Source organism: Oncorhynchus kisutch, linkage group LG18, assembly GCF_002021735.2.
Source record: "Oncorhynchus kisutch isolate 150728-3 linkage group LG18, Okis_V2, whole genome shotgun sequence".
In the NCBI taxonomy this organism is placed as follows: domain Eukaryota; kingdom Metazoa; phylum Chordata; class Actinopteri; order Salmoniformes; family Salmonidae; genus Oncorhynchus; species Oncorhynchus kisutch.
Genome location: NC_034191.2, coordinates 20342528 through 20414616, shown reverse-complemented (window position 1 = coordinate 20414616; position 72089 = coordinate 20342528). Strand labels below are relative to the sequence as shown.

Sequence of the window (72089 nt, the reverse complement as noted above, 5' to 3'; positions counted from 1 at the left end):
TCCCTCTGTCTCTGCCCCCCTCTGTCTCTGTCTCCCTCTGTCTCTGCCTCCCTCTGTCTCTGCCTCCCTCTGTCTCTGCCTCCCTCTGTCTCTGCCTCCCTCTGTCTCTGCCTCCCTCTGTCTCTGCCTCCCTCTGTCTCTGCCTCCCTCTGTCTCTCTCACATAAAGTATGCTGTGCTCTTCTGACTTTTATATGACAGTGGCATTTTCTGCTGGGGGCTAAAGAACAACACACAGAGCAGTTAAAGTGTCAGCAGCCATCTCTCTCTCTCTCTACTCCTCTCTCTCTTTCTCCAGTAGTACCCCTAAACCACACTACACCACTACTACTTAAGTAGGTTTTTGGAGTGTCTGTACTCTACTATTTCTATTTTTGACAACTTTTACTTTTACTTCATTACATTTCTAATGAAAATAATGTACTTTCTACATTTTCTCTGACACACAAAAGTACTCTTAAATGTTGAATGCTTAGCAGGACAGGAACATTGTTCAATTCATGCACTTAAAGAGAAATTACCTGGTCATCCCTACTTCCTCTGATCTGGCAGACTCACTAAACACAAATGCTTTGTTTGTACATGATGCATGAGTGTTGAAGTGTGCCCCAGGCTATCCGTCAATTAAATCGATAACAAAACCGTGCCGTCTGGTGTGCTTAATATAAGGAATTATTTATACTTTTACTTTTACTTTTAATACTTAAGTATATTTAAAACCAAATACTTTTAGACTTTTGCTCAAGTAGTATTTTACTGGATGACTTTCTCTTTTACTTGAGTTATTTTCTATTAAGGTATCATTACTTTTACTCAAGTATGACAATTGGGTGATTTTTCCACCACTGCTAATACTCAGCTACCAGTCCCTCTCACCAAGACATTACCATACCAGTCCCTCTCACCAAGACATTACCATACCAGTCCCTCTAACCAAGACATTACCATACCAGTCCCTCTAACCAAGACATTACCATACCGGCCCTTCTAACCAAGACATTACCATACCAGTCCCTCTAACCGAGACATTACCATGCCAGTCCCTCTAACCTAGACATTACCATACCAGTTCTTCTAACCTATACATTACCATACCAGTTCTTCTAACCAAGACATTACCATACCAGTCCCTCTAACCTAGACATTACCATACCAGTCCCTCTAACCAAGACATTACCATACCAGTCCCTCTAACCAAGACATTACCATACCAGTCCTTTTAACCAAGACATTACCATACCAGTCCCTCTAACCAAGACATTACCATACCAGTCCCTCTAACCAAGACATTACCATACCAGTCCTTCTAACCAAGACATTACCATACCGGTCCTTCTAACCAAGACATTACCATACCAGTCCCTCTAACCTAGACATTACCATACCAGTCCCTCTAACCAAGACATTACCATACCAGTCCTTCTAACCAAGACATTACCATACCGGTCCTTCTAACCAAGACATTACCATACCAGTCCTTCTAACCTAGACATTACCATACCAGTCCCTCTCACCAAGACATTACCATACCAGTCCCTCTAACCAAGACATTACCATACCAGTCCCTCTAACCAAGACATTACCATACCAGTCCCTCTAGCCAAGACATTACCATACCAGTCCCTCTAACCAAGACATTACCACACCGGTCCTTCTAACCAAGACATTACCATATCAGTCCTTCTAACCAAGACATTACCATACCAGTCCCTCTAACCAAGACATTACCATACCAGTCCCTCTAACCAAGACATTACCATACCAGTCCCTCTAACCAAGACATTACCATACCAGTCCCTCTAACCAAGACATTACCATACCAGTCCCTCTAACCAAGACATTACCACACCGGTCCTTCTAACCAAGACATTACCATATCAGTCCTTCTAACCAAGACATTACCATACCAGTCCCTCTAACCAAGACATTACCATACCAGTCCCTCTAACCAAGACATTACCATACCAGTCCCTCTAACCAAGACATTACCATACCAGTCCCTCTAACCAAGACATTACCATACCAGTCCCTCTAACCAAGACATTACCATACCAGTCCCTCTAACCAAGACATTACCATACCAGTCCCTCTAACCAAGACATTACCATACCAGTCCTTCTCAACCATACTCAACTGCAATCAATGACTCAGAACCATGTTGAAGCACACGCTGATTGTCATTGAACCACTCTGGACCAGAAAAAGTGGTCAAACAGAGCTTAAGAGCGTAGCAGGGGAGTGATGTCTCCCTGACTCACAGACATGGGTGTTTGTGAGTCAGTAAATGAGTGTGGTTGGCGGGTGGTAGGTAATAGTCCATTTACCGTCCAGCCAGCCAATCCTTCTGCACCAGTGGGCCTGAAAACTTACTCATGCACTCTCTCATAATGATCTAATTACCAACGCTCTAACCAACAACAACAAAACACACACAATTAAGATGCTCACTCTTCTGTGTCCCATTTTTCTTTCTTTCTCTAAACCAGTGATCTCTTGTTCCCGTAGACATTGAAAAGATGGTGCCTGTGTGTTTGTTCCCACGGCGATAAAAGACTCACCTGGGAGAAGAAAAGAGAAAAGACACAATCACATTACATAGGAGTGGTCATGACATCAGGGCTGCTTAAAGATGGAGGGAGGAGAGGGGAAGGAAAAGAGAGGAAGAGGGAGAAGGAGAAGGAGGAGAGGGGAAGGAAAAGACAGGAAGATGGAGAAGGAGGCGAGGAGAAGGAAAAGAGAGGAAGAGGGAGAAGGAGGCGAGGAGAATGAAAAGAGAGGAAGAGGGAGAAGGAGGCGAGGGGAATAAAAAGAGAGGAAGAGGGAGAAGGAGGCGAGGAGAATGAAAAGAGAGGAAGAGGGAGAAGGAGAAGGAGGCGAGGAGAAGGAAAAGAGAGGAAGAGGGAGAAGGAGGCGAGGGGAATGAAAAGAGAGGAAGAGGGAGAAGGAGGCGAGGAGAATGAAAAGAGAGGAAGAGGGAGAAGGAGGCGAGGAGAATGAAAAGAGAGGAAGAGGGAGAAGGAGGCGAGGAGAAGGAAAAGAGAGGAAGAGGGAGAAGGAGGCGAGGGGAATGAAAAGAGAGGAAGAGGGAGAAGGAGGCGAGGAGAATGAAAAGAGAGGAAGAGGGAGAAGGAGGCGAGGAGAATGAAAAGAGAGGAAGAGGGAGATGGAGGCGAGGGGAATAAAAAGAGAGGAAGAGGGAGAAGGAGGCGAGGAGAAGGAAAAGAGAGGAAGAGGGAGAAGGAGGCGAGGGGAATGAAAAGAGAGGAAGAGGGAGAAGGAGGCGAGGAGAATGAAAAGAGAGGAAGAGGGAGAAGGAGGCGAGGAGAATGAAAAGAGAGGAAGAGGGAGATGGAGGCGAGGGGAATAAAAAGAGAGGAAGAGGGAGAAGGAGGCGAGGAGAATGAAAAGAGAGGAAGAGGGAGAAGGAGGCGAGGGGAATAAAAAGAGAGGAAGAGAGAGAAGGAGGCGAGGAGAATGAAAAGAGAGGAAGAGGGAGAAGGAGGCGAGGAGAATGAAAAGAGAGGAAGAGGGAGAAGGAGGCGAGGGGAATGAAAAGAGAGGAAGAGGGAGAAGGAGGCGAGGAGAATGAAAAGAGAGGAAGAGGGAGAAGGAGGTGAGGAGAATGAAAAGAGAGGAAGAGGGAGAAGGAGGCGAGGAGAATAAAAAGAGAGGAAGAGGGAGAAGGAGGCGAGGAGAATGAAAAGAGAGGAAGAGGGAGAAGGAGGCGAGGAGAATGAAAAGAGAGGAAGAGGGAGAAGGAGAGAGAAGAGAAAAAGGGGAAGAAACATTCAAGAAAATATTTGGAAAAAATCAGAGATGAAGATGGAAGATGGCTGCTGAGTGGCGCAGAGGTCTAATGCACTGCATCTCAGTGCTAGAGGCTTCACTACAGACCCTGGTTCGATTCCAGGCTGTATCACAACCGGCCGTGATTGGGAGTCCCATAGGGCAGCGCACAATTGGCCCAGCGTTAAATAAAGGTTAAATAAAAAAACATGAGATGGAAATGAAGAGGTGAAGAGAAGGAAGTTAATAGAATAATAGAAGGTGATAAAGAGAAGATAATAAATTAGGGAAATAGAGATGGTTGTACATGGAGAGAGAGGTGTTGAGAAGAGGGGGATAGTTAGGGAAAGGAAAGGAGGGTAGTTAGGCAAAGGAGGAGAGTGGAAGGGACTTTTAGGGGCACTATACTAATGCAAGCGCAGACACGCACCCATGCACACACACATACACACACACACACCCACAGTTTGGTAACATAACCCCCCATGGGTCTAACCATATGTTTACACAGCCTGGTCCAATTACAGTGAATTAATATATGAAATCTGCCAACCTCATAACTACATTCATTTCCCTGCTTCCTTCCTCGTCTGTCTTCCACAGGACAGACAAGGCTTTCAGACAGACAGCCTGAACCCAATCAACAAGGAAAGCCTGCAATCATTCTCTCTCTCACACTCTCTCAGCTCAAACTATTTACACAATTTGTGAGCAATTTGAGCAGAACCTAGCAGAGACCCGAGTCACCCAACATAGCAGTTAACTGCTAGGTATGGAATAGGATCTTACGTAAGAACACTGCATGAAACATCACACAGGAAAGGACTAGAGGAGTCACACCCCATTTAATCTGAGCCATCTCTGTATATATTTCATTGAAATGCCCCTCAATTTCATCCACTTGTATGATGGAAATACATCAGATGTAGCTTGGAATGGAATGAATAGCACAGACAGCAGGACATTCGGCCACCAGAGATCCCTTCAAACACATGAAGCCTCTGATGCCTGGGGTCATGATGGCATGGCACAGCTAGACAACTCACACCACAGCAACAACACAGTGGATTCATATATGAACTCTACAGCACCTCTAAAACTCAGTGTGAGTTGTTATTGTTGTTTAGTGTTGGTCAGGGGGTGGCGGGCAGGCAGGCGTGCAGGAAGATGACGAGTGGCTCCTCTTTGTGGTAATAACACCCTGCAAGCTCTTTATCTCCTCAGAGCAAACAGCCCAATCAATATGCAATGTGTGTGTGTGTGTGTGTGTGTCTGTGTGTGAGTGAGAGACAGAGAGACAGAGAGAGAGAAAAAAAGAGATAGATAGAAAGTTGTTGAGATGCGTCCTTGAATCAGACAGAAAAATCAACTATTTCCTGTCTCATAAAGACTGCTGTTGACAATTTGACATTGGCCAGACATTCAACTGTTTGTCTGCGTGTATTAACAGCAGGTCATCCTTTTCCCAGACTATAAAGTGCCCCAGACATGAGCAAGAGAACACAGGTGTGTGACGCTCTACCTGATCTGAGCACATTAACACACACAACTCTCAGAGCTCCCACTAACATCGGACTACACACTCACACAGTGCTTTTAAGTCTGCCTACTGTAATGGAATAGAGATGAGAGAAGCCATGAAGTAACTGATTATGTCATATAGAAGATAATGGTGATGTCACAGAAGAGTTAGGAGTCATAGTGGTGATGTCATAGAGGACCTAGAAGTGATGTCACAGGGAAGATAGCTAATACTTCATAGGGGAGTTAGTTGTGATGATGTCACAGGCATGATTGCCATGATATCATAGAGGAGCTAGCAGTGATGTCACAGTGCAGATGTGCTCATAGGCGCAATTTCCGACATAGGAAATGCCTTTCCTATGCACTTCTCAGTAGTTGGTATTCAGACTTACCTTATGGTGGTGCATAACAGGCTGTGCAGGCATGGTTCCCTTGCAGTGGCGTTTTAGGAGGGCATCTTGCCGGGGGCTGCATGGGGCGCCCGCACAAAACAAACAAAAAAATACTAATATTCCGAATGGTGACATTTGCGCGATCGGTTTTCTATCGCTCATTTGCACATCACATGAATGATATCATGTCACCATGTGGGACTGTGGCTCAATTAACCTTGTCAGAGTGGGCGCCCTGATTCTAGTTTGTGAGCTAGGCAGGCTACTGCCTGGGAAGGTCTCCCACTCAGAAGTATGAGATGGGGAGGGGGGCGGGGGTAGGTTGACCTCAGGTCTCCCCACTGGAAGCCTGAGGTAGGAGGGGCGGGGGAATCTATCAAATAGCGCACCTCTAACTTTGTACAGTACTAATGTAATTAGTAATGCAATTAGTAATGCAATTAGTTGTGCAATTTAATTTGTGTGTTTCTTGTTTGAAGTGCATTAGTGTAATAATCAGGTTCTCTTCTTTCTAAGTGTGTTATTTGATTTGTGTATTTGTGTGATACAGGTTTTGTGCAGTTTAGTTTGATTTGTGTGTTTTATGTTAGCAATAGGGTAATAGTGTAATCATTTGAATTCTCTTTTTTATTTGTCTTCATATACCACAATTTGTTTCTATTTGTCTTTCTTACTTATTTTTCATATTTATGAGTCTTATTTTTGTATATATTTTTATATTTATATAGTTTAAAATGTTATGATTATTTATTTGTGTTGTTCCAAATGTCGGAAGGGGGGGTTCGCCCAGGGAGACATCCAAGCTAGAACCGCCACTGTTCCCTTGTGTGGGCTGAATACATTTGATTCAACCGCTGAAAACCCTCCCCTTGCTGGCCAACACATTTTTTCTGGGTTGTCATTCAATAGGGTTTTCAGTACATTTATCTTAAGCTATCCATTTAAATATGGGGTAGAATTTGAATTCTGTCGACAGATTCACTAGAATAGAAAAATAATAATAAAAATAAAAAATCTAAAAATATGCATATTCGTCTTTGTTTCAGCACCAACTGGCATCTTAAAAGATACTCTGATCTTGTAGATTATTTAGGCACATTTCAGAATAAAGAAAGTATGTATGAATCCCAATAACAGGTTTGGAGAGCCTTTACGCTCAAAATATATTGATGAATGTCAAGGATCCCCTGGTACCGTTGCTCATTCTGTGCAACAGTTCCGGAGGTCTACGTCACCAGCCTCTAGGTGTCACTGAACTGTCTGATTACGCACACCTGGTTCCCATTCCCCCTGATTAGTAATTGTATATACAGTTGAAGTCGTAAGTTTACATACACTTAGGTGGGAGTCATTAAAACTCATTTTCACCCACTCCACAAATGTCTTGTTAACAAACTATAATTTTGGCCAGTCGTTTAGGACATGCACTACTTTGTGCATGGCAAACCATTTTTCCAACAATTGTTTACAAACAGATTATTTCACTTATAATTCACTGTATCACAATTCCAGTGGGTCAGAAGTTTACATACACTAAGTTGACTGTGCCTTTTAACAGCTTGATGAATGATGTCATGGCTTTAGAAGCTTCTGATAAGCTAATTGACATAATTGGAGTCAATTGGGGGTGTACCTGTGGATGTATTTCAAGGCCTACATTCAAACTCAGTGCCTCTTTGCTCGACATCATGGGAAAATCAAAAGAAATCAGCCAATACCACACAACATTTTTTGTAGACCTCCACAAGTCTGGTTCATCCTTGGGAGCTATTTCCAAATGCCTGAAGGTACCACGTTCATCTGTACAACAATAGTACGCAAGTATAAACACCATGGGACCATGCAGCTGTCATACCGCTCAGGAAGGAGACGTCTTCTGTCTCCTAGACATGAACCTACTTTGGTGCAAAAAGTGCAAATCAATCCCAGAACAACAGCAAAGGACCTTGTGAAGATGCTGGGGGAAACAGGTACAAATGTATTAATATCCACAGTAAAACGAGTCCTGAAAGGCCACTCAGCAAGGACGCAGCCACTGCTCCAAAACTACCGTACAAATCCAGACTACGGTCTGCAACAGCACATGGGGACAAAGATCATACTTCTTGGAGAAATGTCCTCTGGTCTGATGAAACAAAAATAGAACTGTTTGGCCATAATGACCATCATTATGTTTGGAGGAAAAAGGGGGAGGCTTGCAAGCCAAAGAACACCATCCCAACCGTGAAGCACGGGGCTGGCAGCATCATGATGTGTGGGTGCTTTGCTGCAGGAGGGACTGGTGCACTTCACAAAATAGATGGCATCATGAGTTAGGAAAACTATGTGGATATATTGATGGAACATCTCAAGACATCAGTCAGGAAGTTAAAGCTTGGTTGCAAATGGGTCTTCCAAATGGACAATAACTCCAAGCACACTTCCAAAGTTGTAGCAAAATGGCTTAAGGACAACAAGGTATTTGAGTGGCCATCACAAAACCCTGACCTCAATCCTATAGAACATGTGTGGGCAGAACTAAAAAAGCATGTAAGAGCAAGGAGGCCTACAAACCTGACTCAAATAAATAAAAACTGTAATAAATCACTCTCTACTATTATAGTGACATTTCACATTCTTAAAATAAAGTGGTGATCCTAACTGAACTAAGACAGGGAATTTTCACTAGGATTAGATGTCAGGAATTGTGAAAAACTGAGTTTAAATGTATTTGTCTAAGGTGTACGTAAACTTCCAACTTCAAATGTATGTGGCCTCTGTTCAGCATTGTTTAGTCGGTTAATGTTCCCATGTCCGTTAGTCTCCCATGTCTTGTGCGTTGTGGTTTCGGCTTTCGTGCTGCGTTTATTGTGTACTCGTTATTACCTGTCTCATCCCGTGTAATGTTCTGCACTTGTTAATACGGGTCTTGCCCTGTGTATTGTTATTACGGGTCACGTCCTGTGTATTGTTATTACAGGTCTCATCCTGTGTGTTGTTATAACAGGTCTCATCCCGTGTAATGTTCTGCACTTGTTAATACGGGTCTTGCCCTGTGTATTGTTATCACGGGTCTCGTCCTGAGTGTTGTTATTACAGGTCACGTCCTGTGTGTTGTTTTTACAGGTCTCGTCCTGTGTGTTGTTATTACAGGTCTCGTCCTGTGTGTTGTTATTACGGCTCTTATCCTGTGTATTGTTATTACAGGTCTCATCCTGTGTGTTGTTATTACGGGTCTTGTCCTGTGTGTTGTTATTACGGGTCTCATCCTGTTTGTTGATATTACGGGTCTCATCCTGTGTGTTGTTATTACGGGTCTCATCCTGTGTGTTGTTATTACGGGTCTCATCCTGTGTGTTGTTATTACGGGTCTCATCCTGTGTGTTGTTATTACGGGTCTTGTCCTGTGTGTTGTTATTACGGGTCTCATCCTGTGTGTTGTTATTACGGGTCTCGTGTATTTATTAGAGGTTTAACCTCTCTCTTTTGTTTGGGTTACATTCCTGTGTTTATGTTTTCGTGTTTGTTTTGGGCTTCGACCCCGTGCCTTTCATGGCATGTTGTACTTTTGGGTGGAGTATTAAATTCCGCAATTCCGCGAATTCCTGCGCCTGTCTCCAATCATTTGACAATGAATCAAAAACAGAGTTTTGATTCATCCTGAAAGTTGTCATGTTCAAGTATAATCCATAAAATATTGGAATGTGTAAAAAAAAGAGTACAATAAGGGTACAAACAGCTTACTACAGAACATACACTTAGTATTACCTTCTTAGCAAATGCATACATATTTCCCTGGCATATTACATAATTTATGCAGCAGCATACAAGACATTTTTGGACTCACCTTGTTGTGCTATGCTCACTTGAACAGGAAGGTGGCGAGGTGGTCCTTCATGGGCAAATGTTGTCATCAAACTATGTCATCAAAGTCTGGCATTCTCTGGATTTATGGTGCTTTCAAGACATCTGGGAACTCTGAAAAAAACAAGGTCTAATTATGATGTCAGTGATCTTCAGGTCAGAGCTCTAGAAAGAGGCCAGAGTTCCCTACTTGGAATTCCAAGTTGTATGACCATTTATTCCAAGTTCCCAGTTGTTTTGAACTCAATGAAGTCTGTGATTTCCAAGTTTCCAGTTGTTTTGGAAATGGCTGGATTGACAACATGGCCAATGTTGAATCTTAATCCTTTTAAGATAGGAAAAGAGACCGTTAAATGCAGACTTGGACCACACATCCACTCCACTGAATAGCAGGCTAGTGATTGCTTTGCAATGCTTGCAGTTAGCCACTGATTCCTTCCAAACCAGAGATTTCCAGTTTGTTGTGTAATGTTTATGTCCAATGGCCCATGAGCACTGATAGGTTTTATCTACAATTTATCTTCATATGACAAGGATTGAAAAGGATTTGTCAGTAGATTGTCGACTTGATTCATGATGATGACGGCTAGCTAAGATTTTGAAAGTGTGATGTTGACATGATCAGTCCAATCAAAGCTACTGTAGATATAACTTGATTTGACATCACTTTATCTGTGGCCAATGACCTTGAGCCTTCTTGGATGGGCACTTCTAATGTAACTATGGCAGCACGCAAGGGGCTTGAATGTTCAATATCTCCTGTAGATTTTGCGGTGATGCAGTGTCCCCAAGAGTGACAGAACACTGAGCCAATCACAGCGCAATTAGAGAACATTTCCAACCCCTACGCTCTATATTTTCCCCTGGCTCCCCCACCACCACAGAAAATACTGAGCTAAGCTGAAGCACCTACATTTTGGAGCTGCCTTACTCAAGAAAGCGAAAAAGAGACCATGTTTGTAGGCGGCTTTATTAACTCAGTTATTATACATTTTTACATTGTTTGCAAACGGATTAATGTAGTATTAATGGCAAAATTATATTTTTCTTAAGGGGGCTCAAAACAGGTGATGGGTCGCCACTGCTCATTCTTAAATGAAATGTCAGAATACGCATAGAGATAAAAGTAGATAAAAAGGGAATTACTGTATGTTCCCTTTACGTGTGCTTAACTCGGGTTGTTACCCCATATTGCTGACTGCTGTTTCATCACTGGAGAGCCTGCCATGTCATTACAGAGAACCCTACAGAAATGTTCAAACTAGTAACCTGCTCAACTTGAAGCTTTGATTCAATATTTCCCATCAACCCAGGAATTTATCTTCCAGACGTCATTTTTCCCGATGACATAGAGGTTCCGAATTCTGATTCAATTTGAAAATGTAGTTGCATTGAGGGTGAGATTAGAGCAGAATGACATTTCCAGCAAGATTGACTGTGTAAGGGGCATTGGAATCTGAGAGACAGATGTAGCAGGATAGAGGAGGGAATACAGTATGTCCCAACCCCAATCTCATATCCAAAATCTCTCGATCTGAAACACACTTACACACACAACGATCTCCCCGATACAAATACATACAAAGTCCCTACTGTATATCCGTTGTTCACATAGTTGAAGGGTTAACTTTATCAGAAACTGTAACTGAATCTTCCACAGTACTTTAATCATCCTTCCTGATATAAGTTTGAGATGTCCAGGGGTGCAACTTACAGCGGGGACATGCCCCCCCCCACATTCTGAAATTGCATTTTTGTCCCACCCAGTTTTATCATTGGAATGTGATGGATAAAAAAATATATATATATATATAATAATAATTATGTCCCACCCACTTCTAAAACCAAAGGTGCACCCCTGGAGATGACAGTAGAAGTGTTTGACAGTTCAAGCCATTGAAGGTACAGCCTCCATCATTACCACAAGAAAGCCAGCTCATGGGGCATCATGGCATGTTGGCTCTTTCAAAATACTGTACTGTACCATACTGGGGCTTTTCCATTCACTGCCTTATGTGTCATACTACTATATATAGCTCTACCATACATATAAATTTGTGTCCCTCTTAAACACTCACACACAGAAACACATCTCTCCTCCATTACTCATCCTGCCTAGTGTCAGTGTGACTAAGTCCCAGTGGTGGAAAAAGTACCCAATTGTCATACTTGAGTAAAGGTAAAGATACCTTAATAAAAAATGACTCAGGTAACAAGTACTTTTGGGTGATAGGGAACATTTATGGAGCAGAAAGTTATTATTTTCTTTAGGAATGTAGTGAAGTAAAAGTTGTCGAAAATATGAATAGTAAAGTACAGATACCCCAAAAACCTACCTAAGTAGTACTTTTAAGTATTTTTATTTAAGTACTTTACACCACTGCCAAGTCCCAAGTCCCAAGTCCCAAGTCCCAAGTCCCAAGTCCCAAGTCCCAAGTCCCTTCCCTCCTTCTGATGACTCAGACAATCTGAATCTCATGTCAAATGAACCCAATTAGACAATAAGCATTCTGATATAACTTATACCCTGAGAGAAGAGACAGGAGAGAGACATAGGAGAGATAGTAGAGAGAAAAGAGAAAGACGGAGAGAGAAGAGGGAGAGGAGAGAGAGATAGGAGAGAGAGAAAGGAGAGAGAGTTCTGATCAGATGAGAGTGGCCATGTAAAGTGATCAGAGGCAAATGTATAGTGTGTCCCTGTGGTGTGCCCACTTCTCAGGGGTCTAATGTACACTAGGGGCACTGCAACACCCCCACACATAGTCCATAATCACACACGGGGGACACATCCCCTGTCTCTTCTGGCTGCACTCTTTCCCCCTCTCCCTCATTCCTACTATCCCAGAGCAAAATGATTTATCATGTTAGGTTAGAAAACTGTCAGAGGATATTGAGGCTCTCTGATCATACAAACACATTACACACTTCCTCTGACCTTCTCAGGGCAAATAGAGAAATCTTACACCAAATACCATGTCTTCTACAGCATTTTCGAAGTGTGGCTCTTTACCTCAATGACAAATGTTCAGCTCCATTTTCTGACCAGATATTGGTTATGTTGGGTTATTTTTCAAATCTCTCCCTTACTCGTGATATGGAATCCATTTATTTTATTCTTGCCAGCTAGGGGACAGGGCAATTTGGCTGGCTGGAAATGTCTGTCTAGACTGGAGCCTCCCCAGCTCTCCATCCAAGTCTAGTTTATTTGAGAAACACAGCATAGTTGCCACAAGGCCTAAACCTGCAAGACACATGAACTAATTAACCTTGACACACCCAGAGCTTACCATAGACAGGGCCATAACCAGGGTTTAACCTTTGTGTTGTCTTAAGGGTCAAAAATGACCCGCCACTATGTTAAACAGCAGAGAAAAACCCCTAAATTCGTTTTTTTTCAACTTAAAATGTGATGACTTTTCCTAGAGTGACCCCAACATTAGAAAAAGTGAAACATCGCCTTTGTTCATATTTCCATGAAAGCTGTACACCACCAGAGTTAAAAATATATATATTTTTTTCATTTATTTATTTCACCTTTATTTAACCAGGTAGGCTAGTTGAGAAAAAGTTCTCATTTACAACTGCGACCTGGCCAAGATAAAGCATAGCAGTGTGAACAGACAACAACACAGAGTTACAGATGGAGTAAACAATAAACAAGTCAATAACACAGTAGAAAAAAAGTGTCACACCCTGGTCTAAGTATTTTGTGTTTTTCTTCATGTATTGGGTCAGGCCAGGGTGTGGCATGGAGTTTTTGTATTGTGGTGTGTTTTGTCTTGGGGTTTTGGTGTGTATGTATTTGGGATTGTAGCTAGTGGGGTTATCTAGCAAAGTCTATGGCTGTCTGGAGTGGTTCTCAATCAGAGGCAGGTGCTTATCGTTGTCTCTGATTGGGAACCATATTTAGGCAGCCATATTCTTTGAGTTTGTCGTGGGTGATTGTCCTTAGTGTCCTTGTTCCTGTCTCTATGTTAGTTTACACTAGTATAGGCTGTTTCGGTTTTCATTACGTTAAGTTTGTTGTTTTGTAGTGCATTTGTATTGATTCGAGTTTTGCGTTTTCATTAAACATGGATCGCAATCTACACGCTGCGTTTTGGTCCGACTCTCCTTCACCACACTTAGAAAACCGTTACAAAAAGAAGAAAAGAGTCTATATACATTGTGTGCAAAAGGCATGAGGAGGTAGGCGAATAATTACAATTTTGCAGATTAACACTGGAGTGATAAATGATCAGATGGTCATGTGCAGGTAGAGATACTGGTGTGCAAAAGAGCAGAAAAGTAAATAAATAAAAACAGTATGGGGATGAGGTAGGTAAATTGGGTGGGCTATTTACCGATGGACTATGTACAGCTGCAGCGATCGGTTAGCTGCTCAGATAGCAGATGTTTAAAGTTGGTGAGGGAGATAAGTCTCCAACTTCAGCCATTTTTGCAATTCGTTCCAGTCACAGGCAGCAGAGAACTGGAAGGAAAGGCGGCCAAATGAGGTGTTGGCTTTAGGGATGATCAGTGAGATACACCTGCTGGAGCACATGCAACAGTGGGGGGGGGCTTTACCTAGCATGGACTTGTAGATGACCTGGAGCCAGTGGGTCTGGCGACGAATATGTAGCGAGGGCCAGCCGACTAGAGAATACAGGTCGTGGTGGTGGTATAAGGTGCTTTAGTAACAAAACAGATGGCACTGTTATAAACTGCATCCAGTTTGCTGAGTAGAGTATTGGAAGCTATTGTAGAGTACAAAGATTGTCTTAGGGTCATTTTTGAACCGGCAGTTCTAAAATCATTTACACACCACACACACACACACACAAACACAATGAGAAATTGAGATTGTGTGCTACTGATTGAACTCAGACAAAACTAAAATGTTATTGTGCATGTGCTGCATCTCCCCTCCATGACCCCACACAATACTCTTCATAGACAAAATAAAAACAATTTCAGACAAAATAAAGAGTTCTTGAAAGCATTGTTTTCTAATGGGGAGTGCAGTCAGAGGCTATAAAGGTGCTGCAGATGACAGTCCCACCAGTTCTCTCTTTGCTGATGCCATGAGTGCACGTTTCAGTGCCCAACAGGGCGTAGGTCAGATTTTTTCAGATATCCAGGAGGAACCAGAGAACAATGATATCAAATCAAATCAAATTTTATTGGTCACATACACATGGTTAGCAGATTTTTTTTATTTTTTATTTTATTTTACCTTTATTTAACCAGGTAGGCAAGTTGAGAACAAGTTCTCATTTACAATTGCGACCTGGCCAAGATAAAGCAAAGCAGTTCGACAGATAAAACGACACAGAGTTACACATGGAGTAAAAACAAACATACAGTCAATAATGCAGTATAAACAAGTCTATATACAATGTGAGCAAATGAGGTGAGAAGGGAGGTAAAGGCAAAAAAGGCCATGATGGCAAAGTAAATACAATATAGCAAGTAAAATACTGGAATGGTAGTTTTGCAATGGAAGAATGTGCAAAGTAGAAATAAAAATAATGGGGTGCAAAGGAGCAAAATAAATAAATTAATTAAAATTAAATACAGTTGGGAAAGAGGTAGTTGTTTGGGCTAAATTATAGGTGGTCTATGTACAGGTGCAGTAATCTGTGAGCTGCTCTGACAGTTGGTGCTTAAAGCTAGTGAGGGAGATAAGTGTTTCCAGTTTCAGAGATTTTTGTAGTTCGTTCCAGTCATTGGCAGCAGAGAACTGGAAGGAGAGGCGGCCAAAGAAAGAATTGGTTTTGGGGGTGACTAGAGAGATATACCTGCTGGAGCGTGTGCTACAGGTGGGAGATGCTATGGTGACCAGCGAGCTGAGATAAGGGGGGACTTTACCTAGCAGGGTCTTGTAGATGACATGGAGCCAGTGGGTTTGGCGACGAGTATGAAGCGAGGGCCAGCCAACGAGAGCGTACAGGTCGCAATGGTGGGTAGTATATGGGGCTTTGGTGATAAAACGGATTGCACTGTGATAGACTGCATCCAATTTCTTGAGTAGGGTATTGGAGGCTATTTTGTAAATGACATCGCCAAAGTCGAGGATTGGTAGGATGGTCAGTTTTACAAGGGTATGTTTGGCAGCATGAGTGAAGGATGCTTTGTTGCGAAATAGGAAGCCAATTCTAGATTTAACTTTGGATTGGAGATGTTTGATATGGGTCTGGAAGGAGAGTTTACAGTCTAACCAGACACCTAAGTATTTGTAGTTGTCCACGTATTCTAAGTCAGAGCCGTCCAGAGTAGTGATGTTGGACAGGCGGGTAGGTGCAGGTAGCGATCGGTTGAAGAGCATGCATTTAGTTTTACTTGTATTTAAGAGCAATTGGAGGCCACGGAAGGAGAGTTGTATGGCATTGAAGCTTGCCTGGAGGGTTGTTAACACAGTGTCCAAAGAAGGGCCGGAAGTATACAGAATGGTGTCGTCTGCGTAGAGGTGGATCAGGGACTCACCAGCAGCAAGAGCGACCTCATTGATGTATACAGAGAAGAGAGTCGGTCCAAGAATTGAACCCTGTGGCACCCCCATAGAGACTGCCAGAGGTCCGGACAGCAGACCCTCCGATTTGACACACTGAACTCTATCAGAGAAGTAGTTGGTGAACCAGGCGAGGCAATCATTTGAGAAACCAAGAGTGTTGAGTCTGCCGATGAGGATATGGTGATTGACAGAGTCGAAAGCCTTGGCCAGATCAATGAATACGGCTGCACAGTAATGTTTCTTATCGATGGCGGTTAAGATATCGTTTAGGACCTTGAGCGTGGCTGAGGTGCACCCATGACCAGCTCTGAAACCAGATTGCATAGCAGAGAAGGTATGGTGAGATTCGAAATGGTCGGTAATCTGTTTGTTGACTTGGCTTTCGAAGACCTTAGAAAGGCACGGTAGGATAGATATAGGTCTGTAGCAGTTTGGGTCAAGAGTGTCCCCCCCTTTGAAGAGGGGGATGACTGCAGCTGCTTTCCAATCTTTGGGAATCTCAGACGACACGAAAGAGAGGTTGAACAGGCTAGTAATAGGGGTGGCAACAATTTCGGCAGATAATTTTAGAAAGAAAGGGTCCAGATTGTCTAGCCCGGCTGATTTGTAGGGGTCCAGATTTTGCAGCTCTTTCAGAACATCAGCTGAATGGATTTGGGAGAAGGAGAAATGGGGAAGGCTTGGGCGAGTTGCTGTTGGGGGTGCAGTGCTGTTGTCCGGGGTAGGAGTAGCCAGGTGGAAAGCATGGCCAGCCGTAGAAAAATGCTTATTGAAATTCTCAATTATGGTGGATTTATCAGTGGTGACAGTGTTTCCTATCTTCAGTGCAGTGGGCAGCTGGGAGGAGGTGTTCTTATTCTCCATGGACTTTACAGTGTCCCAGAACTTTTTTGAGTTAGTGTTGCAGGAAGCAAATTTCTGCTTGAAAAAGCTAGCCTTGGCTTTTCTAACTGCCTGTGTATAATGGTTTCTAGCTTCCCTGAACAGCTGCATATCACGGGGGCTGTTCGATGCTAATGCAGAACGCCATAGGATGTTTTTGTGTTGGTTAAGGGCAGTCAGGTCTGGGGAGAACCAAGGGCTATATCTGTTCCTGGTTCTAAATTTCTTGAATGGGGCATGTTTATTTAAGATGGTTAGGAAGGCATTTAAAAAAAATATCCAGGCATCCTCTACTGACGGGATGAGATCAATATCCTTCCAGGATACCCCGGCCAGGTCGATTAGAAAGGCCTGCTCGCAGAAGTGTTTCAGGGAGCGTTTTACAGTGATGAGTGGAGGTCGTTTGACCGCTGACCCATTAAGGATGCAGGCAATGAGGCAGTGATCGCTGAGATCTTGGTTGAAGACAGCAGAGGTGTATTTAGAGGGGAAGTTGGTTAGGATGATATCTATGAGGGTGCCCGTGTTTAAGGCTTTGGGGAGGTACCTGGTAGGTTCATTGATAATTTGTGTGAGATTGAGGGCATCAAGTTTAGATTGTAGGATGGCTGGGGTGTTAAGCATGTTCCAGTTTAGGTCGCCTAGCAGCACGAACTCTGAAGATAGATGGGGGGCAATCAGTTCACATATGGTGTCCAGAGCACAGCTGGGGGCAGAGGGTGGTCTATAGCAGGCGGCAACGGTGAGAGACTTGTTTTTAGAGAGGTGGATTTTTAAAAGTAGAAGTTCAAATTGTTTGGGTACAGACCTGGATAGTAGGACAGAACTCTGCAGGCTATCTTTGCAGTAGATTGCAACACCGCCCCCTTTGGCAGTTCTATCTTGTCTGAAAATGTTGTAGTTTGGAATTAAAATGTCTGAATTTTTGGTGGTCTTCCTAAGCCAGGATTCAGACACAGCTAGAACATCCGGGTTGGCAGAGTGTGCTAAAGCAGTGAATAGAACAAACTTAGGGAGGAGGCTTCTAATGTTAACATGCATGAAACCAAGGCTATTACGGTTACAGAAGTCCTCAAAAGAGAGCGCCTGGGGAATAGGAGTGGAGCTAGGCACTGCAGGGCCTGGATTCACCTCTACATCGCCAGAGGAACATAGGAGGAGTAGAATAAGGGTACGGCTAAAAGCTATGAGAATTGGTCGTCTAGAACGTCTGGAACATAGAGTAAAAGGAGGTTTCTGGGGGCGATAAAATAGCATCAAGGTATAATGTACAGACAAATGTATGGTAGGATGTGAATACAGTGGAGGTAAACCTAGGTATTGAGTGATGAAGAGAGAGATATTGTCTCTAGAAACATCGTTGAAACCAGGAGATGTCATTGCATGTGTGGGTGGTGGAACTAATAGGTTGGATAAGGTATAGTGAGCAGGACTAGAGGCTCTACAGTGAAATAAGCCAATAAACACTAACCAGAACAGCAATGGACAAGACATATTGACATTAAGGAGAGGCATGCTTAGTCGAGTGATCAAAAGGGTCCGGTGAGTGGAGAGGTTGGTTGGTGATTTAGACAGCTAGCCAGGGCATCGGCAGCAAGCTAGCATAGGATGGAGGTCTGCTGTTAGCCACCTCCTGCGCTCCGTCAGTAGATCAGTGGGGTTCCGTGTGGTAGAGGGGATTAATCCAAATCACACAACAACAACAAAAATAAAAACAATAGATATAGTTATAGAGGCCCAAGAAGAAAACATAATAATAATAATAATAAAAAATAAAAAAATTGTCCGATTGTCTATTCAGATAGCAGCCGGTAAGACAGCTAACGGTTAGCAGGCCGCAGATGGGCGTTCGGGTAACGTCGCGACGGAGGAGCCAGCCGAATAACTCCTTCGGGTAGATAACGTCGGCAGTCCAGTTGTGAAGGCCGGGTGGGGCTCCGCGAGGGCAGTAAAACGGGTCCGGATAGGTGACTGCAGCCCAGGTGTGATTGATGGAACTCAGGAGTGATTGACGGAGCTTGCTAGCTCCGGAACAATTGATGTTTGCTCCGGAATCGACGAAGGCCGATAGTCACACGGATAGCAGCTAGCTAGCTGTGAGATCCGGGCATGAATGTCCAGAGAGCAGTCGAAATCCAGGGACATGGAGAGAAAAATTGGTCCGGTATGCTCCGCTCCGAGCCGCGCTGCGCCGTACAGAACTGGCGATAGACTTTCGAGCCAAAGGATAGCCGATGACCACAAACCGTGGTTAGCTGAACACCAACGACTTGCCAGTAAAGGAGCCAACTAGCTTCTGAACTAGCTTCTGGATTAGCTACTGGCTAGTTTCAGGCCAGCCTCCTGGAGTTTCTGGCTAGCTTCTTGGAGGATTACAGATCTGAGGTAAATAATACTTTTTTATAAATATACATTGGTGAGGCGGGTTGCAGGAGAGTGTTTTGAAGATGAGTTGATGGAAAATAAAAATAAAATGTATGTGAAAAAGTTGTAAATATATATATATACAGGACACGACAAGACGAGGACAAAAGACGTCTGAACTGCTATGCCACCTTGGAAAGAGATGTTAATGCAAGTGTAGCGAAATGCTTGTGCTTCTAGTTCCGACAATGAAGTAATATCTAACTGTCACGCCCTGGTCTTAGTATTTTGTGTTTTCTTTCTTTATTTGGTCAGGCCAGGGTGTGACATGGGTTTATTTTGCGTTGTGTTTATGTATGGGGGTTTTTCGTAGGTTTTGGGATTGTGGCTTAGTGGGGTTTTCTAGCATAGTCTATGGTTGCCTGAGGCGGTTCTCAATCAGAGGCAGGTGATTCTCGTTGTCTCTGATTGGGAACCATATTTAGGCAGCCATATTCTTTGAGTGTTTCGTGGGTGATTGTTCCTGTCTCTGTGTTAGTTTGCACCAGTTTAGGCTGTTTCGGTTTTCACGTACGTTTATTGTTTTTGTATTGATCGTGTTTATTCGTCTATTAAACATGTATCAAATTAACCACGCTGCATTTTGGTCCGACTCTCTTTCGACAGAAGAAAACCGTAACACTAACAAGTAATCTAAGAATTTCACAACAACTACCTTATACACACAAGTGTAAAGGAATGAATAAGAATATGTACATATAAATATATGGGTGAGCGATGGCCCGAACGGCATAGGCAAGATGAAGTAGATGGTATAGAGTACAGTATATACATATGAGATTAGTAATGTAGGGTATGTAAACATTATAAAAAGTGGCATTGTTTAAAGTGACTAGTGATACATGTATTACATCCAATTTTGTATTGTTAAAGTGGCTAGAGATTTGAGTCAGTATGTTGGCAGCAGCCACTCAATGTTAGTGATGGCTGTTTAACAGTCTGATGGCCTTGAGATAGAAGCTGTTTTTCAGTCTCTCGGTCCCAACTTTGATGCACCTGTACTGACCTCGCCTTCTGGATGATAGCGGGGTGAACAGGCAGTGGCTCGGGTGGTTGTTGTCCTTGATGATCTTTATGGCCTTCCTGTGACATCGGGTGGTGTATGTGTCCTGGAGGGCAGGTAGTTTGCCCCCGGTGATGCGTTGTGCAGACCTCACTACCCTCTGGAGAGCCTTACTCTCTGGAGAGGAGGAGGTCTCTGAAGAAGAAGATGGGGAAGGAGACAACACAGAGCACGATGCATCATCTTCAGATGAAGAAGAAATCCCCTAAGCTGAGAGACATTTTTGTCAAAGCACAGCAAAATCACCAGGGCAGGATGGCAGCACATATGTCATAAGGATGACCCAAGGGCCCACAAGACATGCAGTTGCTCATGCCCAGAACATCGCCTCAACATTCTACATGTTCATCACACCAGCCGTCGAAAAAATCATCCTGGAGATGACAAATATGGAGGTTTCCGTAAATATGGAGACAACTGGAAAAGGATGGATGAGATTGACCTGCGTGCCTACATAGGGCTGCTAATCTTAGCAGGTGTGTATAGGTCCCGAGGTAAGGCTACATGTAGTCTCTGGGATGCATAGTGGAAGGGAGATTTTTCCGTGCCACGATGCCATTGAAAGTCTTTCACACTTTCTCAAGAATGCTACGATTTGATAACCGTGAGTCAAGACCTGCAAGACGTGTGAGAGAGAAACTGGCGGCCATAAGAGAGGTCTGGGAGAAGTGGGTGGAGCATCTGCAATATCTCTGCAACCCTGGGCCTGAAGTAACAGTGGATGAGCAACTGGTTCCATTCAGAGGTACATTTTTATTTTCATATCTGTTAATGTAAGTGATTTTCACTGTTCATTTTATTATGAATTGTTGTAATATCATTGATTTATGTGATTGTTTTCTGTGACACTGATACTAATTACTGATAGTAATCTCTATTGTCAAAAGGTCTCTGTCCTTTCCAGCAGTATATGCCCAGCAAGCCAGCAAAGTATGGCATCAAGACATGGGTGGCCTGTGACGCACAATCCAGCTACGCTTGGAAGATGCAAGTCTACACAGGGAAGCCGACCAGTGGAGAACCAGGGGATGCTGGTTGGGCTTGATGTGACAGATGGACCACCACTCTAGTTTCTTACCTCCCAAAAAGGAACAAGAATGTGGTCCTCCTGAGCACACTGCACAAAAAGGCTGAGATCAGTGATCGTGAGGACAGGAAGCCAGCCATTATCCTGGACTACAACCACAAAGAAGGAGGCATGGACAACCTAGACAAGGTCATTGGAATTTACAGCTGCAGGGGGATGACTGCTCGCTGGCCCCTGGTCATCTTCCAAAACATCATTGATGTGTCCTCATACAATGCCTTCGTGATATGGAACAAGATGAACCCTACCTGGATGCCTGACAAGCAGAACAAGAGGGTGTTCCTGGAGCAGCTGGGAAAGGCACTTGTAACCCCACACATTCAAAGAAGGGAGCACCTCCCCCGCACTGCAGCCTTTGCAGCGCTTGTGAAAGCTGTTCAGGGGGCTGAATCTTGTACTGATCCACTTGAGGCTGCAGCTGGGGCAGGCAAGAGGAGATGCCAATTCTGACCACAAAGGAGGACTGTAAGACAAATACTATGTGCTGCACATGTGAGAAATACATCTGCAAAGTCTATGCACACACACTTGCATACTGTCCTACTTAGAGTTGATTGATTTATGTTCTTCATATTTTAGTTTTTATCTTATTTTGTTGTTTATACACCTTGTGGGTGGGGGCAAAGGTTCAATAAATGGGAGAAGACTAGTATTTTGTAATTGAATTCCTCATTGTACAGAATATAGGAATATATCACTGTTGCCCAAAGTTCAAGACTGTTATTGTTTCCCTTCAATAAAATGCATTCAAAACTACTTTCTGCACATTTCTGCTACTTTCTTAGGTTATACAAATGCCACCTCTTGCTAAAAAAAGTATGTTTACACCTATGAAGTACCTATAGCAATAATAACAATAATATTCAATTCAGCTGCTTTATTTTAGTGGTTTAGTGAAGGCGTGTCATTTTTTACCCTTGGGACAAGGGGAGTATACAGAATGTTAAGACTACACAAGGGTTAAGTTAAAATGATTCAGACTGACACGTAGCATCAGCGACTGAGCAGTCAGTTGTATCGCTGCATTGCATAAAATCAATCAACTCTTTATATCTATCTTCTCAATTGCATAGCGTTCATAGACTCGTATCTCCCTCACTAACTTTAAGCACCAGCTGTCAGAGCAGCTCACAGATCACTGCACCTGTACATAGCCCAGCTGTAAACAGCCCATCCAACTACCTCATCTCCATACTGTTATTTATTTTTTTGGTCCTTTGCATACCAGTATTTCTACTTGCACATCTATCGCTCCAGTGTTTAAATTGCTAAATTGTAATTATTTCACCACTATGGCCTATTTATTGCCTTTCCTCCCTTATCTTACCTTATTTGCACACACTCTACATAGATTTTTCCCCCCCATTATGTTATTGACTGTATGTTTGTTTATTCCATGTGTAACTCTGTCACACTGCTTTGCTTTATCTTGGCCAGGTGGCAGTTGTAAATGAGAACTTGTTCTCAACTAGCCTACGTGGTTAAATTAATAATATATATATAAGCATTACTAATCTAGCACCACACAAACGGATATCGATGGAGCACACAGATCATATTTACATTTATTATTAGAATATTACTTACGATTCTGTATTATCAGTGATGTAGTGATAAAAAAAGTTTGGTAATGGTTAAACTTAAGAGCGTAAAGCACCAAACAAAAACGTATGACATTTTTTACACCTCGTTTGCGATTGTGAGGCTGGTTGGATGAACTGCCAAGTAATTTAAAAAAACATGGTTTTAAAATGAACATGAATTTATCTGGCAGCAGCCCTACTGGACTTTCCCACAGTCAGCATGCCAATTGCACTCCCTGAAAACTTCAGACATCTGTAGCATTGTGTTGATTGACAAAACTGCACATTTTAGAGAGGCCTTTAATTATCCCCAGCACAAGGTGCACCTGTGTAATGATCATGCTGTTTAATCAACTTCTTGATATGCCACAGGTGTCAGGTGGATGTATTATCTAGGCAAAGGAGAAACGCTCACTAACAGACATACATTTATTTAGTTTATGATCATACATTTTTTTGTTGTGCGAATGTAACATTGATGGGATATTTTATTTCAGCTCATGAAACCAACACTTTACATGTTGCACTTATATTTTTGTTTAGTATACTTAAACCTGAACATTGACACAATCAACATTTCAACTAGGTTTAGATACATTGCTGGCATAATGACAGTGAAATGAAAAAAAGACAATACACAGAACTTATACAAAACAGCTTCTTTATTCAATTACAACATACACACTTTAAAATATGATTTGCATGGTGCTTTTAGAATGTCATTTTTTCTTTAATTTAAAATAGTGTCGATGTACCAGTATGTGTTCACCCAAAAAAGTAATTGAGCTGCGTAGGACCTGTCATATACCAGCATTCTTTGCATAGGAGTGTAGTGTCCAATTGAAGGGCTTCATAGAGATTAAATAGATCTATATAGAATAGATATCCTTTCAGTAAACATCCATGGGATTCCATGTAGACTAGAGTAGGACTAGAGTAGGTCCAGGAAACAACTGGTCCTAAAGCTGACATGAGTGTGCAATGTATAGTCTACACTCAGGCACACAAGGGCACTTTGGCATTCTGATCAGTTCAGTCAGTCATAACGATACAAAGGAAAATATTTCTAAAAGGGAAAACAGATCAAGAACACCCAAATACATTTCTTTAATTATTTTTTATTGTTGTTTCTATAAATAGATAGTCCCATTAAACAGATTGATAGATTTTCATATTTGAACTGAAAATGTTTAAAAGGTCACATGTTTCTTATCTTGTAGATAAACTACAAAAGTGCTTACAGAAAAGAAAATAATTAGCTGAGCTCCAATGACTTGGCAGAGTGTCAGACTTCAGTCCCCTTGAAGGAGTAAAATCAATATATTATTTATGATGGACTTTTTGGCCATTGCAACCCTTCCATATTCATAAGGAGAATGGGGCTGTATTTTAGTACAGCTTTGAGGAAGGTAAGTGGATCCTTGACCTTTGTCTAAGTACCACTTCCACCTGCAGCAATTTGGTAAGGGGTTGAAATAAGGGTTTAATCAGGGGTTAGCTGGTGAAAGTTTAGGGTTAGAGGTCAGTGGTGAGGACAGGTGTAACCCCGTGTATGAGCAGGGTAGGACCCAGATCCTTGGTGAGCAATTCCAGCTGGCGCAGGTAGGCCGTGTAGCGGCGCGTGTCAGCCGGGGGGCGGGGTAAATACAGGAAACGCACAGCCGGAGGGGGGTGGGCCTGCTCCAGGATCAACCTATTAACTGCCGACAGATACTCATCCGACAGCCTTGTGGCGTTGCTAGGGAAGCTGTTCACATAGTCGTCGTCTCCTTCCTCCTCCTCAAACAACCCCTTCTTTCCCAGCCCCTCCTCCTCTCTCCGTGATTGGCGGGAGGGCCTCCGCTTGCCCGCCTCACCCTGCCTCTGCCAATGTAGCGCCACCTGCTGGTCCCAGGGCACCGTGTACACGTTGGCTTTGATCCTCAGCTCCTTTAGCAGCTGACCCAGCTTCCCTTCAGAGCCCCGCAGGCTCCGCCCTTCCTCCACACACAGAAAGAGGCGGAGTCTAGCATGGCGCCAGGCGCGGACCATGTTGAGGACGCAGGCCAGCTGGAGCAGGAAGAGGGAGCAGGTGTCTACGTAGCTGGAGCTGTCTGGTCTCAGCAGGTTGACGGGCCACACGTCCACGTACAGAGCACCCTTCCCTGGGGACGAGGAGATGGTCGAGGCCCGGTCGAACTGGTGGAAGTAGCGGGCTAGCGCTACATTCTTCATCATCTTCATGGCGTCTGCGATCACCGCCACGTATTCTTGGGGTCCCATGACTTTTCCGTTTTCTCCATTGCCCTCCTCCTTGCCATCAATGGACGCGCGAAGGGCAGGAAAGTGGTAGGGCGGGCGTTCGTCCTCGGGGTCCTGAGTGGGGACGGTGGCATCTGCGAGGGCGGGGTCAGTGAGTTTGTCTTTGGGGGTGCAGTCATCATAGAAACCCAGGACCAAGGTGTTGGGCCTCATCCCACCTAGAGAGACAAAGGGATAGAAAGAGGGAGAGACGAGTCAATGGGTATGATAGTAAAAGAGGTGTATGAGTGACAGTTGGGCCAGTTACAGCTAATAGAGAACATGGTATCAGAGAGTAGTGAATATAATCATTGACCTAGGCCAGAGATGAAGAGTAGATGTTGGACTCCGTGCCGTACTGAGTCAGCCAAGGTGAGGTTGACAAATGCCTTGATGTTGAGGTGGTCCACCAGAGACAACCATGAGTCATAACGACACTGAAGAGGGTCGGACGGTAATGTGTCTGAGAGAGAGGGGGGGAGACAAAGAGAGAGAAACAAAACATCAATATCTATGCAAACATTTTGGCCAGGGGCCATTATCTGCCAAGTGCTCTTAGAGAATAAGAGATGACCTGATGTATAGTGACCTGATTTGGCAGTGTGCCACAGAAGAACATAAGCTCCAGACAGAAGAGACACACGAGAGAGAAGCCCCACCCTCTTCAACATATATATCAACGAATTGGCGAGGGAACTAGTCTGCAGCACATGGCCTCACCCTTCTAGAATCTTAAGTCAAACGTCTACTATTTGCTGATGATCAGATGTTTCTGTCACCAACCAAGGAGGGCCTACAGCAGCACCTACAATCTTCTGCACAGATTTAGCCAGACCTGCGCCCTGACATTAAATCTGAGTAAGACAAAAATAATGGTGTTCCAAAAAAAGGTCAAGTGTCCAGGACCACAAATACAAATTCCATCTGGACACCGTTGCCCTAGAGCACACAAAAACCATACATACCTCAACATCAGTGCCACAGGTAACTTCCACAAAGCTGTAAACGAGCCGAGAGACAAGGGCATTCTATGCCATCAAAAGGAACATAAATTCGACATACCAATTAGAATCTACCAAAAAAAATACCTGAATCAGTTTTCTTTATGGTTGTGAGGTCTGGGGTCCACTCACCAACCAATAATTCACAAAACGGGACAAACACCAAATTGAGACTCTGCATGCAGAATTCTGCAAAAATATCCTCCGTGTACAACGTAAAACACCAAATAATGCATGCAGAGCAGAATTAGACAGATACCCACTAATTATCAAAATCTAGAAAAGACACGTTCAATTCTACAACCACCTAAAAGGAAGCGATTCCCAAACCTTCCATTACAAAGCCGTCACCTACAGAGAGATGAACCTGGAGAAGAGACCCCGAAGCAAGCTGGTCCTGGGGCTCTGTTCACAAACACAGACAGACCCCACAGAGCCCTAGGACAGCACAGCAACACAATTAGACCCAACCAAATCATGAGAAAACAAAAAGAGAATTACTTGACACATTGGAAAGAATTTATATTAAAAAAATGCAAACTAGAATGCAATTTGGCCCTAAACAGAGAGTACGCAGTGGCAGAATACCTGACCACTGTGACTGACCCAAACTTAAGGAAAGCTTTGACTATATACAGACTCTATATTTGACTATATACAGTGAGCATAGCCTTGCTATTGAGAAAAGCCACAGTAGGCAGACCTAGCTCTCAAGAGAAGACAGGCTATGTGCACACTGCCCACAAAATGAGGTGGAAACTGAGCTGCACTTCCTAACCTCCTGCCAAATGTATGACCATATGAAAGACACATATTTCCCTCTGATTAATGAGATCCACAAAGAATTCAAAAACAAACCCAATTTTTATAAACTTCCATATCTACATGACATTTGAAATGTCTACTCTTTTGGAACTTTGTGAGTGTAATGTGAGTGTAAAAATGTATACTTTTTTATTGTTTATTATCTACAGTTGAGGTTGGAAGTTTACTTACACTTAGGTTGGAGTCATTAAAACTATTTTTTCAAATTTCTTGTTAACAAACTATAGTTATAGCAAGTCGGTTAGGACATCTACTTTGTGCATGACAAACCATTTATCCAACAATTGGTTTACAGACAGATTATTTCACTTATAATTCAGTGTATCACAATTCCAGTGGGTCAGAAGTTTACATACAATAAGTTGACTGTGCCTTTAAACAGCTTGGAAAATTTCATGGCTTTAGAAGCTTCTGATAGGCTAATTGACATAATTTGAGTCAATTGGAGGTGTACCAATTGGATGTATTTCAAGGCCTACCTTCAAACTCAGTGCCTCTTTACTTGACATCATGGGAAAATCTAAATAAATCAGCTAAGAACTCAGAAAAAAATTGTAGACCTCCACAAGGCTGGGTCATCCTTGGGAGCAATTTCCAAATGCCTGAAGGTACCACATTCATCTGTACAAACAATAGTACGCAAGTATAAACACCATGGGACCACGCAGCTGTCATAACACTCAGCAAGGAGACCCGTTCAGTCTCCTAGAAATGAAAGTACTTTGGTGCGAAAAGGGAAAATCAATCCCAGAACAGCAGCAAAGGACCTTGTGAAGATGCTGGAGGAAACGCAAAAGTATCTATATCCACAGTAAAACGAGTCTTATATCGACATAACCTGAGAGGCCGTGCAGCAAGGAAGAAGCCACTGCTCCAAAACCACCATTAAAAAGCCAGACTATGGTTTGCAACAGCACATGAGGACAAAGATCGTACTTTTTGGAGAAATGTCCTCTGGTCTGATGAAGCAAACATATAACTGTTTGGCCATAATGACCATTGTTGTGTTTGGAGGAAAAAGGGGGAGGCTTGCAAGCCAAAGAACACCATCTCAACCGTGAAGCACGGGGCTGGCAGCATCATATTGTGGGGGTGCTTTGCTGCAGTAGGGACTGGTGCACCTCACAAAATAGATGGCATCATGAGTTAGGAAAATTATGTGGATATATTGAAGCAACATCTCAGGACATCAGTCAGGAAGTTAAAGCTTGTTTGCAAATGGATCTTCCAAATGGACAATGACCCCAAGCATACTTCCAAAGTTGTGGCAAAATGGCTTAAGGACAAATATTGGAGTGGCCATCACAAAGCCCTGGCCTCAATCCTATAGAAATTTTGTGGGCAGAACTGAAAAAGCATGTGCGAGCAAGGAGGCCTACAAACCTGACTCAGTTACACCAGTTCTGTCCGGAGGAATGGGCCAAAATTCACCCAACTTATTGTGGGAAGCTTGTGGAAGGCTACCCTAAACATTTGACCCAAGTTAAAACATTTCAAGGCAATGCTACCAAATACTAATTGAGTGTATGTAAACTTCTGACCCATTGGGAATGTGATGAAAGAAATAAAAGCTAATCACTCTATACTATTATTGTGACATTCACATTCTTAAAATAAAGTGGTGATCCTAACTGACCTAAAACAGGGGATTTTTACTATGATTAAATGTCAGGAATTGTGAAAAACTGAGTTTAAATGTATTTGGCTAAGGTGTACGTAAACTTCCGACTTCAACTGTATCACTTGCTTTGGCAATGTTAACATACGTTTACCATGCCAATAAAGCCCTTGAATTGAATTGAGAGACACAGAGGCTGGGCTTGTCAATACTGGAGGAGCTCGATCACCACTGAAAGCCTTGTCAAGATAAAAAAAAAAAAGGTGACACTATACCAGAGAACAGTCTGATCACAGGACACCATATAGCACCACACACCTACACAGGACAACATATAGCACCACACACCTACACTACAGAGAACAGTCTGATCACAGGACACCATATAGCACCACACACCTACACTACAGAGAACAGTCTGATCACAGGACACCATATAGCACCACACACCTACACTACAGAACAGCCTGAACACCAGAGACCATATAGCACTACACACATACACTACAGACAACAGCCTGATCACCAGAGAACAGCCTGATCACAGGACACCATATAGCACTACACACCTACACTACAGAACAGCCTGATCACCAGAGACCATATAGCACTACACACCTACACTACAGAGAACAGTCTGATCACCACAGGACACCATATAGCACCACACACCTACACTACAGAGAACAGTCTGCTCACCAGAGACCATATAGCACTACACACCTACACTACAGAGAACAGTCTGATCACCACAGGACACCATATAGCACCACACACCTACACTACAGAGAACAGTCTGATCACCAGAGACCATATAGCACTACACACCTACACTACAGACAACAGCCTGATCACCAGAGACCATATAGCACTACACACCTACACTACAGACAACAGCCTGATCACCAGAGACCATATAGCACTACACACCTACACTACAGAGAACAGTCTGATCACAGGACACCATATAGCATCACACACCTACACTACAGAGAACAGCCTGATCACCGGACACCATATAGCACTACACACTAAGTGGCCAGTTTATTAGGTACACCCATCCAGTACCAGTTCTGACCCCGCCCCCTCTATGCATCCAGAACAGTCTGATTTTTGGGGGGCATGGAAACGTTGCTCAATTGGTATCAAGGGACCTGACTGAGGGACATGACCTGTGCCAGGAAAACATTCCCCACACACCACCAGCCTGTACTGTTGACAGCAGACAGGATGGGGCCATGGACTCATGCTACTTACGTCAAATCCTGACTCTGACATCAGCATGATGCAACAGGAACCGGGATTCGTTGGACCAGGTAATGTTTTCCACTCCTCAGTTGTCCTGTGTTGGGGATGGCGTGCCCACTGGAGGCGCTCCTTCTTGTTTTTAGCTGATAGGAGTGGAGCCCGTTGTGACAAGGACCGACAAGTTATGAATTCCGAGATACAGTTCAGCAGTGGTTCCCAAACTGTGCGGGCGCGACGGGTCAGTGCAGGATGTTCTCCAATGCTGGAAGGGGGTCCTGAATGAAAAAGTTTGGGTACCCCTGGCGCACACCACCGTTGTACTGCGTCGTTATTTTCCTGTTTGTGGCCCGTCTGTTACCTGTTATTCTTGCCATTCTCCTTCGACCTCATCAGGGAGCTGTTTTGGCCCACAGGACTGCCGTCTGACTAGATGTTTTTGTTTGTTGCACCATTCTCTGTAAACCCTAGACACGGATGTTGGTGAAAAGCCCAGGAGGCCGGACGTTTCTGAGATACTGAACAAGCGCCTGGCAGCGACTCACTGTCTGTAGGAGCAAACTATTTTCGTGAACGAGGTGGTGTATCTAATAAACTTCACACTGGTAAGCAGCCTGGCTTACCACACATATAACTTTAGTTACTGTACTAGCCAAGTCAGAGACATACTTCTTCAAACATTGGTTTGACATCAACTCAGTCCAACAATTCCCCTAGACATTCACCAAGAAGCCTGAACTGAAAGATGAGTGGGAGGTATTCAGCCACTCTTGGGGAATAATGGAAGTGAAATGGGAAAGGATTCTTTATTCTGGAAAAGACAACATCTCCGTATGCCCTCTTACCCAGGTCTCCTAGCTGTACATGTCCCAGGACATAGAGACCACTCTTCTTGATGTCGTTGATGAAGGTGATGAGACCTACACTGCTACGGGGGTTAGATACCATCAGCAACACCTGGGGTCTCCAGAACTTCACATGGTCCTTACGCACGTCCAACATCAACAGGTACTTACGCACCTGGAGGGAGAGAAAGAGAGACAGGTTACAACAGAGCTATATACTGTATTCTCTATAGCAGTGGTTCCCAACCGTTTTGGGTTAAATGTACCACCAACTGAATTTTGCTCTGCCAGAAGGAGTACCCCCTCATTTTGGTCTCATGAGCCTTCTCAATTACCCCATGGATAGGCCAAGTACTCCCAGGGGTCCTAGTACCCACTACTCTATACTGCACACATAATAGTTATCAGGACTGGATGACTGGAATGCTAAGTGGTAACAACACACAGACGCAGAATCTTAATTTCACCTATAGTCACAGCAAAATACTTTTAGTCCGGTAGTTAGGCTATTAGCCGTAGGCTACATGAAAGGTGCAATACTGTTAAGATAACCATGTGTTAGTGTGGGCTTTCAGTGAATTTATTTAAATCACAAAGCTCCTCTGCATTTCCTTCGGCACAGTAAAATTCTCAGCAACAAAAGACTGATCAAATGAAGATCCTACATGTGTACAGTACATTGGTTGCCAAGGCATGTTGCTGTACTGTAGTGGCCAGATGATTTGGCAAACTCCCCAGTTGTTCATTGTTATACCATACATGTTCATGTCATATACATTATGTATGGTACAACAACAAACCACAGAGGAGTTGGCTAAATCACAGATCTGGTTACTACAGGCAACTAGAAAAATGGTATATATCGCTAAAGTTTGACACTGAATAAAACCATTCCTTCACTCTCCTCTGACACACGTTCTTGTGCATCCCCCACACCAAGCTCCCTGTCTGCAGTGTCTGTGTGGTCTAGTCAGGATTCCGCCAATGCAGAAACAAATTGGATCCACAATCAGAATCCCATTAAGACATGAGCCTGTAGCAGAGACTGCAGACTAGCGAGTGTGTAGGAGGGGTGTGTGTGGTGGTCATGAAGAGATAGTTGTCATTAAGGAAAGGGAGTACCGCCGACCTCCCGCCATATTCTCATTACATAAAATCACAGAGCTGTAATTATATCTATCTACTAATGTTGAAACATTCCAAGTCTGGAACATAAACCTGCCTCTCCTATATTCATTCCTGTTACCTAGCCAACCATAGAGATAATTAGCAAATACTAGGTCCAAATGGCAGATATTCAAGATAATGGGACTATTAAAATCCTCTGAAAACATTGTTCCTTCCACCCTTCCTTGGAGTGATCACTGAAGGGGCATGGCTGGATATGTGAAAGATGTGTAGTCGATTCTAGGTTTCCTTAAGATCAGTGATTACTTTACAGGAGACAGGATACTAAGATTAGTTATTCAAATACTTATCACTATGATAAAAAGTACTGAAACCATGCTTATGACCAGACAACCTCATTTGAATAATTAGTGTGTGTGTGTGTGTGTGTGAATGCATGTTTATGTGAGAGTGTGTGCATGTTTGTGTTTACATACTGCTAATGATGAGAACGCTAAACACTCATAATAACACAATCATTATCATCATAATCATCATTATCAAAGTTTCTGCTAAACAGAGAAAGGTCCTGGAGTCAATGTGCTTCTGCCTCCTCCACTCATCTACCGCTCCATCTCTCCCTCACGCCGTCTCTCTCCATCACCCTCTCTCCTGATCCATCTCCATCTTCTGATCCATCACTTCTATTCTCAATCACTCCTCTCCATTACCCTCTTCCATTGCATTTCCAACTTGTATTATTTTAGCAAACTTAATTTCTATCACTCCTTCAATACTATCAGCTTGCATCTCCTTGGCTGGATCACATGAATCCCTTCTTCGTCTTTCCTCAATGTCACCCAGTTGGCACCGATCCATACTGAGCACTGCCGAAACATGCACCCTCGTAATCCTCAGACACACGCACACACACACACGTTAGTTTAATCTAAGTGGGCCAGTCTCTCTGCGTTCCCCTCGTTTCCCTCTCTCCCTGGGGACTGGGGGATTGGGAGGAGAGGAGGAGAGGGAGCAGTGGAGGAGAAAGGCTCAATAAGTTAAGTGGCTGTAATAATGCTCCTGGAGCAGCCTAGCTTTTGACAGGCTCCTGGCACCTTACTTCCCTGGCAACCATCCCCTTGGCAACGGTCCCTCCTAGCAACACTACCCCCCCTCCTTGAAAATATGGTGTGCAGAGCAAAAGGCTTGTAAAATAGAGGACAAATGCACAAACACTTCTGGATAAGAGGCTTGGGCGGTATACTGAATATACACACACACCTTATAGCAGGGTATTTCCAAATAGTCATGGGATGGTTTTTCAATACCATCAAAACTACTTCTTTGAAGTTTTTCAATAAATTGTCAAATTTGTAGCTACTTAAGTAAATACCCACAGTCAACTTGTGCAATACGTTAGGAGATAAAGCAAATTGCGTTCTTAAATTTCACCTGGCACATTATGAAGCTTACCATAGTTGAGCAACTTGTTTGTCAATAACAACAGGTGAAAGAGGGAGCAGGTGACTGAGGTGAGTAGAGCTGTGTATTGACAAGGGTTGCATTTTATATTGAAAGTCATGACAACAGAAGAGCAACGCTATTTGGCTGGCAGTCACACAAGGAGCTTACAATTTTTTGCAAAAATTATGCATGGCCATCATATTTATAATGTTTATCATAGAAAGGAAATGCAGCTGGCTACTTTCTCTTTTAAAGTTAAATCTAGCATTTTACTGGAGAAAAGTATGCTGGTTACACTGAGAAAAGTGCCAGAGAAAAGTAGCTCCACAGTCAGAGCGCTGTCTGCTGATACTGCAACAGAAACACAAAATTAGTCTGATGAAATACACTATTTCTTATGCATTTTATATTGTTTTCCTGTATGAACTAATTCTGCATTAATGCGACTCAAGTTCAATTTGCTAGACATCTAAGTAAGAGGCTGAATTAATAAGGCGACAGGGGATCATATTGTGTTAGCTTTCTGCCATGTTTGAGAAGTCAAAGCCCTTTGGATGAGTTCTGTACAACTGACACTGTTATCTTGATTCTCTGGCGTTTTTTTTCCTTCTCTCTTCTCAGCCCGTCTGCTCCTTCCCCTCCCTCAAGTCAGAGCAAGCAGGCCCGTTGCCCTAGTGAATCCAGACTCCACACATGTACGGATGCTGCACTAGCGACAGCACCGTTGTTGTTCCTTCAGAGAAGGATGCATAACAAATGGGTTCACTTGCACAACGTTGCTCATTCACAAATCGCTTGAAGATGTCCAAACTCACCAAAAAAGACATTCAGTAACTCCTATATGTGTTTAACTTTGAGCTAGATTGCCTGTCTTTGTGATTCATTTATTTTAGTTTGCGCTCGTTAACATACAGTACTTATCTAGCAGATTAATGCAAATTTTGTTAGCATTCTGGTAATAGACGCCCAATGGACTTTTATGCAGTTTTGTGTACTAAACCGGTAATACCGTAAATCCCGAGATGAGAAGTACAGTATAACGATCTGGACACCGCTCAACCCTACTGGATGACATCATAATGTTCTGCAGACTGATGTAGCTGAGGAAGTGAATGTGGCACAGAAGTGTGTGCGTGTGTGTGCGTGTGTGTGTGTGTGTGTGTACACACTGTACTGTGTACCTGGTGGAAGATGAGAGCCTGGCTGATATAGCCCCAGCTGCTGGTAGGGCTGAGGTAGTGGATGAGCAGCAGTAGAAGCAGCATGAAGGCGATGGAGGCTGAGGCGTAGATAGAGTTGATCAGGAACATCATAACAGCACAGCCCACGATGCCCAGCACACAGGTGTGCCACGTGAAGTAACGGAACGTGGGCCTGGATGGAGAGGGGAGAGGGTTTACATACACACACATAAATGGATTTGCTTTTAGAGATGCAAATTATCTTAATTTCTCTGGCTTTCCCACTCTCTCGCTCACATGAGCATTCTAAGTGAATGTAAAGCTCTATCTAAGCATGATAAACAACTGGAGGTGAGTCAGTATATAGAAAGTGATGGGGTTATTTATCTGCTGTGTTTTTGTGAGCAGTCTTAATGACTAACTGCATCTATAGAAGAGGTGTACAGTTTGTGTGTAGTGATCATGCACGTGTGTGTGTTAATGTGTGAGAGTTTAAGCGAGAGTAAATTAGTGTGTGTTAGTTCATGTGTGAGTGAGTGAGACAATTGAGACATGGATTGTGTGTGTGTGCCATTCAAAGGGTGAATGGTCAAGACAAAATATTTAAGTGCCTTTGAACGGGGTATGGCAGTAGCTGCCAGGCGCACCGGTTTGAGTGTGTCAAGAACAGCAACGCTGCTGGGTTTCCCGCAACAGTTTTCTATGTGTATCAAGAACGGTCCACCAACCAAGGGACATCCAGCCACCAACCAAGGGACATCCAGCCAACTTGACAACTTTGGGAAAAATTGGGAGTCAACTTGGGCCAGCATCCCTGTGGAAAGCTTTCGACAGTAAAGCCCATGTCTCAATGATTTGAGGCTGTTCTAAGGGTAAAATGGGGTGGTGCAACTCATTGTTTTATGCATCACTGCTGAAGATATTCTTAGTTTAGCGTGTGTAAATTCCCCTAGTGTACATACACTCAGCAAAAAAAGAAACGTCCTCTCACTCTCAACTGCGTTTATTTCAGCAAACTTAACATGTGTAAATATTTGCATGAACATAAGATTCAACAACTGAGAAATAAACTGAACAAGTTCCACAGACATGTGACTTACAGAAATTGAATAATGAGTCCCTGAACAAAAAGGGGGGGGGGTCAAAATCAAAAGTAACAGTCAGAATCTGGTGTGGCCACCAGCTGCATTAAGTACTGCAGTGCCTCTCCTCCTCATGGACAGCACCAGATTTGCTAGTTCTTGCTGTGAGATGTTACCACACTCTTCCACCAAGGCACCTGCAAGTTCCCTGACATTTCTGGGGGGAATGGCCCTAGCCCTCACCCTCTGATCCAACAGGTCCCAGACGTGCTCAATGGGATTGAGATCCGGGCTCTTCGCTGGCCATGGCAGAACACTGACATTCCTGTCATGCAGGAAATCACTCACAGAGCAGTATGGCTGGTAGCATTGTCATGCTGGAGGGTCATGTCAGGATGAGCCTGCAGGAAGGGTACCACATGAGGGAGGAGGATGTCTTCTCTGTAACACACAGCGTTGAGATTGCCTGCATGACAAGCTCAGTCCGATGACGCTGTGACACACTGCATGATGGACCTCCAAATTGATCCCGCTCCAGAGTACAGGCCTCGGTGTAGCGCTCATTCCTTTGACGATAAACGCAAATCCGACCATCACCCCCAGGGGGACAAAACCGCAACTCGTCAGGGAAGAGCACTTTTTGCCAGTCCTGTCTGGTCCAGCGACGGTGGGTTTGTGCCCATGGGTGATGTTGCCGGTGATGTCTGGTGAGGACCTGCCTTTACAACAGGCCTACAAGCCCTCAGTCCAGCCTCTCAGCCTATTGCGTACAGTCTGAGCACTGATGGAGGGATTGTGTATTCCTGGTGTAACTACGAGGAGGATCATCTGTCCGTCCTGTCTCCCTGTAGCGTTGTCTTAGACATCTCACTGTACAGACATCGCAATTTATAGCCCTGGCCACATCTGCAGTCCTCATGCAGCATGACCAAGGCACATTCACACAGATGAGCAGGGACCATCTATCTTTTGGTGTTTTTCAGAATATGTAGAAAGGCCTCTTTAGTGTCCTAAGTTATCATAACTGTGACCTTAATTGCGTACCCTCTGTAAGCTGTTAGTGTCTTAACAACCGTTCCACAGGTGCATGTTCATGAATTGTTTATGGTTCATTGAACCAGCATGCGAAACAGTGTTTAAACCCTTTACAATTAAGATATGTGAAGTTTAGATTTTTACGAATCATCTTTGAAAGACAGTTTTTTTTGCTGAATTTATGTATGGATAGCATTTTGATACTGCTATTTGGGTTGTTAATTGGATTTGTCTGCCATTCTTGATTTATTTTCTTACATTCTAGCGGTTTGACATTTGACTGCATTGTTAGGAGCTTGTAACATAAGCATTTCGCTGCATCGCTATAACCTGTTGAACTGTGTACACGACCAAGAAACTTCGATTTGACTTGATAAAAGGTCAGCCATTTGGTCAACCATGGTGTGATAAGATAGTGGAAAATAATGAATTGATCTGCACTTTGTGTGTGTTAGCTAGCCAGCCAGTTTTAAAGGGCTGCCAATATTATATTCAAACAATGCAGTCAATCCACAGCCAATGGAGCCCTCAAATCAGCTAATGATAGAATTTAGACAAGTTGTAAATGCAACAAGTAGTGTTCTTGTATCGTATAATAGCACTCACAGCTTTCCATGAAAACAAACATTGAGGGCTCCATTTCAACAAGCCTATCACAATGGTAAACCTAAGTGCAGGAAACTGTTATAGTTTCAGGGGTGTCAGAAATATTTTTGCCATTTTCACCATCACAAATAACAGCGCACTTGCTGGCGTTGGAGCGAAAGGGCCGGGTTTTGACGAATAAACAAGTTGTGGGTGTGTTGAGGCTCGCCCCCTCACTGGCCAATCAGAACGTGCTCCATGGTGAAATGTGTGGTTGCTTCAAATTGTGTACTTAATGTCTATGTATTGCCTTGGAATCTTCTCCAATTCTGACATTTTTTATTTAACTAGGCAAGTCAGTTAAGAACACATTCTTATTTACAATGAACACCCTAGGAACAGTGGGTTAACTGCCTTGTTCAGGGGCAGAACGACTAACTGTAAAGTTAGTTTGTTAAATGGCTTAGAGAAATGAAATAAAATGTAGACCTATTTCAACCCATTTGCAGTCCACATTGTTCTAATTGCATGTCTTCAATAGCATTCACACTGAAATAGAGGCTAGGCCTACTGTAAAAGGCATTATGTCCAAGTATGGACATGCCAAACATTGTCAATAAGCAAGGTCAAATTCATTATTGATAAGGCCTAAAAAGACAACCTATAAAACTAATTTTAAACTAAACTGTTTTAAATTGGCGATGTCAGACTTACAGGCACCACAATTGCTCCCCGCTGGCATAGAATGTTAAAACAACGCAGACTATGGAGGGTTTTCACAGTAGCTGGACAAAGATCCAATATAGAGAGAGAATGTCCACTCACTGTTATAGTGCTCTCAAATAGGTCTGTTTTATGAACAAAATCGGAACCATTTTACAATCAGATCGCATTCAAACATCTCCAGAAGTTGCATTGCATGCGCACCACATATGTTGTAACCGTAAAACCAGAAAGGTGAATCATTCTAATAAGATTCGTTGTAAATAAAGAAAAAAACTTTTTTTATAAACAATAAATGTAAAATGTAATGACATAAAAATGGCCAGCATAAAAAAAATGCATTGCTGTTGAACCAGCCGTTGTTATAGGTCTACTGGAGGGCTTGGGTTGTGAACATATGAAATGGAAAACAAGCAATTTTACTTTTACTACTACAGGTTACTTCTAAATACGAGGTTCACAAAAGGTTCTCATCTGTCGTTTCAGGATGGGCATGGACACGTAATCTACATCATGGACTGGGTTTTACGTTTGTCCAATACCTGACCTGAATGGCCAGAATAATGTGGGCCTGCCAAAAACGCATAGATAAGGGAATGTCTGCACACTGTTTAACTCCTCTCAAATGTTCCATTTTAATAAAGGGTCGGTGATTAAGTTTTATTTCCAAGCGATCTCAGGAACCAAACCCTTTATCGACAGTCTTGACTACTTGGCAATTGCATTGGGTAAGACAAAAAAAAAGCATTTATTGAGAGGGGATGCTATGCCAAATAAAATGAAATAAGAAAAACAAAATGTTTTTATGTTAATAAATACGAACTATACAGGCACCAAAAGCACTAGCCTACTCTTGTTCCATATGTGCAGTGTGCGTCACGGCTGGATAGGCCGTGACGGAGTTTCTGTTGTCAAAATTCATGATATAACCAACTGAGTTCCCGCTAAAACCAGGTTTTGGTTGGTCTTAAAAATCCATATCAGCGCTGCCTGAAATTAGCACTTTGGATCATGTTTTTAAGGACACATTTCCACGCCGCCCAAGCGAGCTGAGTGCAACCGAGCTGATATAAGAACCTGCTGTTAGGGCTGGAAAATGCCAGTGCGCCAGTTTTTACATGACGAAATTGCAAACTAACCTGCATATGACAACTAGCGCCACCTTAACGCCAGCCAGAAATAGAGCCCCGAGACATTTACGGTCCGTTTACATACATTTTACATACACTTGAAATTGAACTCAGGTGCATCCTGTTTCCACTGATCCTCCTTGAGATGTTTCTACAACTTGGAGTCCACCTGTGGTAAAATCAATTGATTGGGGCATGATTTGGAAAAGGCACACACTGTCTATATAAAAAAGGTCCCACAGTTGATAGTACATGTCAGAGCAAAAACCAAGCCATGAGGTCAAAGGAATTGTCCATAGAGCTCCAAGACAGAATTGCGTCTAGGCACAGATCTGGGGAAGGGTACATTTCTGCAGCATTGAAGGTCCCCAAGAACACAGTGGCCTCCATCATTCTTAAATGGAAGAAGTTTGGAACCACCAAGACTCTTCCTAGATCTGTCCGCCTGGCCAAACTGAGCAATCGGGGGAGAAGAGCCTTGGTCAAGGAGGTGACCAAGAACCCGATGATCACTCTGAAAGTGCTCCTGAGTTCCTCTGTGGAGATGGGAGAACCTTCCAGAAGGACAACCATCTCTGTAGCACTCCACCAATAAGGCCTATATGGTAGAGTGGCCAGACGGAAGCCATTCCTCAGTAAAAAAGCAGGCCAGCCCACCTGGTCTTACCCAAAAGGCACCTAAAGACTCAGACCATGAGAAACAAGATTCTCTGGTCTGATGAAACCAAGATTGAACTCCTAGCCTTGAATACCAAGCATCACTTCTGGAGGAAACATGGCGCCATCCCTATGGTGAAGCATGGTGGTGGCAGCATCATGCTGTGGGGATGTTTTTCAGCGTCAAGGACTGGGAGTCTAGTCAGGATCGAGGGAAAGATGAACAGAGCAAAGTAGAGTGAAAACCTGTTCCAGAGTGCTCAGGAACTCAGACTGGGTGAAGGTTCACCTTCCAACAGGACAACGACCCTAAGAACACAGCCAAGATACTGCAGGAGTGGCTTCAGGACAAGTCTCAATGTCCTTGAGTGGTCGAGCCAGAGCCCGGACTTGAACATCTCTGGAGAGACTTGAAAGCTAGCTGTGCAGCAACGCTCCCCATCCAACCTGACAGAGCTTGAGAGGCTCTGCAGAGGAATGGGAGAATCTCCCCAAATACAGGTGTGCCAAGCTTGTAGTGCCATACCCAAGAAGACTCGAGGCTGTAATTGCAGCCAGTGGTGTGTCAAAAAAGTACTGAGTTAAGGGAATGGCCTTACCGAAGAGCTGATAGGCTCAGTGACTTTCAACGTGGCACCATCATAGGATGCCACCTTTTCAACAAGTCAGTTCGTCACATTTCTACACTGCTAGAGTTGCCCCGGTCAACTGATCACCATGTAAAATGCCAAGCATTGGCTGGGGTGGTGTAAAGCTCGCTGCCATTGGACTCTCAAGCAGTGGAAAAGTGCTCTCTGGAGTGATGAATAACGCTTCACCATCTGGCAGTCTGACGAAGGGGTTTGGTGGATGCCAGGAGAATGCTACCTACCCAATGCTTAGTGCCAACTGTAAAGTTTAAAGGGAAATCTTAATGCCACAGGGTAAAATAACATTCTAGACGATTCTGTGTTCCAACTTTATGGCAACATTTTGGGGAAGGCCCTTTCCTGTTTCAGCATGACAATGCCCCGTGCACAAAACGATGTCCATACAGAAATGGTTTGTTGAGATCGGTGTGGATGAACTTGACTGGCCTGCAGAGCCCTGTTCTCCACCCCATCGAACACCTTTGGGATGAATTGGAACACCGACTGTGAGCCAGGCCTAACGCCAAACATCAGTGCCCGACCTCACTAATGCTTGTGAATGAATGGAAGCAAGTCCACACAGCAATGCCCCAACATCTAGTGGAAAGCCCTTCTAGAAGAGTGGAGGCTGTTATAACAGCAGACGAGGGACCAACTCCATTTAAATCCCATGATTTTGGAACGAGATGTTCGACGAGCAGGCATCCACATACTTATGGTAGTGTATCACATGCCTTACTTGTATTTTCCACCATAAATAAAATCAGGATTATGCCTCTACCACCATTCATTCCAATTAGACTGGTTTGGATTTCCCCCTGACCAATATGTCTGCCATTTTCATCCCATTCTGGAACTGAGGGTTTTTGACATAGCCCCTCTAGTAAATGAATAGGATATATGTTTGTGAGTGAGTGTAAGCGTGTGTGTATACGTATATGTGAGATATATATATAGTGGGATTGAAAGAGATGAGTGGAATTTTTTGTAATCAACTTACAAAATACTCCATAATGTCAAAGTGAAAAGAAAATTCTACACATTTTTAGTAATTAACAAAAATATCATAACTAAAATAGTAATTGCATAAGTAATCACCCTCCTTGTTTAGGCAAGCCTAAGTTAGTTCAGGAGTCAAATTTGGCTGAACTAATCACATAAAAGTGATATGGACTCACTGTGTGAAATAATAGGGGATGACATGATTTGAATGACTACCTCTTCCTCTTTCCCCATACAGTTAAGTATTGAATTTCAAGCACAGATTCAACTACAAAGACCAGGGAGTTTTTCAAATGCCTAAAAGGAGGGCAGTGACTGGTAGATACAATTAGCATAATTTGCAAATAAATAAAAAATCCTACAATGTGACTTTCTGGATTTCTCTCATTTTGTCTGTCATAGTTGAAGTGTACCTATGATGAAAATTACAGGCCTCTCATCTTTTTAAGTGGGAGAACTTGCACAATTGGTGGCTGACAATACTTTTTTGCCCCACTGTATATTCAAGTTTCATTCATCTCTAAAAGAGAAATGGATATTTCTTCCACTTTGAAGTATTTTGTGTAGATCATTAAAATATACAATTAAATTCATTTTTATTCCCACTTTGTAATACAATCAAATGTGAAAAAGTCCAAGGGAGGTGTGTGTGTGATGTGCGTGTGTGATGCGTCTGAGCTCCCCCATATGGGCAGGTGCAGAAAAGGTAGGGTCATTGATCACGTAGTGACCCTAATCTCCTGCAATAACATCTTCAGCAGATAAACAGCTATTAAGGATAGCTACTGTCATTTCCATCCAAATGAACAAGCCCGGGCCCAGCTGGGAGTGCTAGGCTACGCTAAAAGACAGCTACATTAACAGAGTGGAACGCACCCAAGCACTAAATGCTTCATAGCCCCCACTAAAACGTGATGGGGAGAGAAATAGAGAAGACTGGTGCAGTCGTTACCCTTCTCTCCTTTTCCGTTCTCCCCATCACTAGTGAAATGCTCTTCTTTTCCCCATCACTAGTGAAATGCTCTTCTTTTCCCCTACTATTTGCTCAAACTTTCCATTTGTTTTATTGCCAATTTCACATAATTTGTCACCCCAATGTCTTCTCAGTCTTAACCCCCCCTTCCTCCCCTCACATCCCTCCTCTCTTACTCTCCCTCCCTGACACTGTTATTATTTTAAAAGCTCACCCTGCCTGTGCTCCCTCTCCACCTCCCTTTCTTTTGCTCTTTGTCATTAGTGTCAGTGTATCACTGGCACTCCCCATGTCTCCCCCCTTCTTCCCACCTCCCTCCTTGCCCGCAACCCAATCATTTCCCAATGACTGATGTCACTTTGCTGACATCAGCGAAAAAAAAAACGAAAAAAAAGTGTCCACCATCAAGTACTTAGGGAGAGAGAGAGGGGACCCGGCAGCCAGCCAAAAGACACGTCATGATTAGAGAGGACACAACTGTGCTACTGCCAACCATCACCTTAAAACACCCCCGCTCTGCAAACACACACTCAAGTGCACTCAAAGCTGGCAGATCTAGAAGTACGTCAGTGAGTGCTCATTGAGACATTACGTCAGTCATATCATTCAGAAGGGTCTCTCACTGTAATTAGAGTAACCTTCACAAAATGTACGCTAAGAGTGACAGAATACAGTCAGACTCACTGCATGTGGAGTTAATAACAGAGCCTGGGCTTCAAGTCTTACCCAAAAACCTAGCCTGTGTGTCTCTATGCCAGTCAGCCGGGTCCTCTAAACCCAGTAGTCAGTCCCATCAGTAGTGAACATACTGCCCCAGAGGAGCGCTCTGGAAAACTGGAGCCAGTCACTGACGAAGCTGCAGCCAACCCTTTTACACACACATTCAGAAAGATGAAGAGGAGTGTGTTGGACACAGTGGACACATTTACGGGACACCGGTTTTTATTTTTTTTATTAAAAAAAGATTCACACCCCTATACACAATATTCTGACACACACACACACTTAACAAGCAGACAGCTCTTCCGCTACATCATAATTCAGCAGTCTCCTCCCCTTCCCATCAGCTAAACAACCGTGTGCCAAATTTAGGGGAAAGGAAATATTTCTGCTAAATTAGTTATGCTAATTACAGAGCAGTTCTCAGGGGAGAGCAGCGCTAAATGGCTTTAAATGATGTTCGCCTGGAAAGAGGTGCAGGGAACACAATCAACAACAACAAAAACAACAACACTCAGAACCCGCCCTGCAACAACAGCAGCAGCAACATGCTAATATAATTAAGGAAGTGCACCACAGCAGCCAGCCAACCACGTGCCTTATCAGCCCCCAGCTGAACCCCATCGGCCAATAGGGAGGGCGATACGGAGAGAGGTTAAAGTTTGGGTAACATACATACACATATAAAACTTTTCTAACTTTATATACCCTTGACACATGGACAAGCACAGATATGGACAGAGAAGTACAGTGAGGTAGGAACTTCGAGGGATAGTTTCTCCTTAATGAAAAATGTGATGTGATATACGTGTCCACACACCAACTCAATCACACATTAACAGCATACATTAGAGCTGCACGACATGATTATCTAGGTACTCTTAGCTCCAAGACTAACTGAAATGTGCTGCCTGCTTGAGTGAAAGGTGGGTCTTGGTGTGTGTTTGCGCAGTGAATATTGCATGTCTATATCGTAACTTCAATTAAAATGTGATTAATTGTGATTACATCAACATTTGAGGATTCACAGTATTCAACACACACACTTATTTTCAATCCTTCTCAGATGTGCAGCTGGGAGCTGTGGCCAGTTTATGTCTTAATTAGCACGTGGCCACAACACCCAGCTGGTGCACACTGTGGAACACTAACTCTCCACACCATCCAACCATCAGATAGAGAGAGCATGGCATCCTCTCTTCTTCAAAGAAGTAATGAGACCTAATGTAGCCTAAGCTACTGAAAATAGGCCTTTTACACAATGAAATCATGACAGGAGAGTTTGATTCATATTAAAATAGATGCGTTCAGACAGACTACTTTAGGAAACTTACTGAAGGGACATTCCGTATAGGCCTATAGAGATAATCAGCCAACTCACACACCAGTAAAGCACCCGTCAATCAAAGCCACCAGCAAATATTTCTCCTTTCCTGAAAACATATTAAAAAACCTTGGCCTACCTTTCCAGAAGTAGGCTATAAGATAATGAATTGACAAGGAAAGTATGAAGCAGACAGCTATGCTATAGTATGAAGACGAAATTGGCCATCATCAAAATAGCAACAAATACACACATCCTCAGCGACGCTGATCAGAGGGGGAGTGTTGGAAAGACTTTTTACTGTGAGGAACTATTATCATTTGAATGGATGTAAAACAAAAAAAAAACAAAAAAAGGACTTTGTTGATAACAAGCTGGGCACTAAATAATAAGTTCATAAGATAGTGTAAATGCAATTCCTCAAGAATATCTTAAGTTTGAATGATTTTCTTACAAATATCTTCTTAAGAAGTTTGTTGCTAGGCAATAAATTTAGCTAGCTAGCAATCGGGTACTTCTGCACGCACACACACACAAAGCTCCGCCAACATTAATAGGATAAAGAAACTAGACACATGCTCAATGCTCAGAGTGGGTAAATGATAGTATGATAAACCAAAAATGTGTTTCTCATAAGTGTAGCAGGTTGTGAAATCTGCAAATAGCTCTGGCTGGGCCACTCAAGGACATTGAGACTTGTCCCAAAGCCACTCCTGCTTTGTCTTGGCTGTGTGCTTAGTGTCTTGTCCTGTTAGGTGAACATTTGCCCCAGTCGGAGGTCCTGAGCACTCCGGAGCAGGTTTTCATCAAGGATCTCTCTGTACTTTGCTCTGTTCATCTTTCCCTCGTTCCTGACTAGTCTCCCAGTCCCTGCATCTGAAAAACATCCATATACTGCCACCACGCTTCACTGTAGGGATGGTGCCAGGTTTCCTCCAGACGTGACACTTGGCAATCAGGCCAAAGAGTTTAATCTTGGTTTCATCAGACCAGAGAATCTTGTTTTTCATTGTCTGAGAGTCCTTTAGGTGCCTTTTGGCAAACTCCAAGATGGCTATCATGTGCCATTTACTGAGGAGTGGCTTCCATCTGGCTACTCTACCATAAATGGCTGATTGGTAGAGTGCTGCAGAGATGGGAGAACCTACCAGAAGGACAACCTTCTCCACAGAGGAACTCCAGAGCTCTGTCAGAGTGACCATCAGTTTCTTGGTCACCTCCCTGACTAAGGCCCTTCTCCCCCGATTGATCAGTTTGGCCAGGCAGCCAGCTCTTCTTAGAGTATTGGTGGTTCCAAACTTTGTCCATTTAAGAATTCTGGAGGCCACTGTGTTCTTGGGGACCTTCAATGCTGCAGAAATCTTTTGGTACCCTTCCCCAGATCTGTGCATTGACACAATCCTGTCTCGGAGCTCTATGGAAAATTCCTTTAACCTCATGGATTGGCACTGTCAACTGTGGGACCTTATATAGACGGGTGTGTGCATTTCCAAATCATGTCCAATCAATTGAATTTACCACAGGTGGACTCCAAACAAGTTGTAGAAACATCTCAAGGATGATCAATATAAACAGGATGCACCTGAGCTCAATTTCAAGTCTCATAGCAAAGGGTCTGAATACTTATGTAAATGTGATATCAGTTTTCAAATTTTTTATACATTTGCAAAAATGTCTAAAAACCAGTTTTTGCTTCATCATTACGGGGTAGTGTGTATAGATTGATGAGGGAAAAAATGATTTAATAAATTTTAGAATAAGGCTGTAAAGTAACAAAATGTGGAAAAAGTCAAGGGGCCTGAATACTTTGAGCGCACTGTACACACACACACAAAACGCTGTCCCTCCCACACAGATCCAAACACTGCATACGCCACAGGAGCCTGCTAAGGGGAGAACGGCTCATAATAATGGCTGGAATGGTATCAATCACCTGGAAACCCATGTGTGCTGTGTTTGATACCATTCCACTCATCCTGCTCCAGTCATTACCATGAGCCCGTCCTCCCCAATTAAGGTGCCACCAACAACCCCCCCCACACACACTTGCTGCTGCTACTCTGCTCTTTATTTTACTCTTTATAATAAGAATAAGAATATCCATCATGATACCTAGTCACTTTACTCTGCCTTCATGTATATATCTATCTCAAAATACCTCGTACACCTGCGCATTGATCTGGTACCTGTACATAGCACCATTCTTCTGTACTTTATGTTATTCCTCACGTTAACTACCATTACATTTTGTATTATTATTTCTTAACTCTGCATCGTTGGGAAATGTTCTTAAGCAAAGCATTCCACTGTAAAGTCTACACCAGTTTTATTTGGCGCATGTGATAAATACAGTGACTTAGTACCTGAAGTTAGGAGCCGAGGCCCACTCCAGAGCCAGACAGGCCAGGTCCACAGCTGCATAGACCAGCAGGAAGAAGATGGTTACAATGCTGGCGATGGTGTTCAACTTCCCTGTGAACAACACCAACTATAGATGGAGAAAAGAGAAGAGTAAAACTGTGATTAATGTTTCATTGACGGGAGAGAGAAAAAGGACGGAGGGAAGGAATAGTTTCTCCTCTGACCTCCCCAATGCTAAGTCAGTCTCCCTAGTTGACCCCCAAGAGGCTCTTTTACAAAAGCATTAATTAGCTATTAACTGAGCCCTCAGCCACAGGCCAGCATGGGCAAATTATGGGCCTTCCAGTGTACCACTCAATCATCTGTGTGTGTGAGATCAGGTCATTCGTCTTCATGCTGTATGCCCAGTCCATGTAACGTGTACATGATACTGCAACATTTCCCCATATTTTTTCTACTCACCCCTCGCTCCCTCCATCCATTGCTCCCTTTCTCTCATCTGAGATTGTTTAACATGGAGTGAGATTAGATTATCGTTCGTGTCATCAGTGTATCATTGAAATGGCTGAGAGCGAAAGAGAGCGTGCGAGGGATAGAAAGAGGGCCAGGACTAGTGACTCAATGAGCTCTGATACAGGCTAACGATTTCCTCTAATTACTCCCCCACTCCAGCAGAGAAACGGAGCGAGGGATGAGAGAGGAAGAGAAAGACAAGCCATTTAGCCTTTCTCACTTCTTGAAGAGTATCTGACTAGCCAATCATTAACAGAGCTCTCTCCTCTTTGCATCTTTCCCTCCCATCTCTTGCCTCCACTCTCACCCCTGGTCTCCCTTTCTTGTTAAGTCTTGGCCATTTCTCAGTAATCTCAAGTGACTTCCCTTTCTCCTCTACTCTCTCAATCTATCTTTCCTTCATCTGAACTGATCAGATTATTGAGCATGTGAAATTAGACCTAATCTATCCTCTGTGTCTCACCTATACTAGGAACCAGGATAGGAGGACAGACACCCAGGAGTTCCCATTGTTTTACCTGTACTAGGAACCAGGAAAGGAGGACAGACACCCAGGAGTTCCCATTGTTTTACCTATACTAGGAACCAGGATAGGAGGACAGACAGCCAGGAGTTCCCATTGTTTTACCTGTACTAGGAACCAGGATAGGAGGACAGACACCCAGGAGTTCCCATTGTTTTACCTGTACTAGGAACCAGGATAGGAGGACGGACACCCAGGAGTTCCCATTGTTTTACCTATACTAGGAACCAGGATAGGAGGACAGACACCCAGGAGTTCCCATTGTTTTACCTGTACTAGGAACCAGGATAGGAGGACAGACATCCAGGGGTTCCCATTGCCAGATGTCTTCTTAGCTGGAGACAACACCGTGCCTGCAGAGAGCGAGAGCATATGTGAGAGTGAGAGGGAGGTCGAGAAGGAGCAAAACGGAGGGGATTAATGTTAAGGACCACATTTCACAGTTAATACATGAAATTAATTAAATTAGAAGACTTTCAACTCAAATCAATGCAGCCAAGAACAGGGGATGGAGAGAGGGAGGAAATAAAAGGAGAGGATAGGAGAGAGGAAGGAAAGGTAAAAGGAGGAAGACAAATCAGATAGTTTTAAACTGGGTGAGAAGAGGGGTGTTACACTATATTAGCCAGTGAGTGTAGGAGAGTGACAAGGTGATGACGTATGCAGCAGGTATGAATGACACACACATAAGAACTTCATTTGAAGTTAGACAACTTTAATCAAACAGTCAACTAGGCAAAGAAGACAAAAAAAAAACAACGAAAATCTCTTTTTAACCCCTGAAAAGCATTGCTAGCAATCCAGAGCTGAGTCATTGTCAGTTTGGTTCAGTATGGTTTTGAGTCATCGCCCCTGCTCCAGCTGCCCACTACACGGGAACCCTGCTTAATATCACTATTCATCTCCCCTATCCACACACAACGCCAGTGAAAGGAGAGACAGAAGAAGCTACAAAGAAAAATAATGAGGGAGAGAACAAGAGAGAAGAGGACATGTGTGTACCCACCAAACAGGTCGTCCCGTGCCAGAGCGTAGAGGATGCGAGAGGCCCCTATCAGGTTACTCATGGCAGCAGACATGGTGGAGGAGTACACACCAACGGTCACCAACGGGTTCCACACATTAATGTCCCGCAGGAAACTGTAGTCCCTCTGGAGGAGAATACTGAGAGCGAAATCAGATTATTATACACAATTCAAATTAAACGTGTTACCTATGAAGAGGGAATGGTAACACGCAAACAAACATCGACATGAATAGGTACAAGAGGAAAGGGGTGAGACAGTGGGTGAACGACTGATGTTCAACTTTATTTGCTGTGTGTTATCTTAATACTTGAATAAGAGATGGAGAGAATAATCAGAGAGAGAATGGACACCCCTCTCCGATTGTGCCCTGCCTCACTCCACCCCTTTCCCACACAATGGAGCTGTAGAAATCAAAATCAGTAAAGCAAGTCTGCTCCTCTCCCCACCGCTCTTCACTCTCACCATATATCTCCCTCAACCACTATTTCCTCCTTCTCAACCTACTACCGCCCCCCCCCCCCCATTCCACCAAGTCTTTCTACCCCTCTCTTTCAATCTCTCTCGCTCCCCCTCTCTGCCCACCCCAGTGTCCCTTTTCTCCGTCTCCCTCTGCCCACCCCAGTGTCCCTTTTCTCCGTCTCCCTCTGCCCACCCAGTGTCCCTTTTCTCCGTCTCCCTCTGCCCACCCCAGTGTCCCTTTTCTCCGTCTCCCTCTGCCCACCCCAGTGTCCCTTTTCTCCGTCTCCCTCTGCCCACCCCAGTGTCCCTTTTCTCAGTCTCCCTCTGCCCACCCCAGTGTCCCTTTTCTCCGTCTCCCTCTGCCCACCCCAGTGTCCCTTTTCTCCGTCTCCCTCTGCCCACCCGTGTCCCTTTTCTCCGTCTCCCTCTACCCACCCCAGTGTCCCTTTTCTCCGTCTCCCTCTACCCACCCCAGTGTCCCTTTTCTCCGTCTCCCTCTGCCCACCCCAGTGTCCCTTTTCTCCGTCTCCCTCTGCCCACCCCAGTGTCCCTTTTCTCCGTCTCCCTCTACCCACCCCAGTGTCCCTTTTCTCAGTCTCCCTCTGCCCACCCCAGTGTCCCTTTTCTCCGTCTCCCTCTGCCCACCCCAGTGTCCCTTTTCTCCGTCTCCCTCTGCCCACCCCAGTGTCCCTTTTCTCCGTCTCCCTCTACCCACCCCAGTGTCCCTTTTCTCAGTCTCCCTCTGCCCACCCCAGTGTCCCTTTTCTCCGTCTCCCTCTGCCCACCAGTGTCCCTTTTCTCCATCCCCTTCTCCCTCTCTGCCCACCAGTGTCAATTCCCTTGCTCCCCACCCAAGTGTCTATTCTCTTGCTCCCCCTCTCTGCCCACTACTGTGTCCATTCTCCCTCACTCTCCACTGTAATTAAGACTCCCGTCACGTTCTTTCAGGTCGTCTAGTTTTAATACTTATCATCATGGCCCTATTAAATATTGTTCCGTCCAGCCACACATCTGAACACCATTTTTTCACACTGAAACCCAGATAGAGCCACACACGATAAATTAATATCTCCCCCGAAAATTAGGAAATGCCAATGATTGGTTTGTGCGTGTTAGTTGATGTGTGTGCGATTGTTCGTCTGTGTTATGAGTCGGGTGCCGCAGTAAAATGTTTATGAGCCATTGCTTTAATCAGGCTCTCTGACATATGCTTAATAGTGATTCACTTTCAAGGGTCCTTTCCACAAGCAATACACACACACACAGAATAGCAAAAAATATAACACCCATTTGAGTGTATGCTCGTGTGTTGGTTGGATCATTGAAAGTGACTGTTTTGTGTGTGTGTGTGTGTGATGGAGCTGGTCAGTGCTATGGCCTTGTTATTAATCCTTGTGACGTGTGGCGGGTGCAGTATAAATCTGAACGGGCTTGACATTTTCAAATCTGCACTCCAAAACAAAGCCATCATGAAGAGGTGACAGCCATGCAGAGAGAGCAGAGGAGAGAATAAGTGCATTTGTGTGTGTTCATGCACAGTTGGGTACTTTCATATGGTCATTTTTATTAACATGTCTGTGTAAGCTATGCATTTGTAGAAGCATGTGTGTATACGGTTGTTTTTGAGTGTGTGAGTGTGTCCGTCCTGGTGTCCCCTCCATCCCATAATGTAGATTATTGATCGGATCATGAAGCTGGAATGAGCTCTGCCATGGAAATAAAGAACAGAACGAAGTAAAGCACCTGACAGAAGAAAATAGGTTTTTTAAGAGGGGAATGCAGTTAAATGAGTGAAAGAGCCTGGAGAGATTGGACACTCATTCTCATTCCACACCTCATCTGCTCTTTCCCTCATTTGTTGATCCCCTCAATCATACTCTTATTTGTTTATTCATACATTCATGTTCTTTTGCCATTTCTTAATTTTATTAAATTACGCTTCAGAACCAACTACAGAGGGGAGGCAAGCAGAGAGGGCCATACAGAGAGAGGGCCATACAGAGAGACATAGCGAGAGAGAATGTGTGATGGTTAAGTGCTCCCTGGGGGCTAGGCTGTGGAGTATAAAATGGGATCAATAGCTAACAAGGCCTGCAGAGCTCCTCTCCCTCTCTCATTCACTCACTACCACTCTCATTCTGTCTCTACTTCACCCTTCTCCTATTCTCTGGCTACATTCTCCTTCCTGATACTATGTTTATGTGGTTTAGTTATGAGGGTCTCCATTAGCTGTTGCTCATGCAGCAGCTACTCTTCCTGGGGTCCACAGGATTACAGAGGACATGGGCAACATAAGAACCTTCTCCATCTCTCTACCTGTGTGATGGCAGTGACAGGACCAGTTGTAGTAAGGGTAGGAGGGTGAAGTCCACCAGCAGACAAGACCGCTTTCACCACGCTACTGCCATGGAAAGAGACAGACAGAGAGGGAACAAGAGATACAGAGAGATCTCTGTGGTGGAGAGACAGCAAGCAAATAATGTGAGGATGGACAGAGAGAGCTAAGGACTGGCACTCTGCAGTGGGGTGATTGCAAGGGAACATAGGTATGAGACAGAGGGAGAGCAGACAGACTGAGAATGTTGGACTTGTTGTCTCACAATGTCTGGACAAGAGACTAGCACTACGAGCCAGCGAGTGTGAGTGTGAGTGTGTGTGTGTGTGTGTGTGTGGAGGGGGGGGGGGCATGAGAGAGACAGTACAACATTCTCTCACACACTAATAAAAGCCATATGGGGGGCTAAAAAGCAGAAGAAAAAGCAGAGATAGCAGAGCCTTGTGGGACTACACAGCTTCCCCCCACACACCAGGCTGCATGTTGGAGATAGCAGAGCCTTGTGGGACTACACAGCTTCCCCCCACACACCAGGCTGCATGTTGGAGATAGCAGAGCCTTGTGGGACTACACAGCTTCCCCCCACACACCAGGCTGCATGTTGGAGATAGCAGAGCCTTGTGGGACTACACAGCTTCCCCCCACACACCAGGCTGCATGTTGGAGATAGCAGAGACTTGCGTGACTACACAGCTTCCCCACACACACCAGGCTGCATGTTGGTGATTGCAGAGCCTTGTGGGACTACACAGCTTCCACATACACACCAGGCTGCATGTTGGAGATAGCAGAGCCTTGTGGGACAGTACAGCTTCCACAAACAGGCTGCATGAAGGAGATAGCAGAACAAAATGAATACATTTATTTAGTCAGTAATAAATACATAAGCTTCAATAGCAGGATGGGATTAGCCAACAGGTCACTGACACACCAGACACTCAACCAGAGACACACACATTCACCACACACACACACACACACTACAATGCCACTCATCCATAGAGGAGATAGAAATACACAAACACGCTGCAGTTAGTCATACACAAATACACACCAAAGGACACTCCTTCAGTAAATGAACACACACCCACCCACCCTCTCTCGTCCCTTACCCAGAGAAAGACAGTAAGATACACAGATCAGTCGGGTCCCTAACCAAGATACACACGGTAAGCTGAGTGTATATTGGGGGATTGGGCAGGACTTGGCTGTGAGGGGTTGGAGAGTTGGCAGTGGGCTATATGTCACCACTGGCTACCCTGTCACACAGGGTTAACAGACTTCTCATCTCTGGGCACTCGACCTTCCTCCTCCATCATCATATTTTACATTGGGCTCCTATACGCTTCTCAGAACCATCTAGAACACATACACACTCTGTAAATATGCACCTGTAACCTATTCAGGTATGCATCAGGTGTCACTCTCCCAAAAGGAAACACTACTGTAGATCTGAAAACCCATTCTTAATCTCCCTGACATCCACTTTAAGTGAACACAATGCCTTGACCAAGAACGCAGAATAACTAGCTGAAGGAGAGCAATTCATTTTGGCTTTATTCAAAGGTTATACCGTTTGTGTCAGTAAGGCCTAGGCAGCCCAATTCTGATCTTTATCCAACTAATTGGTCTTTAGACCAATCAGATATGAAAGAAATCTGATGTGAAAAGATTGATGTGATCGGTAAAAAGATCAATTAGCAGGAAAAAGATCAGAATTGGGCTGCCTGGGTAAATGCAGCCTAAGAAACCTCTTGACCTCATGTTAGAGTCTGAAACACAAAGGGAGCTCCTCATCTTGTGAGATGGTGTGACCGCCACCTGTTGGATATTTTGGGAAACTGCTACCATGTTAATCCATTTCTGACTAAAGGGGAATAACATCTAACTCAAAAAGCTTCTAGTTGTTCCTCTTCAGTGAGAATCACTGACCCAGACCGTGATCGGCCTTCAACTGCATTCCCGTCAACGAGCTGTTGTTGCTATGGCAATGCTTGGCGACGATGGGGGTGTTTGGCATTTAGCAATGTCTCGATGTGACGTTGACTGATGGCTTTAATACACATTCTTCCTACTTAATCTCAGTAATCTATTTAGTCTCTTAATGACATGAACCGGGACGGTGGTGACAGGTTTACTTTAAAAGTTAATATCAGAAATATGATCAAAGTTTTTAGTTTGGTGACAGATGCACTAGCGACATGGGTTTTTCCTGAAAAGTGACTTGAATAGGAAAAACTTTGGGCCCTTTTTTGGATCCTACAACAGACAGCCACATGTTACTTTCAACAACAAAAAACATGGCATATTGTTGATAGACATACACCCTTGTCACAAGGAAGGTCACAGGTTAACTGTTTTGTAATGTAAAATCGGCATTTATGAAGTTTACCTCTAGTCAAGGATGTTATACAGCCCTTCTGGTGAATGAGGTTATAACCAATGTGGAATTCCCTGACCAGAAGTAAAAAGTTTGTTTCCAGTAACAGGCCAGATGAAATGGTGCTTTACCCCTGGTCAAGTTCCCATTATCCTCTTCAACACGTTACTATACTCTATGTACTACTGGAGGAGCAGTCAGCGTGTTTTCACAGGTGCACTAACTACTAAGACAGTTCAGTAAAAGGTTTAGATATGGTTGAGACACCAAGTACTATAAAAGGACCTTGGAGGGAGTATCATTCATAAACCCTGTACATTTCCTCCATTCAGTCCATCTACCTAAGACCAATAAAGTCACACTCCACTGCATGCCAGGCCCTGTCCAACATAAAGAAAGCAACACTAAACCACAGCAGATAAGGACACAGCTAAATAACAACTGAACCTACTGGAGAAATAAATGCATTCTTATTATCCTTTTGTTCATATCCTGAAGTATGGATCGAAATATACTCTGAATTTCCTCAAAGTGTAAAAACGTACATGTGCCCCAACGAGTCCTGAATGCCACTTCCCTCATGATCTAGATTGTGTAGAAATCAACCACCTAGGATATCATGTTCCGATGAGTCTCATCAACTACTACATTATCCATCCCTGAAAACGTTTACACGCACACAGTATTCCAGATAGTAGCACATATTCTGCTTGAGGTCTTATTCGGGATAAGCTGTTTACATGCACTTTTGATATCCCTGAACCCATGAATATTCCTCATTTAAGTTCATATGTGTTAAATGGAATAGTAAGTGAAATGTAGACACTATCTGTAGGTCTATAACCTCTCACATGTAGAGTAATATAATATTAACTCCTGTATAATTATGCCTTTCTTGTAGCAGGCCAAAAATAACAAATGTTAATTGTGTCTTCAGAACAGGAGTTGAGAAATAGGATTTCTGTCTTTCAGCATCTCTTGAGAAAATGTGAATGTACGTGCAAGTTATCTTTTGCACTTATGCAAAGCAGACAGTATTTCAACCAGATAAAATATACACCCAAGACGAACTGAAGTCTTATCAGAGACAGTTTATCGTTTTCTCAGTTTTTCATTTCCATAAAACCAGCCAAACTGATGACATTTGGACATCATTCCACTGTTCTGGAGTTATTGCATTTTCTCCCCGGTCCCTAAATAAAACAGACAACTTCACCATGTTAACTGGATTATACTGCATTCATTCTATCGATGAAAGACATTCTGGTGAGCAATACTTATTTTGGTCTTCTGGGCAACCAGTTATGACAGAAGAGAAGCTATAGTTGACAAATGGCCTACCAAGTGCTGAAAATTATATAACCAGAAACGTATCTAAATTAGGGGTGAAAGTAAACTATTACCGTCCAGTAGACTATGGTGTATCAGCAAAATACATTATGGAATTATGGTGGATGGAACTGTGCAGGTATAGCCTACTTTTTAAGTCATTTGTTTGATAATCAGATGGGAAAAAAGAATAATCCCAACACCCATGATACGTGAAACTAAGCCTGCGCAGACAGACAGCGAAAAACAGTAAACGGGATAAGATATTGACATGCCACAGTATCCCATCTAAGATCAGCATGTCCCAGGAATCTTCTCCGGGTTTCTCATAACCGGGATAAAAGCTTTTTTGGGGTTATTGTAAAAGGGATATGATGTTTAACTCAAAAAACGAAATACTTGAGTATCCCGAATAACGAGATATTGGTGGGCATGTAAACATGGTCAATGAGTACATTTCTAGCTGCTAATGTCTGATCTACTCTTACTTCCTCATTCCACTTCTCGTTTCTATTTGTGGTGTAAAATGTCACATGACTACTACCACATAACTCAACTATGAATGCCCCCGGACACACAAACGTTTTGTTATTCTATCCTCGTGTGGAACTAAAATTGATTTCCATTCAACATCCATTTCCCTAACCTCTTACCCTAATTGTAACCTTAACCCTAAAACCTAAGCTTAAAATAGCCTTTGTTCTCATGGAGATGTGGGAAATGTCCCCACGAGGGAACATTATTCTTGTTTTACTATCCTTGTGGGGACTTTAGGTCTTTAGATAGAAGAACCAACCCACCCACACTTCATGGGAACAGGGTCTCATTGCCTCCATTGAAGCAGCCCTCTCGTGAGGTCATGTGATTAGCAGGTGGTGCCAATTTGAAAAGGTGAAAGGTCAATTTCACACTCAAACACACACTAAGACAAGCCTACAACGACCACTAACCACTGTTTCAAATGAAAACATTAATGACTACAACCACACATAACTACAACCACATCAATTTCAGGAGGGGAAACGGTAAAACAGGCAGAGGGGAGGACAGGGAGGAGTATAATTTATGGCTGTATTGATTTCCAATGCTCCTTTATGGTCCTTTTATGTCAGTTTAGCACTTTGGCAACACTTGCTTTAGTGCCACATCAATACTGCACACTGGCACTGAGCTAGAGACGGGAGTGTGAGTGAGAGAACGTGTGTGAGTAGGAGAGAGAATGAATTGTAAATGTGAGTCGTTCATTCAGTGCAAATTTGAGACGAGTTTGAATTGGATCGGGTGTGCGCACCTGTATGTGAACATACAGTACACTCGGAAAGTATTCAGACCCCTTGACTTTTTCCACAGTTACGTTAAAGCCTTATTCTAAAATGGATTAAATAAAAACATTTCCTCATTAATCTATACAATACCCCATAATGACAAAGTGAAAAAAGGTTTTTTGAAATATTTGCAAATTCATAAAAATATCAAACAGAAATACCTTATTTACATAAGTATTCACACCCTTTGTTATGAGACTCGAAATTGATCTCAGGTGCATCCTGTTTCCATTAATCATCCTTGAGATGTTTCCACAACTTGGAGTCCACCTGTCAGTGGTGTAAATTACTTTAGTAAATTAATAATTCATTCGTTTTTTGGGGTATTGTTGACTACATTCCTAAAGAAAATGTACTTTTTACTCCATACACTTTCCCTGACACCCAAAAGTATTCATTACATTTTAAATGGTTAGCATGACAGAACATTTTTCTAATTCACACTATTATCAAGAGAACATCCCTCGTCATCCCTATTGCCTCTGATTGACTCACTAAACACGTTTTATTTGTTAATTATGTCGGTGTTAGAGTGTGCCCCTGGCTATCTGTACATTTTAAAAAAGAAAAAAGAAAGTAAATGGTGCCGCCTGGTTTGCTTCATATAAGGAATTTGAAAAGATGTATACTTTACTTTTAACTTCAGATACTTAAGTATATTTAAAACCAAATACTTTTACTCAAGTAGTATTTTACTGGGTGACTTTTACTTGAGACCTTTTCGATTAAGGTATCTTTACTTTGATGCAGAACTTTGGAACATCTACACCTTCACAATATATCCAGTATTTATTTTAGACAGGTCTAACGAAGCATGATATGAAGAAAATGTAGTCTATTTCAGAAGAACAGAATAGCATACTCGGAGTTGTCCTTAGGTCCCGATCTGGCAATGCAAAATGTCTTTAGGCGACAAGTTCATTTAGCTGACAAGATTTGCTTAGAATTCCGAGGCATTATTTTATAGTATGACGAATACAATGGAACAGAATAAAATAGACTGGAGGAAGTGCATTTTCTTCATATCATGCATATTTTGTGTTGAGCGGTTAACAAAGAAATAGGTATTCCTATATGCTTAATTTAGAGTTATTAATGTAACTTTAGTTGTTCGAACAAATGTTGGGCTATAGGTTTTGATTTTTTATACATTGTAAGGCTGCATGACGCGACTAATGATGATTTGAAAAAAGTTGCTTGAAAAGGCATGAGCTCTGCTTTGTTTATTTTTGTGCAGGCTGTACACTACATCAGTCACTCATTCACAATTTGATGCCTAGACTTTCATGGCGGCATTCCCTTTGTGTGGCCGTTATGCACCTTAAATCCATGCCTTTTGCTGCCAGTGGCCGTTACGCGCTTCTCCCCGAGTGATGCTCCATCACGTGATTGGGTCTTTGTCACAGGCTACAAGTGAAGAGACATCGGGGACGCAACTACATTTGTCCTTATCCAATTCCCAGGTGGATATTGAAGAGATTGGAAGAACGGTCCACATTTACTGTCAGCCAACAATTCGAGTAGGCCTAACTAACATCAAAAACACTAGCCTGTCAATCTACTATCCCCCATGAAACTCCCCCATGCCTGCTTATGTATGCCTGTTAGCCTCTACAACCTTTGTAAAGCAGATTAATGTGATTCATTTTAAGAAGTTATTTGGCCACTTTAGTTGTGATACAACCCTTATAAAAAACATAGGCCCATGGGCTAGGCTACATGAGGTGTGTGACTATGATAAAAAAAGAATAAAAAAAAGAGCATTGTTTCTTATGCTGGGCATCATTCCCTAGAGACATATAATTCACAAGTGATAGGATAATATTGTCACTATTCTTGATTGAATCTTGTCTTTACATATACTAAATAATATGTGTGTGAAATTTGACTTAGAATGGACCATTATCATGCACCTGTATTGACACAGGGTCAGCGGGGGAAAAAATACATGTCAGTGCCTTGCAAAAGTATTCATGCCCCTTGGCATTTTTCCAATTTTGTTGCATTACAACCTGTAATTCAAATGGATTTTTATTTGGATTTCATGTAAATGGACATACACAAAATAGGCCAGATTGGTGAAATGAAATGTTTCAAGAAATTATACAAAATAAAAAAAACGGAAAAGCGGTGCGTCTATGTATTCACCCCCTTTGCTATGAAGCCCCTAAATAAGATCTGGTCACATGATCATATATATATATATATATATATATACATACATACATAGTGGGGCAAAAAAGCATTTAGTCAGCCACCAATTGTGCAAGTTCTCCCACTTAAAAAGATGAGAGAGGCCTGTAATTTTCATCATAGGTACACTTCAACTATGACAGACAAAATGAGAAAAGAAAAAAAACAGAAAATCACATTGTAGGAGTTTTTATGAATTTGCAAATTATGGTGGAAAATAAGTATTTGGTCACCTACAAACAAGATTTCTGGCTTTCACAGACCTGTAACTTCTTCTTTAAGAGGTTCCTCTGTCCTCCACTCATTACCTGTATTAATGGCACCTGCTTGAACTTGTTATCAGTATAAAAGTCACACTCCAAACTCCACTATAGCCAAAACCAAAGAGCTGTCAAAGGACACCAGAAACAAAATTGTAGACCTGCACCAGGCTGGGAAGACTGAATCTGCAATAGGTAAGCAGCTTGGTTTGAAGAAATCAACTGTGGGAGCAATCATTAGGAAATGGAAGACATACAAGACCACTGATAATCTCCCTCGATCTGGCGCTCCATGCAAGATCTCACCCCGTGGATTCAAAATGATCACAAGAACGGTGAGCAAAACCTAGTGAATGACCTGCAGAGAGCTGGGACCAAAGTAACAAAGCCTACCATCAGTAACACACTACGCCGCCAGGGACTCAAATCCTGCAGTGCCAGACGTGTCCCCCTGCTTAAGCCAGTACATGTCCAGGCCCGTCTGAAGTTTGCTAGAGAGCATTTGGATGATCCAGAAGAAGATTGGGAGAATGTCATATGGTCAGATGAAACCAAAATATAACTTTTTGGTAAAAACTCAAATCGTCGTATTTGGAGGACAAAGAATGCTGAATTGCATCCAAAGAACACCATACCTACTGTGAAGCATGGGGGTGGAAACATCATGCTTTGGGGCTGTTTTTCTTCAAAGGGACCAGGACGATTGATCTGTGTAAAGGAAAGAATGAATGGGGCCATGTATCGTGAGATTTTGAGTGAAAACCTCCTTCCATCAGCAAGGGCATTGAAGATGAAACGTGGCTGGGTCTTTCAGCATGACAATGACACACCGCCCGGGCAGCGAAGGAGTGGCTTCGTAAGAAGCATTTCAAGGTTCTGGAGTGGCCTAGCCAGTCTCCAGATCTCAACCCCATAGAAAATCTTTGGAGGAAATTGAAAGTCTGTGTTGCCCAGCAACAGCCCCAAAACATCACTGCTCTAGAGGAGATCTGCATGGAGGAATGGGCCAAAATACCAGCAACAGTGTGTGAAAATCTTGTGAAGACTTACAGAAAACATTTGACCTCTGTCATTGCCAACAAAGGGTATATACAAAGTATTGAGATAAGTATTTGGTCAATAACAAAAGTTTATTTTCCACCATGTGATTTACTGGATTTTTTTCCTCTCATTGTGTCTGTCATAGTTGAAGTGTACCTATGATGAAAATTACAGGCCTCTCATCTTTTTAAGTGGGAGAACTTGCACAATTGGTGGCTGACTAAATACTTTTTTGACCCCACTGTATATATACACACACACACACACACATACATGTTCGGAAAGGCCCCAGAATCTGCAACACCACCAAGTGGAATGGAAAGAATATGGCACAACAAACCTGCCAAGAGAGGGCCACCCACCAAAACGTACAGACCAGGCAAGGAGGGCATTAATCAGAGAGGTAACAAAGAGACCAAAGAAAACCCTGAAGGAGCTACAAAGCTCCACAGTGGAGATTGGAGTATCTGTCCATAGGACCACTTTAAGCCGTACACTCCACAGAGCTGGGCTTTACGGAAGAGTGGCCAGAAAAAAAGCCATTGCTTAAAGAAAGAAATAAGCAAACACGTTTGGTGTTTGCAAAAAGGCATGTGGGAGACTCCCCAGACATATGGAAGAAGGTACTCTGGTCAGATGAGACTAAAATTGAGCTTTTTGGCCATCAAGGAAAACGTTATGTCTGGCGCAAACCCAACACCTCTCACCACCACAAGAACACCATCCCAGCATCATGCTGTGGGGATGTTTTTCCCCATTGGCAGGTACTGGGAAACTGGTCAGAATTGAAGGAATGATGGATGGTGCTAAATACAGGGAAATCCTTGAGTAAAACCTATTTCAGTCTTCCAGAGATTTGAGACTATGTTGGAGGTTCACCTTCCAGCAGGACAATGACCCTAAGCATACTGCTAAAACACTTGCATGGTTTAAGGGGAAATATTTAAATGTCTTGGAATAGTTTAGCCAAAGCCAATACATCAATCCAATTGAGAATCTGTGGTATAACTTAAAGACTGCTGTACACCAGTGGAACCAAGCCAACTTGAAGGAGCGGGAACAGTTTTGTCTTGAAAAGGGACACAAATCTCAGTGGCTAGATGTGCCAAGCTTATAGAGAGATACCCCAAGAGACTTGCAGCTGTAATTGCTGCAAAAGGTGGCTCTATAAAGTATTGACTTTGGGTGGGGGTGAATAGTTATGCACGCTCAAGTTCAGTTTGTCTTTCTTGTTCGTTTCACAAATAACAAAAATGTATTTTCAAAGTGGTAGGCATGTTGTGTAAATCAAATGATACAAAGCCCCCCCAAAAAATATATTAGAATTCCAGATTGTTAGGCAACAAAATAGGAAAAATGCCAAAGGGGGTAAATATCTTCACAAGCCACTATATGCACTTAAAATAGCGAACTGAGGACACTTATGCCCGTGGTTTATTTTCATGCCAGCCAGGTAGGCTATACTCCTTTTGTAAAGATGAGTAACATGCTTCGTTTTAAGAAATCTTAGAAATAAATATAGTTGGCCTAGCATATAGAAAGCTGATCCTCCTATTTTTAGTAGAGGCCATCACTGTTTTCTCATGCAATTGCATAGCCTATTGAAATGTTGCACAACATGAGCTCATGGGCTCTCATGAAGTGTGATTATATTTTCAAATACATTTGCATTGATGTCAGAGTGATTAGACGGATAGTGCTGAGTACCAGGCAGTTAGCAAATTAGGTAGGCTACTAATGACCATCAGCAGCATTACAGCTTAGAGAAGCCTAATTACCGTGACTAAACAGTCACGTGGAATTTGACTGCCTTCATGACACGTGACCACCTGTGTGGTGGAAATACTGTCACAGCAACAGTCCTAGACATGATTTGGGAAGGCACACCTGTCTATATAAAAGGTCCCACAGTTGACTGTGCATGTCAGAGCAAAACCAAGCCATTAGGTCAAAGGAAATTGTCTGTAAAACTCAGACAGTATTGTGTTGAGTCACCAATCTGGGGAAGGGTACCAAAACATTTCTGAAGCATTGAAGGTCCCCAAGAACATGGTGGCCTCCGTCATTCCTAAATGGAAGTAGTTTGGAGCCACCAAGACTCTTCCTAGGGCTGGCCATTTGGACAAACTGAGCAATTGGGGATGAAGGACCTTGGTCAAGGAGGTGACAGAGAACCCAGTGGTCACTCAAAGAGCTCCTAGTTCCTCTGTGGAGATGGGAGAACCTTCCAGAAGGACAACCATCTCTGCAACACTCCGCCCATCAGGCCTTTATGATAGAGTAGCCAGACGGAAGCCACTCAGTTAAAGGCACATGACAGCCAGCTTGGAAGTTGCCAAAAGGCACCTAAAGGAATCTCAGACCATGACAAACAAGATTCTCTGGTCTGATGAAACCAAGACTGAACTCTTTGGCCTGAATGCCAAGCGTCATGACTGGAGGAAACCTGGCACCATCCCTATGGTGAAGCATGGTGGTGGCAGCATCATGCTGTGGGGATGTTTTTCAGCAGTAGGGGCTGGGAGACTAGTCAAGATCGAGGGAAAGATGAAGAGAAAAGTACAAGAGATCCTTGATGAAAACCAGAGCGCTCAGGACCTCAGACTGGGGCGAAGGTTCACCTTCCAACAGGACAACGACCCTACACACACAGTGGCTTCGGGACAAGTCTCTGAATGTCCTTCAGTGGCCCAGCCAGAGCCTGGAATTGAACCCAATCTAAAAAATCTCTGGAGACCTGAAAATAGCTGTGCAGCGACGCTCCCCATTCAACCAGACAGAGCTTGAGAGGTTCTACAGAGAAGAATGGGAGAAACTCCCCAAACACAGGTGTGCCAAGCTTGTAGCATCATACCGAAGTAATGGGTCTGAATACTTATGTAAATGTGATCTTTTTTGATTTTTAATACATTTGCACAAAAAAATACTATTTTTTGCTTTGCCATTATGGGGTATATTGTGTAGATTAATGAGGGGGAAAAAATATTTTATCCGTTTAAGGCTGTAAATTTAAGGCTGTATTGTAACAAAATGCTGAAGAAGTCAAGGGGTCTGAATTAGTTTCCGAATGCACTGTACATGTTACAGGTGTGTTCATCTACATAGATTATGCCCAAACTTGTGTGTGTGTGTTTGACTGACCGGTCACAGGAGCAGGCCACCATCAGACTGAGGAGGTTGTAGATTATGAAGGTGAAGATGACAGCTGTGATGGTTCCTCGAGGTATGGAGTAGCTAGGGTTCTTCAGGTCACCTGGGACACAGCACAACACCAGGTCAGACACACACGTCTCTGATCCTTTGGATAACTCTTGAACGTCCCTTTTGAAAACTGAGCAGCTAAATAGAAATCCCATCTCTCCACCCATTTCTTACCTGACATGTTGGATCCAGCCATGATGCCTGTGCACCCGTTAAACATGACAGCAAACACCGTAGCAAAGGACATCATGGTTCCTGTTGTGTAGTCCACAGCATAGTCAGCTAGGGAAGGGGGGGCGGATTTAGAAATCAATTCAATCAGCTCCATGTCCGAATCCACCCCAAATTCTGATATTTAACAAAAAAAATGGAATTGATGAACATGCATGCCTCTTGGAATTCAAAAACTACAAAAATGCCATCTCTCACCATTGCTGGTTCAAGTATAGTTTGTGTTACATATGAAGCCATTGACTTTTAACCCACTTCTCATTGGAGGGTAAGCTTTACAGAGGCAAAGAAAGTGTGTCATTTTGTTGACAAAGGGTCTTTGAAGGGGCTCTGTGTGTGTGTGTGTGTGTGTGTGTGTGTGTGTGTGTGTGTGTGTGTGTGTGTGTGTGTGTGTGTGTGTGCCAGTGTGACTGAGTTATGGCGATTAGCAGAGTAATCATGTGGTTGATTTCCACACTGAAAATAAATCCCTCAGCTCAGTGAGGTTGGTTGGTTATGGTGGAAATGGGGAGCCAAAGGATATTTATGATACCCACTAATTACAACCCTGGTAAACACTCAGCAAAACAAGAGGCTTAAACCTATAATTGGTGTATGTGTGTCTAAGATAATAAACAAGTCAATTCTGCCACCATAAAGTATGCATAACTGTCCTTACTAGCCTGTTCAACCTCTCGTATCGTCTAAGATCCCTAAAGATTGGAAAGCTGCCGCAGTCATCCCCCTCTTCAAAGGGGAGACACTCTTGACTCAAATTGTTACAGACCTATATCCATCCTGCCCTGCCTTTCTGAAGTCTTTGAAAGCCAAGTTAACGACAGATCACCGACCATTTCGAATCCCACCACACCTTCTCCGGTATGCAATCTAGTTTCCGAACTGGCACCCCCATAGACATCTAGCAGTCTATGGGGGTGCTACAGGTTTCAATTCTCGGGCTGACTCTTTTCATATCAATGTCGCTCTTGCTGCTGGTGATTCTCTGATCCACCTCTACGCAGACGACACCATTCTGTATACATCTGGCCCTTCTTTGGACACTGTGTTAAACCTCCAAACGAGTGTCAATGCCATACAACACTCCTTCCGTGGCCTCCAACTGCTCTTACATGCAAGTAAAACTAAATGCATGCTCTGCTACCGATCGCTACCCTCACCCGCCCGCCCAGCATCACTACTCAGGACAGTTCTGACTTCCCTCGGTGTCTGATTAGACTGTAAACTTTCATTCTCCAATCCAAAATTAAATCTAGAATCAGGTTCCTACTTCACAACAAAGCATCCCTCACTCATGCTATAAAAACATACCCTCGTAAAACTGACTATCCTACTGATCCTTGACTTCGGCAATGTAATTTACAAAATAACCTCCAACACTCTACTCAGCAAATTGGATGTAGTCCATCACAGTGCCATCCGTTTTGTCACTAAAGCTCCATACACTACCCACCACTGCGACCTGTATGCTCTCTTTGGCTTGCCCTCGCTACATATCCGTCGCCAAACCCACTGGCTCCAGGTCATCTATAAGTCTTTGCTAGGTAAAGCCCCACCTCATCTCAGCTCACGGGTCACCCTAGCAACACCCACCCGTAGCACGCGCTCCAGCAGGTACATTTCACTGGTCGTCCCCAAAGCCAACACCTCCTTTCCTTCCGGTTCTCTGCTGCCAATGACTGGAACAAATTGCAAAAATCACTGAAGGTGGAGACTTACATCTCCCTCACTATCTATAAGCATCAGCTTTCAGAGCAGCTTACCAATCCCTGCACCTGTACACAGCCCATCTGTAAACAGCCTACCCAACTACTTCATCCCCATATTGTTCTTTTTTTATTGTTGCTTTTTTGCACACCAGTATCTCTATCCAATTTGTAACTCTGTTGTTTTTGTCGCACTGCTTTGCTTTATCTTGGCCAGGTCGCAATTGTAAATGAGAACTTGTTCTCAACTGGCCTACCTGGTTAAATAAAGGTGTTCTCAACTGGCCTACCTGGTTAAATAAAGGTGTTCTCAACTGGCCTACCTGGTTAAATAAAGGTGTTCTCAACTGGCCTACCTGGTTAAATAAAGGTCAAATAAAAAAAATAAAACATGAGACATCACTCACATTAATAATGCTTTGCTATATTAAATTCCATAAAGATGCACTATGCAGAAATCACTACGCCATTTCCTGGTTGCTAAAATTCTAAATGACAGTTTATGTGAGAAAACAAGCAAGCATAGTGTAGAGAATCTTGTACCATCTAAACTGCTGCGAAATATACATTCCATAAACCAAAAATATTGTATTACCAGCTGCTTGAAGCTGGTGTACAAAACCGAAAGCAAAAGACGAATGAAACTTAACAGGAAGCATAGAAATAGCGCACATAGAACACATCTACTGCTTCTTAGACTTACTTTCAATGCAAATGACAGATCTATAAAACACTTCTATTTGAATTTGGTAGGGGCACACAAAAAGTTACATATTGCAGCTTAAATCAAGTGCAATTCTATTTAGAATGACACATGCATTAAGCACACACATTTATATTGGTGCACAACACACATACTACTACAGACAGACCCCCTTTCTCACCATCCAGGTTGCCCAGGAGTGTGTTCAGTTTAAAGCCAGTGAAGTTGGCCATGGTCGGCGGCTGTGGCCCCGTGCCGTTGAGGATGGGTGGAGCGGCGGGCAGGAGGATGGTGCGCGGGCGCACAGCGAAAAAGCTGATAAAGATGGTGGCCAGCACCAGCATGACCACCAGGAAGATGATGAAGGAGGCTTTGGCGTAGATCTCTGCCCCCACCAGACACACAAGCAAGCAGAGGAGGAGGATGCCGGTGGCATAGAGCAACGACCACCAATACCCCGCTGGCAACACCTGGAGGGAACCCGCTGGGCTCACCCCATCTGGAGAGGGAGAGGAGAGATGGGGGTGGGAAGAGGAGGTGAGGTAAGTGAGAGGGCCTTACCTTTATTAAGATCAAAAAGTTATTGGTTTTCATAAATGTATACAATAATTGCCCATTTCAAATTTGCCGCTGGCCTATCTAATGGAAATCACCAAGCTCTGCCTCCAGGACAAGATTCACCCGAATAAACATTGACCCGCAAACAGAGCAGGAAGAGGTAGAGAGTATGGCTGTATACCTTCTGGAAGCCCGAAGGTTGCTACTATGGCCTCGACCAGACCCAGGATATAGAGGGCACTGCTACACACATTAGCCAGGAAGAACATGACACCTAGACTGCCCCCAAACTCTGGCCCCAACGCACGACTTATCATGTCTGGGGGAGGAGGGGGTTAAGGCTGGGATACACAGGAGTTAAGAGTGAGTGTCAATATGTGAGAGAAAGAGTGTGTATGTGGAAACTATAATGAAGTGAAGGCCTTTAAAATGTGGATGTCATCAGGCACTGAAAGAAATAGACCCAGGCACAGACACTCAGTCCCATCCTCCTTTCACACACTCACAATGCGTCTTACAGATAAAGTGAAAACAATCTATACGTTGAGGAATACAATGCTACATTAATGAAACTGAAAGAGCACTGTAAGGTGGAGTGTGTGTACAGCTAATGGGCCTGAAATGACATGTCTATACATCAATCATATGGAGCTGTGTGTGTATTGCTGAGGAGGATACAGTAGGCCCCTCCTGCATCCAGAGCTCCATTGGTTGAGATGGCACACACCGACAGCACGGTCATACTGATGATGAAGTAGGCCACTAAGAACATGGCTATGGCCTGATACAGCCCACACTGGCCCACCACAAAACCTGACGGGAGAGGAGAGAACACAAGGACCACACTATGGTTTAACATTTCAAATTCAAATCATCTCAAAGTCTAACAGGAACTGGTTTTGGTGGTTTAACAACTATCTTACAGCAAGTTGAAACTTGGAATTTAAAGTAATTGTCAACAAGAACATGCAGTAGGGAATACTCAATGGCTTTCACCTTCACTATACAGTTGAGACAGTAGTTTGACCCTCCTCCCCATGCGAAGTTACACAATCATGTAATTATTCATCAAAACACCATGCCAAGGCATCCAGTTATGTTTAAGAAATGTTTTTCAATGTCACACACAGTAAAATCAGTTTAGACTGACAATAGCATATGGCAAAATACCAAACTTCTACAATGCTACCACTTCCTTGCAAAATTCAACAATAGGTCAAAATGCAGAACAAGTTACTTTATGCTTTTAACCAAAACAGAAGTCATCCAATTTACTGTACACCACTCCTATGCATTGAAACAGAAGTCATCCAATTTACTGTACACCACTCCTATGCATTGAAACAGAAGTCATCCAATTTACTGTACACCACTCCTATGCATTGAAACAGAAGTCATCCAATTTACTGTACACCACTCCCATGCATTGAAACAGAAGTCATCCAATTTACTGTACACCACTCCTATGCATTGAAACAGAAGTCATCCAATTTACTGTACACCACTCCTATGCATTGAAACAGAAGTCATCCAATTTACTGTACACCACTCCTATGCATTGAAACAGAAGTCATCCAATTTACTGTACACCACTCCTATGCATTGAAACAGAAGTCATCCAATTTACTGTACACCACTCCTATGCATTGAAACAGAAGTCATCCAATTTACTGTACACCACTCCTATGCATTGAAACAGAAGTCATCCAATTTACTGTACACCACTCCTATGCATTGAAACAGAAGTCATCCAATTTACTGTACACCACTCCTATGCATTGAAACAGAAGTCATCCAATTTACTGTACACCACTCCTATGCATTGAAACAGAAGTCATCCAATTTACTGTACACCACTCCTATGCATTGAAACAGAAGTCATCCAATTTACTGTACACCACTCCTATGCATTGAAACAGAAGTCATCCAATTTACTGTACACCACTCCTATGCATTGAAACAGAAGTCATCCAATTTACTGTACACCACTCCCATGCATTGAAACAGAAGTCATCCAATTTACTGTACACCACTCCCATGCATTGAAACAGAAGTCATCCAATTTACTGTACACCACTCCTATGCATTGAAACAGAAGTCATCCAATTCACTGTACACCACTCCTATGCATTGAAACAGAAGTCATCCAATTCACTGTACACCACTCCTATGCATTGAAACAGAAGTCATCCAATTCACTGTACACCACTCCTATGCATTGAAACAGAAGTCATCCAATTTACTGTACACCACTCCTATGCATTGAAACAGAAGTCATCCAATTTACTGTACACCACTCCTATGCATTGAAACAGAAGTCATCCAATTTACTGTACACCACTCCTATGCATTGAAACAGAAGTCATCCAATTTACTGTACACCACTCCTATGCATTGAAACAGAAGTGCCATATTGTTCCATATAAGGTATAATGCAGTGCTTATGTTATGTGGAATGGCATTCTTGTCTCTCAAACTAGTGGCTGTTCAACATTTGCGTGTCTACACCACAGCAGCTGAGGCATCACGAGACGGGGCAAAATAGAGGGTGGAACACACCAAGGCCAGAGAGAACACTCACCGACAGACCACTGTACTTACTGTGAGAACTCTGATAGAATAAAACACCTCTGAACAAAGAAAACAGATGAGACATTGTGACGAATGGGGACTGTGATGGTAAACATATCTTCAGATTATTTGCGAATAAACTATGGATACGGATGTCATTATTGCCATCAGAGATATTGGACCTCGAGCTCTGCATCATGTGAATGTGATTAACGGCTCGAGACTGAAGTTATAGCGCAAGTAAATAATCAATTTCTTGCAAGAACTACATTTTACTCCATATTGTTAGTCCACTTGAAACTACTATATTCCTCCAGTAAGAAAATGGTTGGCGTACATATTTACACATTTATCATCATGACTATGACCCCATAACAATCCATTCCCAATCTGTCCCAGGATGCACTCACTACAGTAGGCTCTATCCGTGAACCTACTTTTATCTCTGCAACTCTCAGGAGTTGTACTGTAGCACACCAAGGGATTTAAGTGGCAAAAGGGTAATTCCACCAAGTGTTTGATTTCACAAAATTTTAAAATTCTGTCATAAAGAGCACTTTCAACACGTTCCCATCTCTAAAAACAAAAATGACTATAGTAAGTGTCAAATAAAGTTACAGGGTTAACGGTTTTATCTTAAATCATCCATAAATCCCATTGTGACAGAGGGGATGGAAGCTTGTTGTGTGCATCAGTGAGGTGCAATTAAATGCAAGCTTAACAAGTTTTTATTTTAGTTTTTATGTCTAACCTGTCTATCTATGACTAACAGGGTTGACGTGCTCTGCCAGACCATCACAAAACACCAGAAAATGGCCAATGAGAGTAGAACCAGGTAAACTGCTTTACACTATTTAAAAAGCAATATGTTCAACATAATAAAACGAGAGTTCAATTCACGGAACAAGATTTACCTTAAAATGAGGGAAAGATGTAAATAAAATCACTACCGAATAAAAAAATAAATGCGTTTCCATCGCATTTTCAACTCTACTGATGGTTTTCTAAAAATGTAAAATAATAATAATATAGCGAGTTTGCCATCTCCGGTTTTGGCGCGTGTGTTCTAGCCAACAGCACAGCGCAGCGCAAGTATAGCCTACACGATGCGGTTATTAGTGGCAGCCAAGTATCGATGATCATGTCACCAGATTAAGCCCCTCGATATTTATTGGAAATTAATATTATGCTCATCACATTGCATTTTCACCACCCTGCGAAGTTCATCGTAACATAATTGTATTTGTAGTCTAATAAACTGCATGCCTTTCCGATGAGTTTAACTCGTCATCGCGTGACTCCCACGTTTACTTCGATTTGATGCTTTTATAGCAATATTTGCGAATAAAATCGTTTCCACCTAGATCTTGCACAATTCATTTTACCGAAACAAAAATATCCCACCTTGTCTAACGTATTTTGTTTTGTCGACGTTTGCAAAGTTTGCCGAAACGTGTTTCCACCAGGCCTGTCATTACATTTTTCATTCAAGAATGTTGAATAAAATTATATTTTAACGTAAAAACATAATTGTATTTAACATTCTGGCTTGTAGGGGTCGTGAGAGTTACTAGTAACTTTCCAGATTCCAACGCTAATTTCTGCCCGATGTAGAATTCAATGCAATTCAACGTCGGGTTTCCAGGCAACAACTGGCTCAAAGTTACCAAAATGGGCCTATAATAAAGCTATTTTGTGGGCATTGTAATAAATAACAGTAGGCTATAACGTTACTCACCAATTCGTAGGAAGACCACCACGCTGAACATAGACAGCAAGGTGGGTATCACCACACCAAAGAATGTGGAGAGCTTTTTGGGCCGGCTGTGGTGCGCCGACTTCCGTCTGGAAAAAGCCGGGGACTGCTCCACAGCCTCCCTGGGAAGACACGGCTGATGCTCCCCCGACTGCTCATTGACACTTGTGGAGAGGCGATAGTGCAGGAGTGGTGTCCTCTCCGACATGGCAAAGCTGCTGTTGGCTACTACGACTAACCAGAACTTAAGAACACCCTGTCACCAATTGTGTCGTCTTTTTTCAATAAGCAAGTTTCTAGAGTTCACTCTCAAACATTGAAGCAAAAATCAGTGCGCATGACTTTACTACGACTTGTTTTCTCAAATAATGTAAAACAGACGCTGAACAATATTGGCACGCACCAATCGTTACAATCTGAATGCTAATCAATATAGTTTGCCTACCTCGACATGAGAAATACAGTTTATCCCCGTGTGGCCTAACCCCACTCGAAATAAGAGAAAACACTATATTGTAGTGGGCCTACATAACAAACCACACATTATCGTAAAAGTTGCCCGTCGCATTTGTTGGCACTTTCCAACAATCCGTGACCATTGTGAAGCTAGTGCCATTTAGGTCACGTAATCATACAGCAAATGTTCAAAATAAAAGTCCCCCTCAAGTAACCTAACACAGCAGGGGTAAAATAAAGACCTGAGCGGAGTTCCCACGTTTTCAGTGGAAGGGAACCTAGGTTGAAGATACTGTATCCCTAAAAACCGAATGCATCCAGTTGTTACCACCGCCAGAACAACCGAATGCATCCAGTTGTGGCCTACACCGTTAAGGATGAGTTTAAAGTTGCTTAAACATACAATTATTGAAAATACAAACAATATATTATTGAAATTAAATAACAAACATTGATTTACGGGATTCTTTTTTTTATTATAATGTAAAAAACCAAAAACAATAACAACACAATACCGACAACAGTAAATGGTTTTTTAACTACGATCAACTCATGACAAAACAGGATTTAAACGTTTTGAAGTGAACATTTTCACATTGACCCTATCTAGGGGCAACTTTGGATGGGGCCACAGTGACCCCCGACCCCGCTTATCTCAGTC

The 72089-nt window shown here is 43.2% G+C and overlaps 1 protein-coding gene across 2 annotated transcripts; it reads right to left on the bottom strand.

Moving 5' to 3' along the window:
* Positions 1-23720: 23720 nt before the first annotated feature.
* On the bottom strand, positions 23721-71605 carry LOC109909252 (solute carrier family 12 member 9). Of its 2 annotated transcripts, none has more exons than XM_031795515.1 (13): positions 70955-71605; positions 67324-67458; positions 66827-66964; positions 66269-66586; positions 63625-63798; positions 63391-63502; positions 48906-49063; positions 48170-48252; positions 46866-46990; positions 34643-34835; positions 30891-31065; positions 25673-25819; positions 23721-25535 (listed from the first exon to the last, which is right to left on the bottom strand). In XM_031795515.1, exons 1-13 carry the CDS (start codon positions 71178-71180, stop codon positions 24592-24594), a joined length of 2928 nt encoding a protein of 975 aa, XP_031651375.1. In that variant the 5' UTR covers positions 71181-71605; the 3' UTR covers positions 23721-24591. The 2 variants fall into 2 exon arrangements, with proteins under 2 accessions (XP_031651375.1, XP_020363903.2); XM_020508314.2 differs by having other exon boundaries at positions 63625-63732; positions 70955-71604.
* Between the last annotated feature and the right edge of the window lie 484 nt (positions 71606-72089).

Bases quoted from the DNA above. Each gene is read 5' to 3' on its own strand.
- LOC109909252 (XM_031795515.1), bottom strand. From the start codon at position 71,180: ATGTCGGAGAGGACACCACTCCTGCACTATCGCCTCTCCACAAGTGTC. The intron at 63,503-63,624 runs GTAAGAAATGGG...GCTGTGTCCCAG, and splicing joins GGCTGGATCCAACATGTCAG to GTGACCTGAAGAACCCTAGC. The intron at 46,991-48,169 runs GTAAAACAATGG...CTCCATCTATAG, and splicing joins TATCCTGGTTCCTAGTACAG to TTGGTGTTGTTCACAGGGAA.